The sequence below is a fragment of the Bos mutus genome, chromosome 15, assembly GCF_027580195.1.
Source record: "Bos mutus isolate GX-2022 chromosome 15, NWIPB_WYAK_1.1, whole genome shotgun sequence".
NCBI classification, from domain to species: domain Eukaryota; kingdom Metazoa; phylum Chordata; class Mammalia; order Artiodactyla; family Bovidae; genus Bos; species Bos mutus.
In genome coordinates this window covers 2,041,127-2,107,063 of record NC_091631.1, presented here as the reverse complement: position 1 = coordinate 2,107,063, position 65,937 = coordinate 2,041,127, and the positions used below count along the sequence as shown (strand labels likewise).

At 39.7% G+C, this 65,937-nt stretch overlaps 3 protein-coding genes across 3 annotated transcripts; all 3 read right to left on the bottom strand.

The window, feature by feature from the left end:
- Nucleotides 1–6,232: 6,232 nt before the first annotated feature.
- Nucleotides 6,233–7,168, bottom strand: LOC102275180 (olfactory receptor 5B12). Its single transcript, XM_005907382.2, has one exon. The coding sequence runs from the start codon at nt 7,166–7,168 to the stop codon at nt 6,233–6,235; it is 936 nt and encodes a 311-aa protein (XP_005907444.2).
- Nucleotides 7,169–22,909: 15,741 nt separating this feature from the next.
- On the bottom strand, nt 22,910–23,857 carry LOC102274909 (olfactory receptor 5B12-like). The gene has a single exon (XM_070383135.1). The coding sequence runs from the start codon at nt 23,852–23,854 to the stop codon at nt 22,910–22,912; it is 945 nt and encodes a 314-aa protein (XP_070239236.1). The 5' UTR covers nt 23,855–23,857.
- An 18,971-nt stretch (nt 23,858–42,828) lies between these two features.
- On the bottom strand, nt 42,829–43,782 carry LOC102274623 (olfactory receptor 5B12-like). Its single transcript, XM_070383134.1, has one exon. It carries the CDS (start codon nt 43,780–43,782, stop codon nt 42,829–42,831), a length of 954 nt encoding a protein of 317 aa, XP_070239235.1.
- Nucleotides 43,783–65,937: the final 22,155 nt, after the last annotated feature.

Here is a 65,937-nt window from a genome sequence, read left to right as displayed (position 1 = left end):
CTCTGTTGGCCCCTTCTCCTCTTGCCCTCACTCTTTCCCAGCATCAGGGTCTTTTCCAGTGTGTCGGTTCTTCACATCAGGTGGCCAAAGTATTAATTCAGATGACCATTATATCTACTACTGCAGGTAAGAATGCCTTAAGAAATGGAGCAGCCCTCATAGTAAAAACAAACAAACAAACAAAAAGCCAGTCTGAAATGAAGTACTTTGGTGAAACCTCAAAAATAACAGAATTATCTCAGTTTGTTTCCAAGGCAAACCATTGAGTATCACAATAATCCAAGTCTATGCCCCAACCACTATGCTAAAGAAGCTGAAGATGAACAGTTCTATGAATACTTACAAGAACTTCTAGAACTATTAAACACACACACACACACACACACACACACACACACACACATATATATATATATCCTTTTCATCATGAGGGATTGAAAAGTGAAAGTAGGAAGTGAAGAGATACCTGGAGTAACAGGCAAGTTTGGTCTTGGAGTACAAAATGAAGCAGGGTAAAGACTAATGAGTTTTGTCAAAAGAATGCATTGGTCATAGCAAACACCTTTTCCAACAACACAAGAGACTACTCTACACATGGAGATAACCAGATGGTCAATACCAAAATCAGATTGATTATGTCCTTTGCAGCAGAAGATGGAGAAGCTCTACACAGTCAGCAAAAACAAGACCTGGCATTGGTTGTAACAGATCATGAGCTCCTCACTTCAACATTCAGACTTAAACTGAAGAAAGTACTAAAAACCACAAGGCCATTCAGGTAAGACTTAAATCAAATCCTTTATGATTATACAGGGAAGGTGACAAACAGATTCAAGGGTTTATATCCAGTAGATAGAGGGCCTGAAAAACTACGGACAGAGGTGATCATCAAAACCATCCCAAAGAAAAATTCAAGAAGGCAAAGTGGTGTCTGAGAAGGCTTTACAAGTAGCTGAGGAGGGAAGTGAAAGGCAAGAGAGAAAGGGAAAGAGAGTCATCTGAATGCAGAGTTCCAGGAAACTGCGAGGAGAGATAAGAAAGCCTTCCTAAGTGAACAATGCAAAACAATGGAGGAAAACAATAGAATAGGAAAGACTAGAGATCTCTTCAAGAAAATTGGAGATAGCAAGGGACTATTTCAGCCAAGGATGGGCAAGACAGAAGATAGAAACAGTAAGGACCCAACAGAAGCAGAAGAGATTAAGAAGTGGAAAGAATACACAGAAGGACTATTTAAAATGGTATTAATGACCTGTGTAATCATGATGGTGTGATCACTCACCTAGAGAAAGGCATCCTAGAGTGGCCTTAGGAAGCATTACTATGAACAAAGCTAGTGGAGGAGATAGAATTCTAGCTGAGCTGTTTCAAATCCTAGAAGATGATGCTGCACTCAACTGTTGTTGCTGTTCTTCAGTTTCTAAGTCCCGTCTGACTCTGTGCAACCCCATGACCTGCAGAGAGCTTCAACAGCGCATGAACCAAGAACTTCCAGATTTACAAGCTGGATTTAGAAAAGGCAGGAACCAGAGGCCCTTGTTGGCCACAGCACTGGCATGCATTTCCTCCAGTTCCATGCATTGTCTTTTCTTATTTTCAGTGGTTTCCCTTGTTGTGGAAAACATTTTTTAACTTGAAAGCTATTTATTTTGAATTGCTAGACTCTCAATATTTTGAATAAATATTAATTTAAAACACCAATATATTCTTATTTAAATATAATAAAAGTGCACTTTTTGATACAATCTGTTTTATATTTACAATTTTTAAGTGATATTTGGGAATCAAAGCAATGTTTTAACAAAAATTCTAATTTGTATCAACAAAGAAGTTGTGGCCTAGAGCTTTATTGATAAATTAAAAAGTACACAATTTCTTTTTTATGGATCAAAAGAAAAACGTTCTTTTTAACTGAGTATGTTTGATTGACAAAATTGTGTTAGTTTCAGGTATATATAATCCAATGATTTGGTGGTTGGATATATACACATATATATTCATACACTTTATATTCTTTTTTTGTAGTTCTTTTCCATTATAGTTTATTACAAGGTACTGAATACTGTTGCCTACACTATACAATAAATCCTTGTTATTTACCTATTTTATAAATGGTAGTGTGTATCTGTCAATCTCATACTCTCATTTATCCCTCCCCCTCTTCCTCTTCGGTAATCATAAGCTTGTTTTCTATGTCTGTGAGTCTGTTTCTATTTTGTAAATAAGTTCATTTTTACTGTTTTTTAGATTCCACATATAAGTGATCTCCTATAGTATTTGTCTTTCTCTGACTTACTTCACTTAGTATGATAATCTCTAGATCCATCTTTGTCACTGCAAATAGGATTATTTCATTTTTTTGTTGCTGATTAATATTTCATGTAGATATGTATCTTCTTTATCCATTCATATGTCAATATGCACTTAGATGGCTTCCAGGTCTTGGTTATTGTAAATAGTGCTACCAGGAACATTGGAGCGGAGGTATCTTTTTTAACTAGGGCTTTTGTCTTTATTGGATAAATGCCCAGGAATGTAACTGCTGAATCATATGCTAGGTCTATTTTCAGTTTTCTAAGTAACTTCTGTTTTGCATAATCACTGCAACAATTTACATTTTCAGCAATGGTGTAGGAGGGTTCCCTTTTCTCCACATCCTCTACATTCTTTATTTGTAGACTTTTTGATGATAGCCATTTTGATGGGTGTGAGATGATATCTCATTGTAGCTTTAATTTGCATTTTTCTATTAGTTAATGATGCTGACCATCTTTTCATGTGCCTGCTGACCACCTGTATGTCTTCTTTGGAGAAATGTCTGTTTAGGTCTTCTGACCATTTTTCAAATTTGCTTGTTTATGGGTTTGTTGCTGTTGTTGTTGAGTTACATAAGCTTTTTCTATATTTTGAGAATTAATCCCTTGTTGGTCACATTGCTTGCAAAAATTTTCTCCCAGTCTGTGGGTTATTATTTCATTGCAAAGCTTGTAAGTTTAATTAGACCCCATTTGTTTGTTTTTGCTTTTATTTTCCCTTGGAAGACTGATCTAAGAAAATATTGCTACAACTTATGTTAAAGACTTCTTCACTTATGGTCTCTTCTAGAAATTTATAATTTCAGGTCTAATGTTTAACTTTCTTTGAGTTTATTTTAGTATGCGGTATGAGAGAATGTTTTAATTTCATTGTTTTATATGTGTTGTCCAGTTTTTCTACCACCACTGCTTGAAAAGATTGTCCTTTTCTCAATGTATATTCTTCAGTTCAGTTCAGTCGCTCACTTGTGTCCAACTCTTTGCGACCCCATGAATCGCAGCACGCCAGGCCTCCCTGTCCATCACCAACTCCCGGAGTTCACCCAGACTCACGTCCATCGAGTCGGTGATGCTATCCAGCCATCTCATCCTTTGTCGTCCCCTTCTCCTCCTGCTCCCAATCCCTCCCAGCATCAGGGTCTTTTCCAATGAGTCAACTCTTCACATGGGTGGCCAAAGTACTGGAATTTCAGCTTTAGCATCATTCTTTCCAAAGAACACCCAGGGTTGATCTCCTTTAGAATGGACTGGTTGGATCTCCTTGCATTCCAAGGGACTCTCAAGAGTCTTCTCCAACACCACAGTTCAAAATCAATTCTTTGGTGCTCAGCTTTCTTCACAGTCCAACTCTCACATCCATACATGACCACTGGAAAAACCATAGCCTTGACTAGACAGACCTTTGTTGGCAAAGTAATGTCTCTGCTTTTGAATATGCTATCTAGGTTGGTCATAACTTTCCTTCCAAAGAGTAAGCGTCTTTTAATTTCATAGCTGCAATCACCATCTGTGGTGATTTTGGAGACCCAAAAAGTAAAGTCTGACACTGTTTCCACTGTTTTCCCACCTATTTTGCCATGAAGTGATGGGATCAGATGCCATGATCTTAGTTTTCTGAATGTTGAGCTTTAAACCAACTTTTTCACTCTCCTCTTTCACTTTCATTAAGAGGCTTTTTAGTTCCTCTTCACTTTCTGCCATAAGGGTGGTGCCATCTGCATATCTGAGGTGATTGATATTTCTCTTACCCTTTTTGTAATTGGTTAACTAACTGTTAACTGTGTGGGTTTGTTTTGAGTTCTCTATTCTATTCCATTGATTTGTGTGTCTATTTTTGTGCCAATATCTGCTACTTTGATTACTGTACCTTTACAGTACAATCTGAAGTCTGGGAGTGAGATACCTCCAGCTTTGTTCTTTTTCTCAAAAATTGCTTTGCCACTTATGGGTGTTTTGTGGATCCATATAAATTTTATGGTTATTTGTACTAGTTCTGTAAAAAGGTCATGGGCATTTTGATAGTGATTGCATTAAGTATGCATAGCTCTTTGGATACCATGGCAATTTTAATAGCATTAATTCTTCCAACTCAAGAGCATGGGCTACATTCTTTCCATTTCTTTACATCATTTTCAGTTTCCTTCATTGGTGTTTAATAGTTTTCAGAGTACAGATCTTTCAAGTCCTTGATAGAATTTATTTCTAGATACTTTAGGTTTTTCGATGTGACTTTAAATAGGACTATTTACTTTCTCTTTCTGATATTTCATTACTAGTGTACATATATCCAGCAGATTTCTGTATATTAATCTTGTATTCTGCAATTTTGCTGAATTCACTTAATAGTTCTAATAGTTTTTTGGGCTTTTTTTTGGAAGAAGGATTTTTACACAATATAAAATATTACATATTATCTACAAAAGTGACAGTTTTACTCTTTCCTCCAGTTTGCATGGCTTGTAATTTTGTTTCTTGTCTGACTTCTGTGGCTAGGACTCCCAAAACTATATTAAATGGAAGTGGTGAGGGGTCATTCTTGTCAAATCAAACTGGAAAGCTTTCAGATTTTCCCACTGTGTGTTATGTTGGCTGTGGTTTTGTTATAAAATGGCTTTATCATGTTGAGATTTGTTCCCTCTATACCCATTTTGATGAGATTTTTTTTTAAATCATGAATGGACAGTGGATTTTGTCAAATTCTTGGCTTGCATTTATTGAGATTATAATGTGATGAAATTTAAAAATGTTTTTCATTTAAAAAATTTTATTGGACTGTAGTTGATTTACAATGTTGTGTGAGTTTCAGGTATACAGCAAAGTGAATCAATTATACAAATATCTACTCTTTTTTAAGATTCTTTTCCCATATAGGCTACTGTGTGATTTTTAAACTTTTCTCTTGTTAATGTGCTGTCCCACATGGATTTCTGTATGATGAGCCACCCATGTGACCATGGAATAAATCAAACTTGTCATGCATGATGTTAAGTCTTCAAATTGCCTTAAAAGGTATCTTTATAAGTGTTATCATAACCCTGAATGATTCATAGTGTCCTAATATGCCAAAATTTAAAAGCCAGGATAGGTTATTCTTGGAGATTGGTAAGGACCAATCAGGTCAACCTCTAATTTGAGCCCAAATGCCAATCTATAATTTGGTGGCCTGAATGCCTACATGAAAGAGGGAGCATTAAAGGAGTACAAGATTGACCATCTGAAGATGGATTGAAGCCTTACTTTAAAATTAAAGACTATTTTTTTCAGTGAATTAAAATATGCCATTATTCTTATTTCTCTTACTCTGGTCTGATATTTTAAAATTGTCATATGACAATGCAACTTCTGCATAATGAGTTGATAAAGACAAGAATTGAGCTAATTAAAGATAACTATATAATGATGTTGATTATCACTGAAACAAGAACAGAAACAAAAATTAAGCAATAAATAAACCAATACCCAGACTATTTGACACCAAGTTTACATTTAAGAATGAATTATCAGATATCATAATCACTGCTTTAAATTATACTATGAAAATAGACTAATCCCATTCATCTTTGAACTCATTTTTCTGTCACTCATGGATGTGTGAGTTGCACCGGCTTGTTTAAATGATGTTTCTGTGGGCATGTATTTAAATATGCATTGAATAAAGTGAGACGGGATGATCATGAGAAATAATGAAATGTAACTAAGAAGAAACTATGCACTAAGACTTCTAGGTTCAAGGTTGATATTCCTAAGCTATTATTCCTGAGATATCCTGTTTTCACGCCATTTGTGTCATAGACTTGGTTAAGAACTTGAGAAAGTATATCAAAAATGTGCATAATGTTGGCCTATACTTCCCATAACTTGATCTGACCTGTATGAAACCACCTTATTGTTGTATCTATATAATTAAGATATGAATTTTATAGAAGACGTTGCTTTCCACACAGCCTGTGAAAGGCGCTCTTGACCTCTTTGTTCCGCAGACTATAGATCAGAGGATTCAGCATGGGGATGACTATGGCGTAGAACACAGACGCCATCTTGTCTGTGCTCATGGAATGGCGGGAGCCGGGCTGTAGGTACATGAAGGCGCCTGTCCCATAGAAGATGGAGATGGAAGTGAGGTGGGATGCACAGGTGGAAAAGGCCTTCTGATGTCCTTCAGATGAGTGCATCCTCAGAATGGTGACAAAGATAAACAGGTAAGAGATCAAGATGATCAGGACAGAAGAGATGATATTGAAGCTTGCCAAAATGAAAAACACAATCTCACTTCTCTTGTTGTCTGAGCATGAGAGAGCCAGGAGAGGAGTAGCATCACAGAAAAAGTGATCAATCACCCTGGATCTGCAGAAAGACAGACTGAATATGTTCCAAGTGTGCACAGAGGCCTCCAGAAAACTAAGAACATAGGACCCTATGACCATCGAGGCACACACCTTTGGTGTCATGATGTTGGTGTAATGGAGTGGTTGACACACCGCTGCATGACGGTCATAGGCCATTGAGGCCAAGAGAAAAGTTTCCATAATGAGAAAGACAGCAAAGAAGAAAAACTGAGCAGCACAAGCATGGTAGGAAATGACCTTGTCTCCCGTGAGGAATCCAGCCATCACTTTGGGAGTGACGGCTGTGGAGTAACCAAAGTCCATCAGGGAGAGCTGGCTGAGGAAGACGTACATGGGAGTGTGGAGACGAGAGTCCAGCAGGATCAGCGTGATCACCCCCAGGTTCCCAACCAGAGTGAGGAGGTAGATGAGCGTGAACACTAGAAAGAGTGGGATCTGCAGTTGTGGGTCATCAGTTATCCCGGCAAGAATGAACTCAGTCACCTCTGTACTGTTCTTTGGGGTCATTTGTACATTATGTGAGTGTCCTATAGCAATTAAAAAGAGAAAAGAAAAGGAACTGTTAAGTAACTGAGTTAGAACTATCATAGTGTCCAGTGTATGGATGTGGACTTGGACCATAAAGCAAGCTGAGTGCCAAAGAATTGATGCTTTTGAACTATGGTGTTGGAGAGGACTCTGGATCATCCCTTGGGCTGCAAGGAGATCCAACCAGTCCATCCTAAAGGCAATCAGTCCTGAATATTCATTGGAAGGACTGATGCTGAAACTGAAGCTCCAATACTTTGGACACCTGATGGGAAGAACTGACTCATTGGAAAAGACTCTGATGCTGGGAAGGATTGAAGGCAGGAGAAGAAGGGGACAACAGAAGATGAGATTGTTGGATGGCATCACTGACTCAGTGGGCATGAGGTTGAGCAAACTCTGGGAATTGGTGATAGACAGGGAAGCCTGGCATGCTGCAGTCCATGGGGTCACAAAGAGTCAGACATGACTGAGCAACTGAATTGAACTGAGCTGAATATTTTATATCAGGATTCTGTGAATTTCACTGGGCCTAATAACAAAACATCATTGTTAAATTGATAGGTTTCCTAAGTGGCTCAGTAGTAAAGAATCCACCTGCTATGCAGGAGATGCGGGTTCAATCCCTAGGCTAAGAAGATCCCCTGAAGAAGGAAATTGCAACCCAGGGAAATCTCATGGACAGAGGAGCCTGGAGGGCTACACTCCACGGAGTTGCAAAGAATCTGTTATGAGTTAGAGACTAAATAGTAACAACAACAGGAAAACAGACTATTCTAGCTTAAAAGATTTTGTAGATAATACAACCCAATCTTCTACCCTAGTAAATGATAACATTTAAGTTCAGAAATAGAGGTCACTTATGAAAAATTACAGGATTTTTACTAAATGAGATATGTTGGCATCACAAGTCAGACTTTAAAAACTGATACAGAATATTCATGTAACAAAATAGGTTACTGCAATTTACTTCATTTCACTACAATTGTATCAAGGGGAATATACTTGATCTAACAACAGAAGTTTTAATATATCATGTTCTAAGCTCCTTATTGCAAAATTCAGACTTATATTGAAGAAAGTAGGAAAACCACTAGATGATTCATGTATGCCCTAAATCAAATCCCTTACGAATATACAGTGGAAGTTACAAACAGATTCATGGGCTTAGATCTAATAGACTGAGTGCCTGAAGAACTATGGGCAGAGGTTCATGACATTATATACGAGGCAGTGATCAAGATCATCCCCAAGAAAAACAAATGCAAAAAGGCAAAATGGTTGTGGGCCTTAAGAAGCATCACTACGAACAAAAGTAGTGGAGGTGTTGAAATTCCTGCTGAGCTATTTCAAATCCTAAAAGATGATGCTGTGAAAGTGCTACACTCAATATGCCAGCAAATTTTGAAAACTCAGCAGTGGCCACAGGACTGGAAAAGGTCAGTTTTCATTCCAATCTCAAAGAAAGGCAATGTCAAAGAATGTTCAAACTACCACGCAATTGTACTCATCTCACATGCTAGTAAAGTAATGCTCAAAATTCTCCAAGCCAGGCTTCAGCAATATGTGAACCGTGAACTCCTGATGTTCAAGCTGGTTTTAGAAAAGGCAGAGGAACTAGAGATCAAATTGCCAACATCCATTGGATTATAGAAACAGCAAGAGAGTTTCAGAAAAACATCTATTTTTGCTTTATTGACTATGCCAAAGCCTTTGACTGTGTGAATCACAACAAACTGTGGAACATTCTTAAAGAAATGGGAATACCAGACCATCTTACCTGCCTCCTGAGAAATCTGTATACAGGTCAACAAGCAACAGTTAGAACCAAACAAGGAACAACAGACTGGTTCCAAATTGGTAAAGGAGTACATCAAAGCTGTATATTGTTATTCTGCTTATTTAACTTATATGCAGAGTAAATCATGAGAAATGCTGGGCTGAATGAAGTACAAACTAGAATCAAGATTTCTGGGAGAAATTATCAATAACCTCAGATATGCAGATGACACCACCCTTATGGCACAAAGTGTAGAGGAACTAAAGATCCTCCTGATGAAAGTGAAAGAGGAGAGTGAAAAAGGTGGCTTAAAACTCAACATTCAGAAAACTAAGATCATGGCATCTGGTCCCATCACTTCATGACAAATAGATGGAGAAACAGTGGAAACTGACAGATTTTATTTTGGGGGGCTCCAAAATCACTGCAGATGGTGACTGCAGCCATGAAATTAAAAGATGGTTGCTCCTTGGAAGAAAAGCTATGACCAACCTAGACAGCATATTGAAAAGCAGAGACATTACTTTGCCAACAAAGGTCCATCTAGTCAAAGCTATGGTTTTTCCATTAGTCATGTATAGATGTGACATTTGAACTATAAAGAAAGGTGAGTGCTGAAGAATTGATGCTTTTGAACTGTGGTGCTGGAGATGACTCTTGAGTGTCCCTTGGACTGCAAGGAGATCAAACTGGTCAATCCAAAAGGAAATCAACCTTAAATACTCTTTGGAAGGACTGATGCTGAAGCTGAAACTCCAATACTTTGGCCACCTGATGTGCAGACCTGACTCATTGGAAAAGACCCTGATGCTGGGAAAGATTGAAGGCAGGAGGAGAAGGGAACGACAGAGGATGAGAGGTTGGATGGCATCACTGACTCAATGGACTTGAGTTTGAGAAAGTCCAGGAGTTGGTGATGGACAGGGAGGCCTGGCGTGCTGCAGTCCATGGAGCGACTGAACTGAACTGATTCTTCAATAGCCTCAGAGGATAATAGGAAACATGTTCAGTTGCTCAGTCATTTCCAACTCTTTTGACCCCATGGCCTTAACCTGCCAGGCTCCTCTGTCTATAGGATCTCCCCGGCAAGAATACCGGAGAGGGTAGCCATTCTCTTCTTCAGGAGATCTTCCAGACCAAGAAATCAAACCTGGGCCTCCTGTATTTTGGGCAGATTCTTTACCATCTGAGCCAGATCTCTAGGTCAATAAGATACACAGAATGTATAATTCCAACACAAAGGGCTACTGTAGAAAATCCTGTAGAAAGAATAAAGACATCCAGAGAATAAACATTAAAAGTGTGATTCCAAGCTAGAGACATCTGGATGCACAATCCTGCTCCATCCTGTACTAGATGACTGACTTTGGGTATTGCTCAATATCATTTGTCCATCAGTTTTTCCTTGAACTCATTATCAAACTGGAGTGACAATGCAAACTGGCATGGTAGGCTTTTACACACTATGACTAGGACAGAGTTATTTGTTTCTGTATTGATTAAAGGAGTGGATGTTATAATCGAGAAATTGCAGATAACTGTAAATCAAACATCCTATATCCTCACTCACTCCATTTGCTTCTGCTCCAGATCGCTTCCACTGTCATATTCCATTTATGCCTCCCTCTAATTTTCACACAATATTTCTCCTCTACTCAGATAGTGGTGGGCACAGCTATACTGAGTATGAATTAATTTATTCTTCTGAGTCATCCTGTGTATTAGCTAAGGTTTCTGAGCCTCAGCTTCTCCATATCTAAAGTGGATACAACAATATTTCATGGCATGTAGTAGGATTCAATCAATGCAGATAATCTTACAGTTAGAAGATAGTGATGGAATCTATCAAGGGACTTAATATGTTCAGTTGCTCAGTCATTTCCAACTCTTTTGACCCCATGGCCTTAGCCTGCCAGGCTCCTCTGTCTATGGGATCTCCCCAGCAAGAATACTGGAGTGGGTAGATGTATTCCAGTGGAGTGGAATTATACATTCTATGTATCTTATTGACCCAGGGCTCTGGCTCAGATGGTAATACGTAAGGTCCGAGGTTAAGGAAAGCTCTCATGTTGAGAATGAAATGTGGGATGCTATAATTTCACCCAATTCATATTCTCTGCATTTCATCTCATTAACCTATGCAATAGATGATGGTGTGGAGCAAGGTGGTAGGGAGAAAGGCAAGGAGACATTACCAAACTCTAGATATATTTCTATAAAGTAGAGCTTGCTGGAGTTTAGAGAGGATATTAGAGAAAGAGGGAAAAATGATTTCATTTGTTTGTATGAATCGTGAAGGGAATGGAGTAGAAGAAGCAGATGTTTGAGGAAGAGCAAGAATGATGATTTCAGATTAGTCATGGTGAGTTGGAGATTCTTCTTGGCCATCTAACTTAGAAGGGCTGCATAAACAATTGGACTGGTTGCATCAGAATTTATTAATTCTAATTATATTGGCTATTTGCTACTTGTTTAACCTTCATATATCATATTAAATCCACACATCTAACTCAGACCATTAAAGGAAAGAGTTTAGAGAAAAAAATCAGAGTATGATAATGTTACAAATTTAAGAACATGGAACAATAAAGCATTAAGAGGAAAGTGAGAATGAAAATTGTCACCACAGAGATGGCTGCAAGGAAGCCCTGCCCCAGGACACAGATTTCAGGTGGACTAGTTGGTAAAGAGAAGGCAATGGCACCCCACTCCAGTACTCTTGCCTGGAAAATCCCATGGAGGGAGGAGCCTGGTAGGCTCCAGTCCATGGGGTCGCTAGGAGTCAGGCATGACTGAGCGACTTCACTTTCACTTTTCACTTTCATGCATTGGAGAAGGAAATGGCAACCCACTCCAGTGTTCTTGCCTGGAGAATCCCAGGGACAGAGGAGCCTGTTGGGCTGCCATCTATGGGGTCACACAGAGTCGGACACGACTGACGTGACTTAGCAGCAGTTGGTAAAGGGAGCGTCCAGATATCCTGGTTATGCTGATAAATGTAAATCCTTCTGTAAATTCCAGAAGGAACAGTAGAGTGATTTCAGGATTTGGGCAGGAGTGGCTGCTGGGTTTAGAAAGAGGGATATGAAGAGATGTGGACATTATTTAACAGGAGTTTAGGGCTGACTTGAATTCCTCAGCTTGGTGAATGACACACCAGTAAAGAGAATCAGGAGATTAGTCCTCAGGTCTAATCTCTAGATTAGATGGTTTAGAGGGTGGCAACCAGGCTAGGAGGTTGTGGGGGGAAGGGGAGGGTGAAAGTCTTGACAGGAGCCTCCAGCTGTCCACTCCATCTTTACTCCTGCTGCTGGTGGTAGGGGGGCCACTGGGAGGCATTATCATTCAGAGAAGACACCCTCTTGGTTCCTACTTACCTTAATCAATACTCATATTAGATGTCCCCCAAATCTGGGGGTGGGGGTAGAATGTACTGAAAGCATTTTATTTTATTTTATTTTTTTTACCATCTTTCTTCTCAACAAAATGAAGAAGGGAGTCTTAATCCTGCACTTTCCTACAGGGGAGAAAAAATAGTTTCAAGCACATTCCTGTGTTGATATTAATCTACTGAAAAGGTAGAATTATAAAATGTCTTTAAATCACGTGTTGACATTTTAGCAATCCTTTTTACATTTTTTTGTTTGATTGGGCCATCACATATTGGATATTCAGGACATAGTTTAAAAGGGTACAAGATGTTCTGTGCCCTTAGTACAATTCAAATTTGTTCTTCAAAGAATAACATGAGTTTCAAAGCTTCCATGAAGTCTTCAAAAACTCCTTTCTAAAACTGCTGCGGCTGCTGCTAAGTCACTTCAGTCGTGTCCAGCTCTGTGCGACCCCATAGACGGCAGCCTACCAGGCTCCTCCCGACCCTGGGATTCTCCAGGCAAGAACACTGGAGGGGGTTGCCATTTCCTTCTCCAATGCATGAAAGTGAGAAGTGAAAGAGAAGTCGCTCAGTCGTGTCCAACTCTTTCTGACCCCATGGACTGCAGCCTACCAGGCTCCTCCATCCATGAGATTTTCCAGGCAAGAGTACTGGAGTGGGGTGCCACTGCCTTCTCCGCTAAACACTGCCATTCTGTTATAACCTATGGAGCACCATTGGTCACTTTGTTACTTATAATAATTTGTTTTGTCTTAATCTAAGCTGTATCTCATATATAGGACTTCAATACTATATAAGCAGATGTACAAACTTAAATAATGAACTATGGTAGCTAGAAATGACTGAGCACTTTCTATGTTCAGGGAACCTCATGCATGCTATACCTCCATTGATTTATCACCCAACCATGTGAGATATTATTCCCATTTAACATATGGGGAAACTGAAGCTTGCTGACAAGGAGTTACATAACGAAGTCCATTAAACCATCTAATAGCAGAGCTGGTATTTGAAATAACATCATTTTGAATCAAAGCTTGAGATTTTGAACACTAAGAAATATTTTCCTTATATTTTATATGTAATCTCTTACCCCAGCCCTGGGCACAGAAATGTTAATCATTATATTGGCCTATTCATGAATGAATAAAGAATGCTGAGCTCCAAAGAATTGATGCTTTTGAACTGTGGTGTTGGAGAAGACTCTTGAGAGTCCCTTGGACTGCAAAGAGATCCAAGCAGTCCATCCTAAAGGAGATCAGTCCTGTGTGTTCATTGGAAGGACTGATGTTGAAGCTGAAACTCCAATACTTTGGCAAACTGATGGGAAGAGCTGACTCATTGGAAAAGACCCTGATACTGGGGAAGATTGAGGGCAGGAGGAGAAGGGGATGACAGAGGATGAGATGGTTGGATGGCATCACTGACTCAATGGACATGAGTTTGCATAGGCTCTGGGAATTGATGATAGACAGGGAAGCCTGGCATGCTGCAGTCCATGGGGTTGCAAAGAGTCAGACACGACTGAGCGACTGCACTGAACTGAGCTGATTCATGAATGACTAATTTATTGAGTGTGTTGTTCACAAGTAAAGTGGAGAAATAAAGAGCATGGACTTTTGGAATCAAATATACAATTAGCTGTTGGGAATTTAGCTAATGTACTATCTTTCTGAATCCAAGTTGAGTGACAAGGACTATATCCACATGTTTACAATCAAATTCCTTTCCCCTCTATCAAGAAAGAAAAGGAAAGTAAAGAATACTTCTACATATGTTTGAAAGTTACATAAGTTTTGAGTAACACTAATTAATAAGCCACATAAAATGCTAGAATTTGTTCAGTAATTCACCCAACATTCATCTTTCTTCAGCTACCAAGTCCTTACAATACATGAGGTCTAGAATGACATAAAGGACATATTCCCTGGTCAGAAAGTATAGAAGACCAAGAGAAACATATAAAATGTTGCTTATTTCAGATATTCCTATTTTTTTATTCCCAAGCAGAGAGCATTGCTTTTGTCCTTCAAGCTAGTGGGATGGTACCATGGTCTCATTTATTTATGCTATAGTTCACTAGCCAGTGGATCTAATAATTAATCAATCTAGGTGCCTAATACAAGCAAATATTCAGAATAAAAACTAAAGTCCAGGCTCCCTCATTCCCATAAATTCTTCATTCTGATGTGATTTTTACACCTCTCCTTTCAGTGCATTTTTATAGTTGGTCACTTAGCCTGGGTCCCCTTATCTTATTCTCTCTATTCCTTCTCTTTTTCATTAATGTTGTTAAGTATTCTCCAAATTATAATAAAATTTCAAATTGTGATCCAATTTGATACTTTTAAAGAATTTGGGATTAGCCAGCATAACTAACATTACTCTGTGTGACCCCATAGATGGCAGCCCACCAGGCTCCCCCATCCCTGGGATTCTCCAGGCAAGAACACTGGAGTAGGTTGCCATCTCCTTCTCCAATGCATGAAAGTGAAAAGTGAAAGGGAAGTCACTCAGTCGTGTCCAACTCTTCCTGACCCCATGGACTGCAGCCCACCAGGCTCCTCTGTCCATGGGATTCTCCAGGCAAGAGTACTGGAGTGGGGTGCCATCGCCTTCTCTGATAGCTAACACTACCATACTCCAAAAGAGGAAGCTAAAATTGAGAAAGGGTTAACAATTTGTCCAAGGTCTGCAAGCTCATATATGGCAAAGCAGGGACTCAGGAACCTCTTGTTCCTTTTATGTATTTATTTTTTTACAAGATAAATGCATATCCTCCTTAAGAAATCCCATGGTATTTGTGACTCAGTCTGTCATTAAATATCACAAGCATATAGTGACAGTCAAAACATTCAGTATTCAGTTATGCATAAATCAAGAGGGAAATGGGTACCTTAATATATTTTCCTGGTTACCTCTGGCCCTGAGAATTTATACAGATTGTAGATTTGATCAGAGGCTTACCTGGCTCCTGAACAATGAATAAGAAAATTCATTGATTTCACATATGAGACTCAAATCAGAAATTCAATTCATAAACGATGAGAAACATTCAATTGAGATGTTCTTCTTAGCCTTTGATCAAAGGGGAAAAGTTCTTCAGAGCCAAGAGAGAATGAGAAAAAAAAAAGCAATGCCACAGAAGTAGCTAACATGACTGTACAGTAAGAGTTGCTGATCTGTCTCCTCAGATAAGTCACCTAATTGCTTTAAGTCACTATATGTTCATTTATAAAACGGAGATATTAGAAGGACAGCCCCAAACAGCACCCTCACTGAAAGACTACAGCTGGCATGAGAACAGAAGAGAATCCTTATAGTGTCTTGAAAATGGTGATCATCACAATCAAAGTCATGAGCATTTGCAGGTATTTGCCCTGGTCATTACTGAAGGATCCCAGTTTGGAGAGATCTCACTCCGGGGAGATGCCATACAAGGTAATAGACACCATTGACAATCAGTTGAGTGAATGAATGGTCAAGGAACTCTGGCACTTGGTCTTTTACATATAAAGCCAAATGTGCTTGGGAACTGAAAGAGAGAGTTATACACCCATGGAGCTCTCAGGGGACAAAGCTCCCATGAGAGCAACAATAGGTCCTTATCTCAGACTACTGGACAGAAAGTGATGAATGTTTGCATAGGAATCCGATTCTGCTTGCTGGGGGAGACCGTGAGTGTATTAACATAGCTTGAATTAATTCTCTTTGATGATGCTAAAATCAAGTTACACAATACTTCTAGGGCTGCATATTGGCATAAACATGGAATAACAGGTACAGAAGTCTGTTATTAAGCCAAATGGATTTCAGACAGAATTGCATGCCTTAATTCATTTCAAACATTTGCACCATTGACAAAACTTATTCATTCATTCATTCAATTGTGTATTGGTCCCAGATGAGTTTAGGCATAGTCCTGACCATGGATGTAAATATCCATGCAAAACAACCATGTTCATAGTTTCACGTGCTCAGGTTAATAGGAGAAGACAAGCATTAAGCAAACTCACAAATAAGGATATAAAATAATAATTAGAACAAGGTGCCCACATGAGAATGAATAATGAAAATCTACTTTTGAAAATCTTCATTTATTTGACTGTTTCAGATCTTAGTTGGTCCGTGAGATCTTCGTTGCACGAGGCAGGATTTTTCGTTGTGTCAAGAGGGCTCAGTTTCTCCTCTGCATGTGGGCTCTTAGTTCCCAGACCAGGGATTGAATCTGTTGCCTAAATTGCAAGGCAGTTGCAAGGTAGATTTTTAACCACTGACTACTACAGGGAAGCCCCATAAAAACACGCTTTCAATGACAGGCAGAAGGTTTTCTCAGAGAATCAACACCTCAGCCAATGCATGAAGGATGAATAGACATAGTAAGCGTGAATGACAGTTGCTCAGTCGTGGCTGATTCTTTGCAACCATGGACTGTAGCCCACCAGGCTCCTCTGTCCATGCAGTTCTCCAGGCAAGAATTCTGGAGTGGGTTGCCATTTCCTTCTCCACAGCATAGGAAGGATTGCCCAAACAAAGTGAAAAGGTACAGTGTCTTCAAGTTGTCAAGGAAGTTGGCAGAATCTAAAGAAGCCAGAGGGACTGCAGCACAGTTAGCAAGACTTGTTCCTGGAAAGTTTGTTTTCAGTGTCCTTTCCAGAACAAAATTCATAAACAAATACAATCAAACAAAAATGCCCATCCCAAACACCAAAATTATCAGGAGGAATGATTGGTGTGGACCATAGGACCAGCGTGGACAACTGGTTAGTATAACTCAAATCCTGTCCTGCATGAAGCAAAAACCACTGGGACTGATGATCAGGTTCAGACTGGAGTACATTTTATTCCCACTGATTTGGAAACATGCATCATTGTGTGCCAAGCTGTAACCTATTTCTCAAGGAGAATCCATCATACCTAAAATCTATTTCTTACAGCCTATCAGTTTGAAAAGCCTCAGTGCAGTAATTCCTAGAATTTTCCTTGTGATATTGTATTGCATGGAAAAATCAGTTCTGATTCTGTTTCTTTGACTTGCTTTTAGTTGCTTTTGTCACTAAAATCATACACAATGGCCCGCCCCAGAGAATCCTGCCCCTCTGCCTAACTTTTGATCTGAAGAGCCTTTGTTCAGACCCTTGTCCATCTGGAGATGTCAGGAAGGAAGAAATTAACACATCCCCTGCCTGAGGCTTGCCACCCTTGGATATACTTGCAAGATTAATGGACTTTTTACTTTGTTTCCTGATCCACAAAAGAACCTGGCATCCAGACCCCATAAAATGGATATTTTGAGACATTAGTCTGTATCTTCTCAGTCACCCAACCCTCTCTGATTCATTGGCCTGTAATTTATTCTCTCCAATTCATGCATCTAACAGAGCAAGCTTAGACTTGGTAACAATTTGAGTAACTCATGTCTACACTACGGAGGCATGACTGAATGGAATTCTCATACACCAGAGTACTGAGACCATCTTAGACGACCAGTGTCTGTTGTTTACTGTTCTCATCCTGGAAGAAACAGCTGCTACACTTATTATTAGAAATGCATTAGAATCTTTTTCTAAGTCCATGGTTGGGCAACATCTATATAGTGTGAGAGAGATGAGCATATAAAGTTCAGGCAGACATATAAATACCAGATTCCCCATTTTTTACTATGAAACTCTAAACATGTGTAACATAGGCATGGTACTACTGCACGCATCACTGTATCACAATATCCTTGGAAGGCAATTTTTATATATAATCTCATTATATGGCCTAAAGTGATAATCACTCAAAAATAATATTATTGCTTATATTCTTTTATTAAGTCTCCCTTAAGAACACACAAATATTAAATCCTTTTTTCCCAGAAAACACAGAAGCTTATGCTTTAAATTGGAATATAGAACATGCATACAAATTATGCTACAAATAGAAAGTGATGATTATGGTCAGAAAATTACAAGTCAGTTGCTATTAGCATTTAGAATGACTGCAATGTTGTCCTCATTAATAGTATAATATATATATATGTACACCTGATGAGAAGAGTTGACTCATTGGAAAAGACTCTGATGCTGGGAGGGATTGGGGGCAGGAGGAGAAGGGGACAACAGAGGATGAGATGGCTGGATGGCATCACTAACTCGATGGATGTGAGTCTGGGTGAACTCCGGGAGTTGGTGATGGACAGGAAGGCCTGGCGTGCTGTGATTCATGGGGTCGCAAAGAGTCGGACATGACTGAGTGACTGATCTGATCTGATCTGATCTGATATATGTTGAAGGAGGAATTAGAACAGGCACCATCTTGAAAGCAGGACTCCATCTTGGGCCGGAATGTGGACTTAGAGCTATATGCCCAATATCTATGGAAATGACAAACCAACTGGAAAACCAGGCCCCCGGAAGGAAGAGCCCCAGGGCTCTCCATCACCTAAAAGAATACCCTAATTATCTGTGTAATCAAATAGAATCATACATTCTATTATGCTTATTTGGGTATGACCACAGGCCTATTGATAATTGTCCAGTGTTAACTACCTAAGCTTAAGGCATATGAATCACTGGTTAACTTTGATTGTATCTTTCTTTTTCCTTTGTTCAAAGTAGTTTCAGGGAACCTTATACACTTAGGGTATATAAGGTTTTCACAAAAACTGGTTGGGGTCCTTGGCTAAGAGGATACTCTGCCTTGGGCCTGCCGGTGAAATAAACTGCACTCCACTATCTGCATTGTCCTTCTGAGTGAGTTTGTTTCCTGGAACATGTGGCTACAACAATATGTGTGTTCACATATATATTATGTGGGCTCCCTGGTGTCTCAGCTGGTAAAAAAGTCCGCCTGCAATGCAGGAGACCTGGATTCGATCCCTGGGTTGGGAGGATCCCCTTGAGAAAGGAAAGACTACTCACTCCAGTATTTTGGCCTGGAGAATTAATGGACTGTATAGTCCATGGGATCACAAAGAGTCAGACACAGCTGAGTGACTGTCACTTTAACTTTAACTTATATATAATGTAGATTATGTTATTTGCATAACATATATATGACTGCTGAGCATATATTATATGTCAGGCTAAATAATACAGTACTCACAAAAACCCCATATAGACATTATTATTATCTTTTAAAAATAAGAAAAAAAGACACATTTTAGAAGTTAAGTAACTTCCAAAGAACACACAGCAGGTACATGTGAGAAATCAAGCTATAGAAGTCCTATGTATGACATTTAAACTTTATGCTCTTCTCCACGGAGAAGGCAATGGCACCCCACTCCAGTACTCTTGCCTGGAAAATCCCATGGATGGAGGAGCCTGGTGGGCTGCAGTCCATGGGGTCGCTGAGGGTCAGACACAACTGAGCGACTTCACTTTCACTTTTCACTTTCATGCATTGGAGAAGGAAATGGCAACCCACTCCAGTGTTCTTGCCTGGAGAATCCCAGGGACGGGGGAGCCTGGTGGGCTGCCGTCTCTGGGGTCGCATAGAGTCAGACACGACTGAAGTGACTTAGCAGCAGCAGCAGCAGCAGCTCTTCTCCTAGGAACGGTGTTCATACACAGTGCAGAACAATGGGTATATGGTAGAAGTGGATCACAGTGAGACTGTTTGTCTTGAAAATTGATCCATGGGCATCTATTTCTTCAACATGGTAATATTTTTTCAAATATTCATAATATGCTGTGTAACACTTTCATGGGTATTTACTTATCTGTGATTCTAAAGTTAAGTTTAGATTTGACAAATCCAATGTTTTCCCAACTTTATTTAATTCTGGACCTACTTGTAAAGGAACTCCGATAAATTTTATATAGCATAGTGAAAGTGAAGTTGCTCAGTCGTGTCCGACTCTTTGCCACCCCATGGACTGTAGCCTCCCATGCTTCTCTGTGCATGGGATTTTCCAGGCAAGAGTACTAGAGTGGGTTGCCATTTCCTTCTCCAGAGTATCTTCCTGACCAAGGGATCGAACCTGGGTCTCCTGCATTGTAGGCAGACGCTTTACCATCTGAGCCACCAGGGAATTTATATAGCATATGTTTGAGAATAAATGTAGCAATGTAATTCAAAATACTCCTGAGTTCCTCAGATTCATCATGATATTTTCATTTAATGAAAGTCAAAAAGTAAATATGAAAAGCAACCAGAGAAGAAAACTAACTTATTTTGGTAAGAGCTACAGTGAGACTGAATGCAGATTTCTCAACATAAGCAATCAATTCAGGGTTCAGTGGAATGATCTAATTGCCTGTATATCTATCCTGACAGAAATACTAAAGGAGGTTCTTCTAGGAAAAAGTTCCAAAATGAAAAAAAGAGAAAGTTAGAAATAATAGTGGAAAAACTATGTCAATAGCACAAATAAATATATTGTGTTTTAAATATTGTTTAAAAATCTTCTAAAGTTTTAATTGTATGTAAAGTTAAAATATTTGACAATAAGAGCAAAAGGAGTAGGAATCAATCAGAATTAAACTGCTATATAATGAAGAAAAATAAATATTAAGGTATAATGTAATAAGTGAAAGATGAAAATTGCAATTAGTTCAGTCACTCAGTCATGTCCGACTCTTTGCGACTCCATGAATCGCAGCACACCAGACCTCCCTGTCCATCACCAACTCCCGGAGTTTACTCAGACTCATGTCCATCGAGTCAGTGATGCCATCCAGCCACCTCATCCTCTGTCGTCCCCTTCTTCTCCTGCCCCCAAGCCCTCCCAGCATCAGGGTCTTTTCCAATGAGTCAACTCTTCACATGAGGTGGCCAAAGTACTGGAGTTTCAGCTTCAGCATCGTTCCTTCCAAAGAACACCCAGGGCTGATCTCCTTTGGCATCACCAACTCCATGGACGTGAGTTTGAGTGAACTCTGGGAGTTGGTAATGGACAGGGAGGCCTGGCGTGCTGTGATTCATGGGGTTGCAAAGAGTTGGACATGACTGAGCGACTGAACTGACTGATTATGTTGGTGTGAGTTTGCCATAAAATGCCTTTACACATTGAGATATGTTCCCTTTATACCCACTTTAATGATAATTTTATATCATGAGAGGACAATGAATTTTGTCAAATGCTTTTTTGACATTGCTACACTACCCAAAGAAATCCACATATTTAATGCAATTACTTTCAAAATATGCATGACATTTGCATCCATGATACTGTCATGTGGTTTTTGTATTTCCTTTTGATAATGTGGTTTACCACATTGATTGATTTCTGGATGGTGAACAATTCATGTGAAATAAATGAAATAAATCTTATCTGATCATGATGTTAAATCTTTAGATTTCTTTAAAAAATATCTTCGTAATTGTTGTCATAACACAGAATGATTTGTTGTGTTGTGACATCCAAAAATTGAGACATAGGCTAGATTATTCACAGAGATTGACAAGGACTAGGCCAACTTCTACTCTGAGCTTAAATGCCAGTCTCTAAGTTGGCAGCCTGACTGTAAACAGGAAGGAATGGAAATAAAATGTGTCCTAGGCTGATGACAGAGTCATCTTTTTTTTAAATCAAATGTTATTTTTATTTCCATAAATTAAAATATGCATATATTATTATTTCTCTTATCTTATACTCTGGTCTAATTTTTAAATTAAAATTTTCATGAAAGTGAAAGTGTTAGCCCCTCAGTCACATCTGACTCTTTGCGACTCCATAGACTGTACCTAACCAGCCTCCTCTGTGCATGGGATCCTCCAGCAAGAATACTGGAATGGGTAGCCATTTCCATCTACAGGGGTTTTTCCTGACCCAGGGATTGAACCCAGGTCTCTTGCATTGCAGCCAGATTCTTTTCCTTCTGAGCCACCAAGTGAAGTTGCTCAGTCGTGTCCAACTCTTTGCAACCCCATGGAATGCAGCCTACCAGGCTCCTCCGTCCATGGGATTTTCCAGGCAAGAGTACTGGAGTGGGTGGCCATTGCCTTCTCCAATGAGCCACCAAGAAAGCCCCCAAATTGTCATATGAAGATGTAGATTCTGGATAATGAGCTGACAAATAGGAAAATTGAGCAAATTAAAGATGACCGTATAATTATGCTTATTATCATTGAAACAGGAAAAAAAAAGAAAACAAAACATTAAGCAATAAAACTATAGCCAGGATATTTGGCACCAAGTTTATTTAAGAATGCATTATCAGACACCAAAATCATTGTTTTATTAAATTATTTAATATATATTACAAATATATTCTAATAGCCTAATCTCATTTATACTGAACTCATTTTTTGTCCATTCATGAATGTGTGATTTACATGAGGTTTCCATAAATGATGTTTCTTTGGGCATTTACTTAATATACATTGAATGAAATGAGAGTGGGGCTGATAATGTGAAATAATGAAATGCAATTAAAGAGAAATTTTATATAAGATGTCTGAGTTCAAGGTTGATACTACCTAAACTATTTTTCTTTTCATCATACACTTAATAAAGGATTTGAGAAAGTACATCAATAATTTATAAACCTGTTGGTCTAGCAAGTCACTATTTTCCCTAGCTTGATTGGTACGTATGAAATGTGTTTCTAGTTAATTAAATTTTGAATCTTAGAGAAGACTTTGCCTTCCCCACAGCCTTTTTTAGTGCCCTCTTGACCTCTTTGTTCCTCAGACTATGGATCAGAGGGTTCAGCATGGGGATGACTATGGCGTAGAACACAGACGCCATTTTGTCTGTGCTCATGGAATGGCAGGAGCCGGGCTCAAAGTACATGAAAGAAGCTGTCCCGTAAAAGATGGAGACAGCAGTGAGGTGGGAAGCACAGGTGGAAAAGGCCTTTTGATGTCCTTCAGATGAGCACATCCTCAGAATGGTGACAAAGATAAACAGATAGGAGACCAGGATGACCAGGTTAGAAGAGAGGACAGTGAAGCCAACCAAAAGAAATAAAACCATCTCACTTCTGTTGCTTTCTGAGCATGAGAGAGCCAGGAGAGGAGTAGCATCACAGAAAAAGTGATCAATCACATTGGATCTGCAGAAAGACAGACTGAATATGTTCCAAGTGTGAACAGAGGCCTCCAGAAAACTAAGAACATAGGACCCTGTGACCATCCAGGAACACACTCTTGGTGTCATGATGTTGGTGTAATGGAGTGGTTGACACACCGCTGCATGACGGTCATAGGCCATTGAAGCCAAAAGAAAACTTTCCATAATGAGAAAGACAGCAAAGAAGAAAAGCTGAGCAGCACAAGCATGGTAGGAAATGACCTTGTCTCCCGTGAGGAATCCTGCCATCACTTTGGGAGTGACGGCTGTGGAGTAAGCAAAGTCCACCAGAGCGAGGTTGCTAAGGAAGAAGTACATGAGAGTGTGGAGACGAGAGTCCAGCAGGATCAGCGTGATCACCCCCAGGTTCCCAACCAGAGTGAGGAGGTAGATGAGTGTGAACACTAGAAAGAGTGGGATCTGCAGTTGTGGGTCATCAGTTATCCCGACAAGAATGAACTCAGTCACGACTGTACTGTTCTTCATGGGGGTTATTTGTGCAGTATGTGAATGGCCTATAGCAATGAGAAAAGAGGAGCTTGTTAGCAACGGAGTTAGAATTATCATTATGTCCAATATATACCTTGTATCAGAATTTTTTGAATTTCACATGGGTGTAACAACAAACTGTAATTTCTAAACATTGGTTAAAAATAGATTGTTCTAGCTTAAATGATTTTGGAGGTAATACAACCCTATCTTCTATCTTAATAAATTATCAAAATTAAAGTTCAGAGACAAAAGGCAACTTATGGAAAATCACAGGATTTGTTATTAAATTAGATACGTTAGCATCACAATTCAGATTTTTATACACTGACAGACTATTTACTCAATAAAATAGGATCCTGTAAATTACTTCATTTCATTTCAATTACTGCTATTGTATCGAGCAGTGTTATATTCTACTAAAACATAGTTTAGTATATCATTTTCTAGTCTTTAGTAGTCTCAAAGGATAATGGGATACAAAGAATATGTAACTTCCACAGATTGGGATACTGTAGTGAATCCTGTACAAGAAATAAAGACATCTAGAGAATAAAAGTTAAAAGTGTGTGTTCAGAATAGAGACATCTGGATGCACATTTCTGCTCTATCCTGTACTAGATGACAGACGTTGGGTATTACTCGATATCATTTGTCCATCAGTTGTTCCTTGAACTCATTATCAAACTGGAGAGATAATACAAACTGGCATTGCAGGCTTTTAAGTATTATGGATAGGTTACCATCTATGCACTGATTTGAGAAGAAGATTAGAGGAATTCCAGGTAACTAGAAAATCGAATGTCCTGTATCCCGATGCATTCTATTTGTTTCTGCCCCAAATTTCTTCCACTATCATATTCCACTCACGCCTTCCTCCAACTTTTCATACAATATTTATTGTCTACTCACATAGAGGACATTATAGCTATTCCAAGTAAGAATTCATTTTTTTTCCCTGAATGACACTGCATATTAACTAGTGTATCTTAGCCTCAGTTTATCCACCTATAAAATGGATGTAATGACATTGCCTGGCACTTAACAGAATACAATCAATGAAGATATTCTTACTGTTAGAAGGTAGTGACAGAATCTCTGGGGACTCAAAATGTAGGTGAGGATAAGGACAACTTGCATGTGAGATTGAGGTCTAGTACACTATGATTTCACCCATTTCATTTTTCTTTGCATTAATCTCATTAATCTATGTAACAGATGGTGATGGCTTGGAGTAGGCTGGTAGTGAAAGAGGCAATCAGAAAGTATTCAGTTCTAGATATATTCCAGAATAGAACTGGCTGGATTTCACAATGTGTTGAATGTAATACTTTAGAGAAATGGGAAACAATGATGACTCCATTTTTTGTATACCAACAGAGGGAGTGGTGTAGAAGAAACAGATGTTTTAGAAAGAATAGAAAGATGATTTCAGATTAGATGTGGTGAGTTTGAGATTCCTTTTAGCTAAAAAAGGTTGAATAAAAAATTGGACCAGTTGCATCAGATTTTATTAATTTGAACTACATTCAGTTCAGTTCAGTCACTCAGTCATGTCTGACTCTTTGTGACCCCATGGACTGCAGCACACCAGACCTCCCTGTCCATCACCAACTCCTGGAGTTTACTCAAACTCATGTGCATTGAGTCGGTGATACCATCCAACCATCTCATCCTCTGTCATCCCCTTCTCCTCCTGCCTTCAATCTTTCCCAACATCAGGGTCTTTTCCAATGAGTCAGTTTTTCACATCAGGTGGCCAAAGATTTAGAGCTTCAGCATCAGTCCATCCAAAAAACTATATTGGCAATTTGCTAATGGTTTAAATTTGACATATCATATTAAATTAACAAAACTAGAAAAGACCATTAAAACCTAAATGAAGGAGCCTGGAGGAAAAAATAAGAGTATGATAATGTTGTAAAGTCAAGATCATGGAACAGTACAGCACTAACAAGAGAGGGGAGAGAGAATGTCACCAATGAGGTGGTCGCTAGGGAAGCTCTGTCCCAGGACACAGATTTCAGCTGGACAGTAGGTTAAGGGAATTTCCAGAGGAGAGTTTCTGGCTATGCTGATGACTGGCTGTCAATCCCACTTAGTACAATCCAAATTTGTTCTTCAGAGAATAACATGAGTTTCAAAACATCCATGAAGTCTTCAAAAACTCCTACTCTCTAGACAGTACCTTTCTGTTATAACCTATGGAACACCATCGACCACTTTGTTACTTGTAATAAATTGTTTCATCTTAATTTGGATTCATCTCCCATATACATCATCAATACTAAATAAGCAGATGTACAAACTTCAATAATGAATTAAATGATAGTCAGAAACTACTGAGTACTTTCTATTTTCAAGGCACCTGAAATATACGTGTGTATTATACCTACATTGATTTATCACCCAACTCTGTGATGTATTATCTATCCCCATTTCACAAATGGGGAAGTGAAGCTTGCTCACAAAGAGTTACACAATGAAGTCCATAAATCTAGCAAGTAGCAGCATTGATACTTGAAGTCATGTCATTTTGAATCAAAGCCCAAGTTCTTGATCACCAAGAAATATTCTCCTAGTATTTTATATATAGTCAATCTACCCCAGCTGGGGCATGAAATATGTTATTCATAATATTGACCTGTTCATGAATAACTAATTTGTTGTGTGCATTATTCACAAGTAATGTGGAGAAATTAAAATTGTTGGTTTTGGAATCAAATACACAATTAGCTACTAGAATTTAGCTAATATACTATCTTTCTGATTACAAGTCAAGTAACAAGAAATATACCCACATGTGTTTACAATAAAATTCCTCTCCTCCCTCTATCAAGAAAGAAAAGGAAAGGAAAGATTACTTTTAAAAAAATTATTTTTATTTATTCATTTTAACTAGAAGCTAATTACTTTACAATATTGTATTGGTTTTGGCATACATCAACATGAATCCACCACGGGTGTACTTGTGATCCCCATCCTGAACCCCCCTCCCACCTCCCTCCCTATACCATCCCTCTGGGTGATCCAAGTGCACCAGCCCCGAGCATCCTGTATCATGCATCATACCTGGACTGGCGATTCATTTCATATATGATATTATGCATGTTTCAATGCCATTCTCCCAAATCATCCCTGCCCCCACAGAGTCCAAAAGACTGTTCTGTACATCTGTGTCTCTTTTGCTAATCAGCCATTAAAAAAATACATTTGAGTCAGTTGTAATGAGGTGGGTGAAACTGGAGCCGATTATACAGAGTGAAGTAAGCCAGAAAGAAAAACACCAATACAGTATACTAACACATATATATGGAATTTAGAAAGATGGTAGCGATAACCCTGTATGCGAGATTACTTCTATATTTAAAAGTTATATGAATTATCAATAACACCTATTAGTAAGCCACATAAAGTGCTGGAATTTGTTCAGTAATTCATCCAACATTCATTCTCTCTCCAACCTAAGTCCTTACAGCGTATCAGGTTGTGTGCTTTTCTAAGATCTGCTGCTAAGTCGCTTCAGTCATGTCTGACTCTGTGCAACTCCATGGACTACAGCCCACCAGGCTCCGCCATCCCTGGGAGTCTCCAGGCAAGAACACTGGAGTGGGTTGCCGCTTCCTTCTCCATTCTAAGGTCTAGAATGATGTAAAAAACATATTCCCTGATCAGAAAGTATAGAAGTACAAGAGTAATATATAAAATGATGATTATTTGGGATATTCCTATTCTTTATTCCCAAGCAGAGAGCATTATTTTTATCTCTCAGTCCAGTGGGGTGGTACCATGGTCTCATTTACACTATAAATCACCAGCCAATATATCTAATAATTAATCTGAGTGTCTAATGCTAGCAAACTTCAGAATAATAACAACAGTTCAGATTACTTCATTCTCTTATATTCTTTGATCTGATATGATTTTTTATGCCTCTCATTTTAGTGCATTTTTATAGTTGATGACTAGCCTGGGTCCCCCTCATTTTATTTCTTTCTATTCTTTCTCTTTTTCATTAAAGACAAATGTACTCTCCAAATTATAATAAATTTTCAAATTCAGATCTAATTTGATGCTCTCAAAGATCTTGGGATTAGCCACTGTTAACTAATATTACCATACTTCAAGAGAGGAAGCTAAATTGAGAAAGGTTTAACAACTTGTCCAAGGTCTATAAGCTCACGTATAGCAAAGCAGGGACTCGAGACCCTCTTGGTCTTTTTATTTTTTTACAACATAAATACAGATCCTTCTTAAGAATTTCCATGGTATTTGTAACACAGTCTGTCATTAAAAATCACAAACACATAATAATATCCAATATGCTGCAAAAACATTCAGTATTTAGTTATGAATAAATCAGGAGGGAAATGGGTGGCTTGATATATTTTCCTGCTTACCTCTGTCTCAGAAAACATATACAGACTGTAGATTTGATTGGAGGCTTACCCGGCTCCCCGAACAATGAATAAGCAAGTTCATTGATTTCACAATTGAGTCTAAAATCAGAAATTCAATTCATAAAAGATGAGAAACATTCAACTGAGATGTTCTTCTTAGTCTTTGATCAAAAGGGAAAAGTTCTTCACAGCCAAGAGAGGATGAGAAAAAAAAGCAATGCCACAGAAGTAGCTAACATGACAGTATGGTAGGAGTTGCTGATCTGTCCCTTCAGATAAGTCACCTAATTGCTTTAAGTCACTATATGTTCATCTATAAAATGGAGAGATTAGAAAGGCAGCCCCAAACAACACCCTCACTGAAAGACTACTGCTGGCATGAGAACAGAAGAGAATCCCTGTAGTGTCCTGAAAATGGTGATCATCACAATCAAAGTCATGAGTATTTGCAGGTATTTGCCCTGGTCATTACTGCAGGCTCCCAGTTTGGAGAGATCCCACTCTGGGTAAAGGCCAAAGAAGGTAATAGACACCATTGACAATTAGTGGAATGAATGAATGAATGTTCAAGGAACTCCGGCACTTGGTCTATTACATATAAAGTCAAATGGGGTTATTGGGAACTGAAAGAGAGTGTTATACACCCATGGAGCTCTCAGGGGACAAAGCTCCCATGAGAGCAACAATAGGTCCTTATCTCAGACTACTGGACAAAAAGTGATGAATCTGTGCATAGGAATCCAGTTCTGACTGCTGAGGGAGACCATGAGTGTATTAACATGACTTGTATTAATTCTCTTTGATGATGCTAAAATCAAGTTATATCCTTACCTCTAGGGTTGCATATTGGTATAAACATGGAGTAACAGGGACAGAAGTCTGTTATTAAGCCAAATGGATTTCAGATAGAATTGCATGCCTTACTTCATCTCAAACATTTGCACCATTGATAAGAATTATTCATTCATTCATGAGAAATGCTGGACTGGAAGAAACACAAGCTGGGATCAAGATTGCCAGGAGAAATATCAATAACCTCAGATATGCAGATGACACCACCCTTATGGCAGAAAGTGAAGAGGAACTAAAAAGCCTCTTGATGAAAGTGAAAGTGAAGAGTGAAAAAGTTGGCTTAAAGCTCAACATTCAGAAAACGAAGATCATGGCATCCAGTCCCACCACTTCATGGGAAATAGATGGGGAAACAGTGGAAACAGTGTCAGACTTTATTTTCCTGGGCTCCAAAATCACTGCAGATGGTGACTGCAGCCATGAAATTAAAAGACGCTTACTCCTTGGAAGGAAAGTTATGACCAACCTAGATAGCATATTCAAAAGCAGAGGCGTTACTTTGCCAACAAAGGTTCGTCTGGTCAAGGCTATGGTTTTTCCTGTGGTCATGTCTGGATGTGAGAGTTGGACTGTGAAGAAGGCTGAGCGCCGAAGAACTGATGTTTTTGAACTGTGGTGTTGGAGAAGACTCTTGAGAGTCCCTTGGACTGCAAGGAGATCCAACCAGTCCATTCTGAAGGAGATCAGCCCTGGGATTTCTTTGGGTGGAATGATGCTAAAGCTGAAACTCCAGTACTTTGGCCACCTCATGCGAAGAGTTGGCTCTTTGGAAAGGACTCTGATGCTGGGAAGGATTGGGGGCAAGAGGAGAAGGGGACGACAGAGGATGAGATGGCTGGATGGCATCACTGACTCGATGGACGTGAGTCTCAGTGAGCTCTGGGAGTTGGTGATGGACAGGGAGGCCTGGCGTGCTGTGATTCATGGAGTCGCAAAGAGTCGGACACTACTGAGCGACTGATCTGATTCATTCATTCATTCAATTGTGTATTGGTCCCAGATGAGTTTAGGCATAGTCCTGACCATGCATGTAAATATCCATGCAAAACAACCATGTTCATAGTCTCACATTCTCAGGTTTATAGGAGAAGACAAACATCAAGGAAACTCACAAATAAGGATACACAATTATGGTTAGAACAAGGTGCCCACATGAGAATGAATAATGAAAATCTACTTTTGAAAACCTTCATTTATTTGACTGTGTCAGATCTTAGTTGGCCGGCGGGATCTTCGTTGCATGAAGCAGGGTGTTTTGTTGTGTCAAGCAGGCTCAGCTGCTCCTCTGCATGTGGGCTCTTACTTCCCGACCAGGGATTGAATCTGTTGCCTGCATTGCTAGGTAATTGCGAGGTGGATTTTAAACCACTGACTAATACAGGGAACCTTTGTGGTTCAGCTGGTAAAGAATCCACCTGTAATGCAGGAGAGCTGAGTTCAATCCCTGGGCTGGGAAGATCCCCTGGAAAAGGGAAAGGCTACCCACTCCAGTATTCTGGCCTGGAGAAGTCCATGGACTGTATAGTTCATGCGGTTGCAAAGAGTCAGACACGACTGAGAGACTTTCACTTCACTATAGAAAAGCCCCATAAAAACATACTTTCAATGACAGGCAGAAGGTTTTCTCAGAGAATCAACACCTCAGCCAATGCATGAAGGATGGATAGAGGTAACATAGTGAGTGTGAGTGAGAGTCGCTCAGTCGTGGCCAACTCTGCGACCTCATGGATTGTAACTCGCCAGGCTCCACTGTCCCTGCAGTTCTCCAGGCAAGAATTCTGGAGTGGGTTGCCATTTCCCTCTCCATTGCATAGGAAGGATTGCCAAACAAAGTGAAAAGCTATGGTGTCTTCAGGTTGTCAAAGAAGTTGGCAGAATCTAAAGAACCCACAATGTCTACTGAACAGTTAGCAAGACTTGTCCCTTGAAAGTTTGTTTTCTATGTCCTTTTCAGAACAAAAATTCATAAACAAATGCAAACAAACAAAAATGCCCATCCCAAAGACCAAAATCATCAGGAGGAATGATTGGTGTGGACCATAAGACCAGCGTGGACAACTGGCAAGAATAACTGAAATCCTGTCCTGCATAAAGCAAAAACCATTGGGACTGATGATTAGGTTCAGACTGGAGTACATTTTATTCCCACCAATTTGGAAATATGCATCATTGTGTGCCAAGCCATAATGTATTTCTCAAGGAGAATCTATCACACCTAAAATCTATTTCTTACAGCCTATCAGTTTTAAAAGCCCCAGTGCACTAATTCCTAGTATTTTCCTTGTGATAATTTTTCTTGTTGCAGGGAAAAATCAGCTCTGATTCTGTTTCTTTGACTTGCTTTTAGTTGTTTCAGTTGCTAGAATCATACATAAAGGCCCGCCTCACAGAATCCTGCTCCTGTGCCCGACTGTTGATCTAAAGAGCCTTTGTTCAGACCCGTGTCCATCTGGAGATGTCAGGAAGGAAGAAATTAACACATCCTCTGCCTGAGGCTTGCCACACTTGGATATATTTGCAAGATTAATGGACTTTTTACTTTGTTTGATCCATAAAAGAACCTGGCATGCAGACCCCATAAAATGGATATTTTGAGACATTAGTCTGTATCTTCTCAGTCACCCAACTGCCTCTGATTCATTGGCCTGTAATTCATTCTCCAGTTCATTGGCCTGTCATGCATCTAGCAAAGCAAGCTTAGACTCGGTAACAGTTTGAGTAATGTCTGCACTACGGAGGCATGCCTGAATGGAATGCTCATACACCAGAGGACTGAGACCATCTTAGACGACCAGTGTCTGTTGTTTACTGTTCTCATCCTGGAAGAAACAGCTGCTACTCTTATTACTAGAAATGCATTAGAATCTTCTAAGTCCATGGTTGGGCAACAGCTATATAGTGTGAGAGAGATGAGCATATAAAGTGCAGGCAGACATATAAATACCAGATTCCCCATTTTGTACTAGGAAACTCTAAACATGTGTAGCATAGGCATGATACTACTGCTCACATCATTGTATCATAATACACTTGGAAGGCAACTTTTATATATAATCTCATTATAGTGCCTGAAGTGATAATCACTCAAAAATATTATTATTGCTTATTGTTATTCTTTTATTAAATCTCCCTTAACAACACACAACATATTAAATCCTTTTTTCCCCCAGAAAGCCTAGAAGCTTATGCTTTAAAATTTAATATAAAACATGCATACAAATTATTATGCTACAAATAAAAAGTGATGACTATGGTCAGAAAATTACAAGTCAGTTGCTATTAGCATTTAGAATGACTGTAATGTTGTCTTCATTAATAGTATATTTTGTGTGTGTATATATATATATATATATATATATATATATATATAATGTATATAAAATATGAGCTCCCTTTTGGCTTAGCTGGTAAAGAATTTGCCTGCAATGCAGGAGACCTGGATTCAGTCCCAGGGTTGGGAACATCCCCTGGAGAAGGGATAGGCTACTCACTCCAGTATTCTTGGGCTTCCCTTATGGCTCAGATGGTAAAGAATCTGCCTGCAATGCAGGAGACCTGTGTTCCATCCTTGGGTTGGGAAGATCCCTGGAGAAGGGAACAGGTACCCACTCCAGTATCCTGGCCTGGAGAATTCCATGGACTATATAGTCCATGGGGTCTCAGAGCTGGACAAGACTGAGTGACTTCCACTTTCATATATATAATGTAGATTGTATGTTATTTGCATGAAATATATATGACTGCTGAGCATATATTATATGCCTGGCTCAATCTAATACAATACTCACAAAAACTCCCAGAGAGATATCATTACTATCATCTTTTAAAAATAAGAAAAAGAAACACATTTGAGAAGTTAAATAACTTGCCAAAAACAGACAGCAGGTACATGTGAGAAATCAGGCTACAGAAATCCTAAGTATGACGTTTAAACTTTACGTTATTCTGCTAAGAAAGGTGTTCATACATAGTACAGAACAACCGGTATATGGTAGAAGTGGATCACAATAAGACTTCTTGTCTCAAAAATTGACCCATGGGAATCTATTTCTTCAACATGGTAATATTTTTTCAAATATTTGTAGTATGTTGTGTAACACTTTCATGGGTATTTACTTATCTGTGATTCTAAAGTTAAGTTTAGATTTGACAAATCCAATGTTTTCCCAACTTTATTTAATTCTGGACCTACTTTTAAAGGAACTCCTATAAACTTTATATAGCAGAAGTTTGAGAATATATATAGCAATATCATTCAAAATACTCCCGTGTTCCTCAGATTCACCATCATATTTTCAATGAAAGTCCAAAAGTAAATATGAAAAGCGGACAGAGAAGAAAACTAACGTTATTTCATAAGAGCTACAGCAAGACTGACTGCAGATTTTTTTAAGCAACCGATTCAAGGTTGAGTGGAATGATCCAATTGCCTATAGGTCTATCCTGACAGAAATATTAAAGGAGGTTCTTCTAGGGAAAAAGGTTCCCAAATGATTTGCGGATATTGAAGAATCCTTGCATCCTTGGGATAAAGCCCACTTGGTCATGGTGCACGATCCTTTTAATGTGTTGTTGGATTCCGATTGCTAGAATTTTGTTAAGGATTTTTGCATCTATGTTCATCAGTGATATTGGCCTGTAGTTTTCTTTTTCTGTGGCATCTTTGTCAGGTTTTGGTATTAGGGTGATGGTGGCCTCATAGAATGAGTTTGGAAGTTTACCTTCTTCTGCAATTTTCTGGAAGAGTTTGAGTAGGATAGGTGTCAGCTCTTCTCTAAATTTTTGGTAGAATTCAGCTGTGAAGCCGTCTGGACCTGGGCTTTCATTTGCTGGAAGATTTTTGATTACAGTTTCAATTTCCGTGCTTGTGATGGGTCTGTTAAGATTTTCTATTTCTTCCTGGTCCAGTTTTGGAAAGTTGTACTTTTCTAAGAATTTGTCCATTTCTTCCACGTTGTCCATTTTATTGGCATATAATTGTTGATAGTAGTCTCTTATGATCCTTTGTATTTCTGTGTTGTCTGTTGTGATCTCTCCATTTTCATTTCTAATTTTATTGATTTGATTTTTCTCCCTTTGTTTCTTGATGAGTCTGGCTAATGGTTTGTCAATTTTATTTATCCTTTCAAAGAACCAGCTTTTGGCTTTGTTGATTTTTGCTATGGTCTCTTTTGTTTATTTTGCATTTATTTCTGCCCTAATTTTTAAGATTTCTTTCCTTCTACTAACCCTGGGGTTCTTCATTTCTTCCTTTTCTAGTTGCTTTAGGTGTAGAGTTAGGTTATTTATTTGACTTGTTTCTTGAGGTATTCCTGTATTGCTATGAATGTTCCCCTTAGCATTGCTTTTACAGTGTCCCACAGAATTTGGGTTATTGTGTTTTCATTTTCATTCATTTCTATGTATATTTGGATTTCTTTTTGATTTCTTCTGTGATTTGTTGGTTATTTAGCAGCGTGTTGTTCAGCCTCCATATGTTGGAATTTTTAATAGTTTTTCTCTTGTAATTGAGATCTAATCTTACTGCATTGTGGTCAGAAGGAAAAGCTAATATGGTGATAACACAAATAAATATATCAAGTGCTTTAAATACTGTTGAAAAAATCTTCTAAAGTTTTAATTGTATGTAAAGTTAAAATATTTGACAATAAAAACATAGGGGTGAGAATCAGTAAGAATAAAAATGTTAAAAAGTTTTTTCATAATGAAGAAAATTTAAAATATTAAGGTACAACTTAATAAGTGAAGGTTGAAATAATAGAGGACAAAAAAGGAAGATTAGCTACTTAGTCTGAGATAACTTTAGTCAAAAGGAAAGGAAAAAGTGAAATAAAAAATTGCTGTGTTGAATAGAAAACAAGAGGGAGATTTCAACCCACTGTATCAGTTATTAATTTAAGTGTCAAAGTACAACAATTTCCTTTTTAAACTGAAATATATTGAAATGAATATCTATATTTAGGTATCAAACATGTGATAATATAAAACACTTGTTGTTTTCTAACTGTTAAAAAGATGACTAGATGGCCTAAATATACAAAGCAATGGTCAATATTTTCTAAAGCTACTCCAAGATGCAAATCCCAATTCCTTTTCTACTAATTTTTTTCTACTCAAGTCACAGCACTCTACTGCTGCTGCTAAGTCGCTTCAGTCGTATCTGGCTCTGTGCGACCCCATAGATGGCAGCCCACCAGGTTCCTCCGGCCCTGGGATTCTCCAGGCAAGAACACTGGAGTGGGTTGCCATGTCCTTCTCCAACGCATGAAAGTGAAAAGTGAAAGTGAAGTCGCTCAGTCATGTCTGACTCTTAGCGACCCCATGGACTGCAGCCCACCAGGCTCCTCCATCCATGGGATTTTCCAGGCAAGAGTACTGGAGTGGGTGCCATTGCCTTCTCCTTCACAGCACTATAATCCCCAACCAAATTACAAGATGAGGTTAGATGAAAACTTAATAGGAAAAGCAGGTTAGGGTTTCCCCTTTGTATGTTCTTAAATTACCTCTTTTAAATAGAGGGAAATTGACATATTCTATCAGTTTCAGATGTACAACATAATGACTTGATACTTGTATGCATTGCAATATGACCATCACAGTAAGTCTAGGTAGCATCCATTCCAATACATAGTTATTACAATTTTCTCCCCTGTGATGAGGAATTTTAAGATCTTCTCACTTAATAACTTTCAAATATGCAATAAAGGCATACTATAGTCAATATGCTGTACACTGTAGCTCCCATGATTTATTTACTTTATAACTACAAGTTTGTACCTTTTGAATTATCTTATCTCGTTAATTTGAATATACCTGTTGGACCATAAGTGGATTCCTTGGCCCTACACGTTAAGCCTCAAAAGCCCTCACTTCTAGATTTCTCGTTTCAGATGGGAACAAAAGTGAAATCTTACGCTACCCTTGGCTTCACTTTCTGTATTTTTTAAATGGAATTAGTGATTCCCACCCCTGATGTTTCAGAGAGTGGTTTTGTGATGAAGTAAGATGGAGGATATGAAATGCTTAGTAAATCACTCAGTCTACATAAAAGGTTCCTCTTGTTGTCAGAGAGTGCTATCCAAGTCATTCTGACTAACGTATTGCAGCAATGTCACTGTGAAGGAAAAGGCCTCCAGCACTGAGACCCCCTTGTAATAAAATAAAATCAAGTGAACAAGGTGCCCAGAGCACCAGGTTATTCTCACTCTAGTGAGTTTCAATAAAGTCAGGTTGGGACTTAAGGGGCTTCCCTAATAGCTCAGAAAGTAAAACATCTGCCTGCAATGCAGGAGACCTGGATTCAATCCCTGTTGTTGGGAAGATCCCTGGAGAAGGAAATGGAAACCCACTCCAGTATTCTTGCCTGGAGAGAATACTGGACACAGGATTCTGGTGGTCTACAGTCCACGGCGTTTTGAAGAGTTGAACACTGAACGAGTAACACACACACAGGGGCTTTAGGGTCTGATGACAAATGTCTTGATGGGGGTTAGTCTGACATGAAGATTTCAGGAACAAATTCTCCTGTGATCCATCCACAGGCCCATGCCTCATGTACCAAATATTTTAATGAAAATCTTACCTGTGGGGACCAAGTACTTAGGAAACTAGCTAAGCAAAGTCAAGGGTGTATGAGTTGGTATTTCTTCTACAGTATACCCATCTGTTTTCAAAAATAAAAAGATACTATTAACTTGGAAGCAGCTGATGTGGACATCAGAGCAGGAAGGAAAACACAGGCTGGGGCATCGAACTGCAAAACCTCAGACATTACTTCCATAAATGCTATGGGATATTTTTTCTTTCCCTTTGGAAGTAAATAGCTTTCTGTGTCTATTGTGTCCCTTGAATTTGGAAATCTTAGCCCAGTTGGAGTAAAATCTAGCAAATGGCAAGTATTCCAGCTTTATTCTAACCCAATACTAATCTTGCTTCCCTTTTATGCATATTTTATACCTTTGGATGAAACTATATTTCTCAGATTTCTTACAGTCATATAAGGGTCGAGTGGTTTTCCAAGTAATTCATTTCTAAGTGGTAAAGCGAGACCACGCCTTCTCATTCTTACACTTAGTAATACTGACATCTTCCACAAGTGACTCTACAGGTTTCTGTAAGTGAAACGAGAGAGTGTGATAAAAATGCATGTCAGATAACAACCGTACACTCCTATCACATCTGCAAGGACATTTCTTCATGTGTAGGAAGAAAACTTTTGTAGCAAGTGAAACAAACAGGTTAGGAACTGTGCCCCTGGAAAGGGCCACAGAAGAGGGGATTACAGGGCAAACATCCTCCCTGGGGAGTAAGTGGTTGGAGCTGCATGTTAGGTGCCCCAGTCTGGGGGTCCAACACCAGGAAGATGATCCCCTCAGATGGCTAGAAAAACTGGACTAATAGGAGGCCTGTAAGACAGCATGTTAATAATTTAACTTGGAAGGCCTTCAGATTTTTGCTGTTGAGTATTATGTTGGTGTCAGTTTGTCATAAAATGGCCTTTACATTTGAGATATGTTCCCTTTATACCCACTTTAATGATATTTTTATATCTTGAATGGACAGTGAATTTTGTCAAATGCTTTTTCTTGACATTGCTATACTACCCAACTAAATCTATGTATAATGCAATTACTTTCAAAATACCCATGACATTTGCATCCATGAGATTATCATGAGACTTTTATCTTTCATTTTGTTAATGTGCTCTACCACATTGATTGATTTCTGGATGGTGAACAATTAATGTGAAATAATTGAAATAAATCTTACCTGATCATGGTGTTAAATCTTCAGATTGCTCAAAAGATGTCTTCATAATTGTTATCATAACACGGAATGACTTGTAGTCTTCTAACATCTGAAAATTGAGACATAGGCTAGGCTATTCACAGAGACTGACAAGGACCAATCAGGTCAACTTCTACTTTGAGCTTAAATGCCAGTCTCTAAGTAGGCAGCCTGACTGTATGCGTGAAGGAAGGGAAATAAAATGTGTCCTAGACTGAATACCTGATGACAGAGTTGTCTTATTTTAAAATGAAATGTTATTTTTATTTCAATAAACTAAAATATGCCTTTATTATTATTTCTCTTGTCTTATGGACTGTGGACTGTGGACTGTGTTAGTCGCTCAGTCATGTCTGACTCTTTGCGACCCCACGGACTGTAGCCCGCCAAGCTTCTCTGTCCATGGAATTCTCAGGAAGAGTACTGGAGTGGATTGCCTTTCCCTTCTCCAGAGGAGTTTCCCAATGCAGGGGTCAAACCCTGGCCTCCTGCCTCGCAGGCAGGCATATTCTTTACCCTTTGAGCTACAGTGAAGTCTATTTTTTCTTACACTCTAAGACAAATTTTTAGGTCTAATTTTTCTTGGTCTAATTTTTAATTAAAATTGTCATGACAGTGAAAGTGTTAGTCACTCAGTAGTGTCCAACTCTTTGTGACTCAGTACACTGTACTTCAACAGTCTCCTCTGTTCATGGGATTCTTCAGGAAAGAATATTGGAGTGGGTAGCCATTTCCTTCTCCAGCAGATCTTCCTGACCTAGGTATTGAACCCAGGTGTCCTAAGCTACAGGCAGATTCTTTCCATCTGAGCCACAAGAGAAGCCCTCCTTGTCAGAAGAAGATGTAAATTCTGGACAGTGAGTCAATGAATATGAAATTGAGCTAATAAAGATGACCATATAATGATATTTTTTTAATCAATGAAACAGGAAAAAAATGAAAACAAAACATTAAGCAATAAAACTATAGCCAGGATATTTGGTTCTAAGCTTATATTTCAGAATGTTTTATCACACACCAAAATCACCAATTTATTAAATTCAGTTCAGTTCAGTTCAGTTCAGTTGCTCAGCCATGTCCGACTCTTTGAGACCCCATGAATTGCAGCATGCCAGGCCTCCCTGTCCATCACCAATTCCCTCCTTCAGAATGGACTGGTTGGATCTCCTTGCAGTCCAAGGGACTCTCAAGAGTCTTCTCCAACACCACAGTTCAAAAGCATCAATTCTTCAGCCCTCAGCTTTCTTCACAGTCCAACTCTCACATCCAGACATTACCACAGGAAAAACCATAGCCTTGACTAGACGGACCTTTGTTGGCAAAGTAATGTCTCTGCTTTTCAATATGCAGATAGCATATGACCAGACGGACCTTTGTTGGCAAAGTAATGTCTCTGCTTTTCAATATGCCAATAGCATATGACCTAGATAAGGTTGGTCATAACTTTTCTTCCAAGGAGTAAGCGTCTTTTAATTTCATGGCTGCAGGCACCATCTGCAGTGATTTTGGAGCCCAGAAAAATAAAGTCGGACACTGTTTCCACTGTTTCTCCATCTATTTCCCATGAAGTGATGGGACCAGATGACATGATCTTCGTTTTCTGAATGTTGAGCTTTAAGCCAACATTTTTACTCTCCTCTTTCACTTTCATCAAGAGGCTTTTGAGTTCCTCTTCACTTTCTGCCATAAGGGTGGTGTCATCTGCATATCTGAGGTGATTGATATTTCTCCCGGCAATCTTGATTCCAGCTTGTGCTTCTTCCAGTTCAGCATTTCTCATGATGTACTCTGCATATTAGTTAAATAAGCAGGGTGACAATATACAGCCTTGACGTACTCCTTTTCCTATTTGGAACCAGTCTGTTGTTTCATGCCCAGTCCTACCTGTTGCTTCCTGACCTGCATATAGGTTTCTCAAGAGGCAGGTCAGGTGGTCTGGTGTGCCCATCTCTTTCAGAATTTTCCACAGTTTATTGTGATTCACACAGTCAACGGCCTTGGCATAGTCAATGAAGCAGAAATAGATGTTTTTCTGGAACTCTCTTGATTTTTTGATGATCCAGAGGATGTTGGCAATTTGATATCTGGTTCCTCTGCCTTTTCTAAAACCAGCTTGAACATCTGGAAGTTCATGGTTCACGTATTACTGAGGCCTGGCTTGGAGAATTTTGAGCGTTACTTTATTAGTATGTGAGATGAGTGCCATTGTGCAGTAGTTTGAGTATTCCTTGGCATTGCCTTTCTTTGGGATTGGAATGAAAACTGACCTTTTCCAGTCCTGTGACCACTGCTGAGTTTTCCACATTTGCTGGCATATTGAGTGCAGCACTTTCACAGCATCATCTTTCAGGATTTTAAATAGTTCAACTGGAATTCCATCACCTCCACTAGCTTTGTTCATAGTGATGCTTTCTGAGGCCCACCTGACTTCACATTCCAGGATGTCTGGCTCTAGGTCAGTGATCACACCATCGTGATTATCTGGGTCGTGAAGATCTTTTTTGTACAACTCTTCTGTGTATTCTTGCCACCTCTTCTTAATATCCTCTGCTTCTGTTAGGTCCATACCATTTCTGTCATTTATCGAGCCCATCTTTGCATGAAATGTTCCCTTGGTATCTCTAATTTTCCTGAAGACATCTCTAGTATTTCTCTTTCTGTTCTTTTCCTCTATTTCTTTGCATAGATCACTGAGGATGCTTTCTTATCTCTTCTTGCTATTCTTTGAAACTCTGCATTCAGATGCTTATATGTTTCCTTTTATCCTTTGCTTTTTGCTTCTCTTCTTTTCACAGCTATTTGTAAGGCCTTCCCAGACAATCATTTAGCTTTTTTGCTAAATTTCTTTTCAATGGGGATGGTCTTGATCCCTGTCTCCTGTACAATGTCACGAACCTCAGTCCATAGTTTGTCAGGCACTCTATCTATGAGATCTAGTCCCTTAAATCTATTTCTCACTTCCACTGTATAATCATAAGGGATATGATTTAGGTCATACCTGAATGGTCTAGTGGTTTTCTCTACTTTCTTCAATTTAAGTCTGAATTTGGCAATAAGGAGTTCATGATCTGAGACACAGTCAGCTCTTAGTCTTGTTTTTGCTGACTGTATAGAGCTTCTCCATCTTTGGCTGCAAAGAATATAATCAATCTGATTTTGGTGTTGACCATCTGGTGATGTCCGTGTATAGAGTCTTCTCTTGTGTTGTTGGAAGAGGGTGTTTGTTATGACCAGTGCATTTTCTTGGCAAAACTCCATTAGTCTTTGCCCTGCTTCATTCCGTATTCCAAGGCCAAATTTGCCTGTTACTCCAGGTGTTTCTTGACTTCCTACTTTTGCATTCCAGTCCCCTATAATAAAAGGACATCTTTTTTGGGTGTTAGTTCTAAAAGGTCTTGTAGGTCTTCATAGAACAGTTCAACTTCAGCTTCTTCAGCGTTACTGATTGGGGCATAGACTTGGATTACTGTGATATTGAATGGTTTGCCTTGGAAATGAAAAGAAATCATTCTGTCATTTTTGAGATTGCATCCAAGTACTGCATTTTGGACTCTTTTGTTGACCATGATGGCTACTCCATTTCTTCTAAGGGATTCCTGCCCTCAGTAGTAGATATAATGGTCATCTGAGTTAAATTTGCCCATTGCAGTCCATTTTAGTTCACTCATTCCTAGAATGCCGACGTTCACTCTTGCCATCTCCTGTTTAACTACTTCCAATTTGCCTTGATTCATGGACCTAGCATTCCAGGTTCCTATGCAATATTGCTCTTTACGGCATCGGACTTTGCTTCTATCACCAGTCACATCCACAACTGGGTATTGTTTTTGCTTTGGCTCTGGAGTTATTTCTCCACTGATCTCCAGTAGCATATTGGGCACCTACTGACCAGGGGAGTTCCTCTTTCAGTATCCTATCATTTTGTCTATTCATACTGTTCATGGGGTTCTCAAGGCAAGAATACTGAAGTGGTTTGGCATTCCCTTCTCCAGTGGACCACATTCTGTCAGACCTCTCCACCATGGCCCCATGGGCATAGCTTAGTTTCATTGAGTTAGACAAGGCCGTGGGCCTAGTGTGATTAGATTGACTAGTTTTCTGTGAGTATGGTTTCAGTGTGTCTGCCCTCTTGCAACACCTACCATCTTACTTGGGTTTCTGTTACCTTGGACGTGGGGTATCTCTTCAGGGCTGCTCCAGCAAAACGCAGCCACTGCTCCTTACCTTGGATGAGGGTTATCTCCTCACTGCAACCCCTCCTGACCTTGAATGTGGAGTAGCTCCTCTAGGTCCTCCTGTGCCCATGCAGCCACCGCATCTTGGAGTGGGGTTGTTCCTCCCGGCTGCCGCACCTGATCTCAGACATGGGATAACTCCTCTTGGCTGCTCCTGTGCCATCGCAGCCTGGCACTCTCGGCCTCTGCCCCTGACCTCGGACGTGGGGTAGCTCCTCTTGGCCGCACTTGTGCGCCGTCATAGCCACTCATGCTTGTGCATTATAAATATATAATAATAGCTTAATTTCATTTATACTAAACTCATTTTTTGCCCATTCATGAATGTGTAACTTACATGATTACATAAATGATGTTTTTGGGGGCATTTACTCAATATACATTGAATGAAATGAGAGTGGGCTGATCATGTGAAATAATGAAATGCAATTAAGGAGAAATTTTATATAAGATAACTGAGTTCAAGGTTGATACTTACTAAATATTTTCCCTGAGATATCATATATATAAGCCATTTGCATCATACACTGGATTACATACAATGGATTTGAGGAAGTACATCAAATGTACATGAAATCATACATACAATGGGTTTGAGGAAGTACATCAAAAATTTACAAAATTATTGGTCTACCAAGTCAATACTTGCCCTAGCTTGATTGAACTATAACAAACCATCTTATTTGTTTCTATATAATTAAAATATGTATCTTAGAGAAGACTTTGCTTTCCCCACAGCCTTTTTTAGTGCCCTCTTGATCTCTTTGTTCCGCAGACTATAGATCAGCGGATTCAGCATGGGGATGACTATGGCATAGAACACAGACGCCACTTTGTCTGTGCTCGTGGAATGGCGGGAGCCGGGCTGTAGGTACATGAAGGCGCCTGTCCCATAGAAGATGGAGACGGAAGTGAGGTGGTACGCACAGGTGGAAAAGGCCTTCTGATGTCCTTCAGATGAGTGCACCCTCAGAATGGTGACAAAGATAAACAGATAGGAGACCAGGATGACCAGGTTAGAAAAGAGGACATTGAAGCCAACCAAAAGAAATAAAACCATCTCACTTCTGTTGCTTTCTGAGCATGAGAGAGCCAGGAGAGGAGTAGCATCACAGAAAAAGTGATCAATCACATTGGATCTGCAGAAAGACAGACTGAATATGTTCCAAGTGTGCACAGAGACTTCTAGGAAACCAAAGACATAAGACTCTATGACAATCCAGGCACACACCCTTGGTGTCATGATGTTGGTGTAATGGAGTGGTTTACACACGGCTGCATGACGGTCATAGGCCATTAAGGCCAAGAGAAAAGTTTCCACAGAGAGAAAGCCACCAAAGAAGAAAAGCTGAGCAACACAAGCATTGTAGGAAATGACCTTGTCTCCCGTGAGGAATCCAGCCATCACTTTGGGAGTGACGGCTGTGGAGTAACCAAAGTCCACCAGAGCGAGGTTGCTAAGGAAGAAGTACATGGGAGTGTGGAGACGAGAGTTCAGCAGGATCAGCATGATCACGCCCAGGTTCCCAACCAGAGTGAGGAGGTAGATGAGCGTGAACACTAGAAAGAATGGGATCTGCAGTTGTGGGTCATCAGTTATCCCGACAAGAATGAACTCAGTCACAACTGTACTGTTCTCCTTGGGGATCATTTGTGCAGTATGTGAATGGCCTATAGCAATGAGAAAAGAGGAGCTTATTAGCAGCATAGTTAGAGCTATCATTATGTCCAATAAATACTTTGTATATGAATACTTTGAATTTCACATGAGTGTAACAACAAACTGCAATTTTCAAATATTGGTGAAAAATAGAATGTTCTAGCTTAAAGGATTTTGGAGATAATACAATCCTATCTTCTATCTTAATTATCTATACTTCTATTTAAATTACCAAAATTAAAGTTCATAGACAAAAGGCAACTTCTGGAAAATCACAGGATTTGTTATTAAATTAGATGTGTTAGCATCACAATTCAAACTTTTAAACACTGACAGGCTATTCGTGAAATAATATAGGTCCCTGTAAATTACTTCATGTCATTTCAATTACTGCTATTGTATCGAGCAGTATTATACTCTACTAAATTGTAGTTTAGAATATTGTGTTCTAGGCTTTCATTTTCTCAAAAGATAATGGGGTACATAGATTATGTCATTTCATACAGTGGGATACTGTAGTAAATCCTGTACAAGCAATAAAGACATGTAGAGAGTAAAAGTTAAACCTGTGAGTTCAGAATAGAGACAGCTGGATGCACATTCCTGCTCCATCCTGTACTAGATGACAGATGTTGGGTATTACTCGATATCATTTGTCCACCCATTGTCCCTTGAACTCATTGTCAAACTGGAGAGATAATACAAACTGGCACTGTAGAATTGCATACATTAAGGTTAGGCCAGAGTTATCGGTTGTCAGTAATGCCTAACACAGCTCCCGACATCCACGTTAGGCATTACTGACAATTGGTCTCTGCATTGATTTGAGAAGTGGATTAGAGGTATTCCAGATGACTAGAAAATAAAATGTCCTGCATACTCATGCATTCCATTTGCTTCTGCCCCAAATTTCTTCCACTGTCATATTCCATTTATGTCTTCCTCCAATTTTTCATACAATATTTTTGTCTACCTAGATAAAGGACATTACAGCTGTACTAAGTAAGAATTCATTTTTTTCCTGAATGACAATGTGTATTAACTAGGGTGCCTTAGCCTCATTTTATCTATCTGTAAAATGGATATAACAATATTGCCTGGCACTTAGCAGAATACAATCAATGAAGACATTCTTACTGTTAGAAGGTAGTGACAGAATCTCTCTAAGGACTCAAAATGTAGGCAAGGTTAAGGAAAATGTACATGTGAGAATGAGGTCTAGTACACTATGATTTCACCAATTTCATTTTTCTTTGCATTAATCTCATAATCTATGTAACAGAAGCTGATGTCTTGGAGCAGGCAGGTAGTGAAAGAGACAATGAAAAAGTACCCAGTTCTAGATATATTTCAAAATAGAGCTGGCTGGATTTCATGATGTATTGAACGTAAGACATTAGAGAAAGGGGAAACAATGATGACTCCATTTTTTTGTACAGCAACAGAGGGAATGGTGTAGAAGAAACCAATTTTCTAGAAAGAATAAGAAAGATGATTTCAGATGTGTCATAGTGAGTCTGAGATTCCTTTTGGTTTAGATCAGATCAGTCGCTCAGTCATGTCTGACTCTGCGCGACCCCATGATTTGCAGCACGCCAGGTCTCCCTGTCCATCACCAACTCCCGGAGTTCACCCAGACTCACGTCCATCGAGTCAGTGATGCCATCCAGCCATCTCATCTTCTGTCACCCCCTTCTCCTCCTGCCCCCAATCCCTCCCAGCATCAGAGTCTTTTCCAATGAGTCAAAGTACTGGAGGTGGCCAAAGTACTGGAGTTTCAGCTTCAGCATCATTCCTTCCAAAGAAATTCTAGGGCTCATCTCCTTCAGAATGGACTGGTTGGATCTCCTTGCAGTCCAAGGGACTCTCAAGAGTCTTCTCCAACACCACAGTTCAAAAACATCAATTCTTCGGCGCTCAGCCTTCTTCACAGTCCAACTCTCACATCCACACATGACCACAGGAAAAACAATAGCCTTGACTAGACGAACCTTTGTTGGCAAAGTAATGTCTCTGCTTTTGAATATGCTATCTAGGTTGGTCATAACTTTCCTTCCAAGGAGTAAGCGTCTTTTAATTTCATGGCTGCAGGCACCATCTGTAGTGATTTTGGAGCCCAGAAAACTAAAGTCTGACACTGTTTCCACTGTTTCTCCATCTATTTCCCAAGAAGTGATGGGACCAGATGCCATGATCTTCGTTTTCTGAATGTTGAGCTTTAAGCCAACTTTTTTACTCTCCTCTTTCACTTTCATCAAGAGGCTTGGAGTTCCTCTTCACTTTCTGCCATAAGGGTGGTTTTGTCTGCATATCTAAGGTTATTGATATTTCTCCCGGCAATCTTGATTCCAGCTTGTGTTTCTTCCAGTTCAGCATTTCTCATGATGTACTCTGCATAAAAGTTAAATGAACAGGGTGACAATATACAGCCTTGATGTACTCCTTTTCCTATTTGGAACCAGTCTGTTGTTCCATGTCCAGTTCTAACTGTTGCTTCCTGACCTGCATACAAATTTCTCAAGAAGCAGATCGGGTGTTCTGGTATTCCCATCTCTTTCAGAATTTCCCACAGTTTATTGTGATCCACACAGTCAAAAGCTTTGGCATAGTCAACAAAGCAGAAATAGATGTTTTTCTGGAACTGTCTTGTTTTTCCATGACCCAGGAGATGTTGGCAATTTGATCTCTGGTTCCTCTGCCTTTTCTAAAACCAGCTTGAACATTAGGAAGTTCACGGTTCACATATTGCTGAAGCCTGGCTTGGAGAATTTTGAGCATTACTTTACTAGTGTGTGAGATGAGTGCAATTGTGCAGTAGTTTGAGCATTCTTTGGAATTGCCTTTCTTTGGGGTTGGAATGAAAACTGACCTTTTCCAGTCCTGTGGCCACTGCTGAGTTTTCAAAATATTAAGTGCTTCCCTAATAGCTCAGGTGGTAAATAATCTGCCTGAAATACAGGAGACCCTGGTTTGATTCCTGCACTGGGAAGATCCAGTGGAGAAGGGATAGGCTACCCACTCCTGTCTTCTTGGGCTTCCCTTGTGGCTCAGCTGGTAAAGAATCCGCCTGCAATTTGGGAGACCTGGGTTCGATCCCTGGATCGGGAAGATCCCCTGGAGAAGGGAAAGGCTACCCACTCCAGTATTCTGGCCTGGAGAAATCCATGGACTCTATAGGCCATGGGGTCACAAAGAGTCAGATACAACTGAGCGACTAACTGTTGAACTGTTCCTAAAACTATCCTATTCAACCCACAAAACTAGAAAAGGCCACTAAAAAACTAAATGAAGAGGTTTGGGGGAAAAATCCGAGTATGATAATGTTGTAAAGTCAAGATCATGGAACAGTACAGCACTAAGAAGAAAAGGGAGAGAGAATGTCACCACTGAGGTGGTCACTAGGGAAGCCCTGTCCCAGGACGCAGATTTCAGCTGGACAGTAGGTTAAGGGAACTTCCAGAGGGGAGTTTCTGGCTATGCTCATGACCGGCTGTCAATCCCAGAAGGAAGAGTAGAATGATTTCAGGAGTTGGGCAGGAGTGGCTGTCGGGCTTAGAAACAAGGATATGAAGAGATGTGGACTTTATTCAACAGCCATTGAGGGCTGACCTGAGATTCCTTGTCTTCATGGTGATGTCTACATGTCTACATGCCAAAAGAGAGAATAATGAGATCAGTCAGTCCTCAGGTCTCGAGGTAGAGGATGACAGCCAGGCCATGAGGTTGGAGGGTGGAGGGGAGGGTGGAGGTCTTGACGGAAAAAGCAGGTCCCCACTCCCTGTTTACTCCTGCTGGTGTAGTAGGGAGGCCGTGGGAGGCGTCATCATCCAGGGGAGGCACCTTCCTGGTTCTCACTAACACTAATCAATACTCATATCATTTGCCCCTAAATCTAGCGAGGGGGGCGGAAACGTGCTGAAAGCATTTCATTTTATTTTTTTACCATCTTCTCAACAGTACTCTTGCCTGGAAAATCCCATGGATGGAGGAGCCTAGTGGACTGCAGTCCACGGGGTCGCTAGGAGTCGGGCATGACTGAGCGACTTCACTTTCACTTTTCACTTTCATGCATTGGAGAAGGAAATGGCAACCCACTCCAGTGTTCCTGCCTGGAGAATCCCAGGGATGGCGGAGCCTGGTGGGCTGCCGTCTATGGGGTCACACAGAGTTGGACACGACTGAACCGACTTAGCAGCAGCAGCAACAAACTGAAGGAGTGTCTTAAGTCAGCACTTTCCTACAGGGGAGAAAAAAAAGTAGTTGCAAACACAGTCTTGTGTTCACACGAAGCGGCCCTGCAGCTCCGGAACCCGGCGAGATCTGGGCTCTAAAGCAGCGTCTGCTGTGCAGCAACAACCGCCGGGAACAGCGGGGCGCGGCGGCCTCCTGCCTCAAGAAGATGAGGAGCAAGTCTCGTGACGTTCCAGCCATCAGTGAGTTCCCGGGACCCCGTCACCCCGGTCCTGGCAGAGGATGGCGCCCAAGCAGATGGCGGTGATTACTTCCTGTGTCTTCCCGCCAATGCTAAGTTTGTGACATGAGCTGGGAACCAGTGGGGGACACACAGTTCAGATGCAGGGACAGCTTGGCTCACCCAGGAGTCCTTGGACAGAGGTGAAACAGACGGTGGGGCAGGGTCGGAGTGGAAGAACGTGGCTAGGCTGCTGATGGAAGGCTTGTACCCAGCTTTACCCTGCTGCCGGAGGAAGAGCTGCAGACGCTCCTTGATGTCCCGTGTTCCGAGCTGGTTCAGGACCTCGGCCAGAGCCGTGTGGCTGTCCAGCAGCTCCAGAACGCCCTGCAGCAGGTGCCTGACCGGAGAGAGGAAGCCCAGCAGTCCAGGCGGCTCCGGGAACGTTCCTGCCGGGCTTTGGAGAAGGACGCTGGCTTCTTGTCGAAGCAGCAAGAGTCCAGAGCCGACCTCGGGACGAGAGGGACGCAGTTGACACAGGCGTTAGAGACAGCTCCTCCGAAGTTATGCCTGTGGGCCAGATCCTCTTGGCACTGAAGGAAAACCCTGCCCCAGAGCTGAGTATGTCTAGTCAGCATATGGAGGTGGGCGAGCACCAGGGACCCTGACTTTTGCAGGGAGACACTTGTATTGGGGTTTATTCACCTCTGCAGACCCTGAATCGTAGCTACCAATTTGCCTATTATTATATGCAAATCTTGCCTTGTAGCTCAGTTGGTAAACAAATTGTTTACAATGGAAGAGCCACAAGTTTGATTCCCGGGTTGGGAAGATCCCCTGGAGAAGGAAGTAGCAACCCACTCCAGTATTCTTGCCTGGAGACTCCTATGGACGGTAGCCTGTCAGGCTCTTCTGTCCATTAGGTCGCAAGAGTTTGACACGACTTAGCAAATAAACCACCACTGATAAGATAGAATTATAAAAGGTCTTTAAATCATGTATTGGCTTTTTAGCAATCTCTTTGAAAGATTTTTTTTTTTGGATTGGATCACCACATATTGGGTGTACGGGCACAATTAAAAATTGAACAAGCTACTCCGTACCCTTCAGTTCAGTTCAGTCACTCAGTCATGTCTGACTCTTTGCAACCCCATGAATTTCAGCACTCCAGGCCTCCCTGTCCATCACCAACTCCCGGAGTTCACCCAGACTCACGTCCATCGAGTTGGTGATGCCATCCAGCCATCTCATCCTCTGTCGTCCCCTTCTCCTCCTGCCTCCAATCCCTACCAGCATCAGGGTCTTTTCCAATGAGTCAACTCTTCTCATGAGGTGGCCAAAGTACTGGAGTTTCAGCTTTAGCATAAGTCCTTCCAATGAACACCCAGGGCTGATCTCCTTTATAATGGACTGGTTGGATCTCCTTGCAGTCCAAGGGACTCTCAAGAGTCTTCTCCAACACCACAGTTCAAAAGCATCAATTCTTCAGCACTCAGCTTAGTACCCTTAGTACAATTCAAATTTGTTCTTCAAAGAATAACATGAATGTCAAAGCTTCCATGAAGTCTTCAAAAACTCCTCTATAGACACTGCCTTTCTGTTATAACTTATAGAGCACCATTGACCACTGTGTTACTTGTAATAATTTGTTTCATCTTAATTTAATGTGCATCTCTCATATGCATCATCAATACTATATAAGCAGATGCACAAACTTAAATAATGAATTAAATGATGATAGTTAGAAACTGCTGAGTACTTTCAGTTTTCACGGCACCTGAAATGTGCACGCATACTACACCTCCACTGATTTATCACCCAACCCTGTGACGTGTTATCTGTCCCCATTTCACATATGGGGAAACTGAAGCTTGCTCACAAGGAGTGACACAAAGAAGTCCATAAATCTAGCAAGTGGCAGAGCTGGTATTTGAAGCCATGTCATTTTGAATTAAAGCCCGAGTTCTTGATCCCCGAGAAATAATCTCCTAATATTTGATATATAGTCGCTCTACCCCAGCTGGAACACAAAATATGTTATTCATTATATTTGCCTATTCATGAATGACTAATTTATTTAGTGCATTATTCACAAGTAATGTGAAGAAATAAAAAGCATGGGTATTGAAATCAAATATACAATTAGCTACTGGGAACTTAACTAATATACTATCTTTCTGAATCCAAGTTGAATGACAAACATTATATGAACACGTTTACAATAAATTTCCTCTCTCCCTTCTATCAGGAAAGAAAAGGAAAGGAAAGAATACTTCTACATTTAAAAGTTATATAAATTTTCAATAACACCAATTAATAAGCCACATAAAGTGCCGGAATTTGTTCAGTAATTCACCCAACATTCATTCTCTCTCCAACCTAAGTCCTTACAGCGTATCAGGTTGTGTGCTTTTCTAAGGTCTAGAATGATGTAAAAAACATATTCCCTGATCAGAAAGTATAGAAGTACAAGAGTAATATATAAAATGTTGATTATTTGGGATATTCCTATTCTTTATTCCCAAGCAGAGAGCATTATCTTTGTCTCGGGCCAGTGGGATGGTACCATGGTCTCATTTACACTATAGTTCACCAGTCAATATATCTAATAGTTAATCAATCTATTAACTATTAACTGAGTGCCTAATACCAGTACTTCGGCCACCTCATGTGAAGAGTTGACTCATTGGAAAAGACTCTGATGCTGGGAGGGATTGGGGGCAGGAGGAGAAGGGGACAACAGAGGATGAGATGGCTGGATGGCATCACCGCCTTGATGGACATGAGTTTGAGTGAACTCTGGGAGTTGGTGATGGACAGGGAGGCCTGGCATGCTGCAGTTCATGGGGTCGCAAAGAGTTGGACACGACTGAGTGACTGAATTGAACTGAACTGAATGCCAGCAAAGCTTCAGAATAAAAGCTAGAGTCCAGATTCCTTCATTCCCATAAATTCTTCATTCTGGTGTGATTTTTTTTATGCCTCTTATTTCAGTGCATTTTTATAGTTGGTCACTTAGCCTGGGTCCCCCCTTTTTTTATTTCTCTCTATTCTTGCTCTTTTTTCATTAATGTTATGTGCTCTCCAACTTATAATAAATTTTCACATTGAGATCCAAACTGATACTTAAAGACCTTGGGATTAGCCAGTTGTTAACTAATAATACCATACTCCAAAAGAGGAAGCTAAAAATGAGAAAGGTTTAATAATTTGTCCAAGTTCTAAAAGCTCCTCTAAGGCAAAGCAGGGACTCAAGACCCTCTTGTTCCTTTTATTTTTATACAACATAAATACATATTCTTCTTAAGAACTTCCATGGTATTTGTAACACAGTCTGTCACTAAAAATCACAGACACCTAATAATATCCAGTATGTTGCATAAAATATTCAGTATTCAGTTATGAATAAATCAAGAGAGAAATGGGTACCTTGATATATTTTCCTGCTTACCTCTGTCCCTAAAAATATATACAGACTGTAGATTTGATTGGAGACTTACCTGGTATGGTGAACAATGAACAGGCTAATTCATTGATTTCACATGAGTCTTGAATCAGAAATTCAATCCATAAAAGATAAGAAGCATTCTACTGAGATTTTCTTCTTAGTCTTTGACCAAAAGGGAAAAGAACTTTGGAGCAAAGAGAGACTGAGAAAAAAAGCAGTGCCACAGAAGTAGCTAACACGATTGTACGGTAAGAGTTGCTGATGTGTTTCCTCAGATAAGCCACCCAACTCCTTTAAGTCACCTTATATTCATCTATAAAGCAGAGATATTAGATCGGCAGCCCCAAACAACATCCTCCCTAAAAGGATACTGCTGTCGTGAGAAAAGAAGCGAATCCCTGCAGTGTCCTGAAAATGGCAATCATCATAATCAAAGTCATGATTATTTCTCCTGGTCATGACTACAGGCTCCAAGTTCAGAGAGATCTCACTCTGGGGCAAGGCCATAGGAGGTAATAGACACTGTGGACAATCAGTTGAATGAATCAATGGTCAAGTAACATTTTATGGTCCATTTACATGGTCTTTTACATATAAAGCCAAATGGAGTTATTGGGAACTGAAAGAGAGAGTTATAAACCCACGGAACGCTCAGGGGACAAAGCCCCCATGAGAGCAACAATAGGGCCTTATCTCAGACTATTGGACAAAAAGTGATGAATGTGTGCATAGGAATCCAGTTCTGCTTGCTGAAGGAGACTGTGAGTGAATTAACGTAGTTTGTATTAATTCTCTTTGATGATGCTAAAATCAAGTTAGATCATTACCTCTAGGGCTGCATATTGGCATAAACATGGGAAACAGGGACAGAAGTCTGTTATTAAGCCAAATGGATTTCAGACAGAATTGCATGCCTTAATTCGACTGAAACACTTGCACCATTGACAAGAATCATTCATTCATTCAACACTGTATTGGTCCCAGATGAGTTTAGCCATAGTCCTGGGCGTAGGTGTACATATCTACAGAAAACAAACATGTTCACAGTCTCAAATGCTCAGGTTTACAGGAGAAGACAAACATTAAGCAAACTCACAAATAAGGAGATACAATTATAATTAGAACAAGGTGCCCACATTAGAATGAATAATGAAAATCTGCTTTTGAAAATGTTCATTTATTTGACTGTGTCGGATCTTAGTTGGCCAGTGGGATCTTCATTGCACAAGGCGGGATCTTTCATTGTGTCAAGAGGGCTCAGTTGCTCCTCTGCATGTGGGATCTTACTTCCCCGACCAGGGATCGAATCTGTTGCCTAAATTGCAAGGCAATTGTAAGGTGGATTTTTAACCACTGACTACTATAGGGAAGTCCTACAAAAACGTACTTTCAATGACAGGCAGAAGGTTTTCTCAGAGAATCAACACCTCAGCCAATGCATGAAGGATGGATAGAGGTACCATAGTAAGCGTGAGTGATAGTCGCTCAGTCATGTCTGACTCTTTGCAATCCCATGGACTGTAGCCCACCAGGCTCCTCTCTCCATGCAGTTCTCCAAGCAAGAATTCTGGAGTGGGTTGCCATTTCCTTCTCCACAGCATAGGCAGGATTGCCCAAACAAAGTGAAAAGGCACAGTGTCTTCAAGTTGTCAAAGAAGTTGGCAGAATCTAAAGAAGCCAGAGGGACAGCAGCACAGTTAGCAAGACTTGTTCCTGGAAAGTTTGTTTTCAGTGTCCTTTCCAGAACAAAATTCATAAACAAATACAAGCAAACAAAAATTCCCAACCCAAACACCAAAATCATCAGGAGGAATGACTGGTGTGGACCATAGGACCAGCGTGGACAACTGGCAAGAATAACTGAAATCCTGTCCTGCATAAAGCAAAAACCCCTGGAACTGACGATCAGGTTCAGACTGGAGTACCTTTCAGTCCCACTGATTTGGAAACATGCATCATTGTGCGCCAAGCCGTAACCTATTTCTCAAGGAGAATCCATCATACCCAAAATCTCTTTCTTATAGCCTATGTTTTAAAAGCCCCAGTGGAGTAATTCCTAGAATTTTCCTTGTGATATTTTGGGATGATTGAATGGAATTCTCATACACCGAAGTATTGAGACCACCTTATAATTTAGACTATCAGTGTTTGTTGTGTATGGTTATGCTGGTAGAAACAGCTGCTACTGTCATAACTAGAAATGCATTAGAATCTTTCTTCTAAGTCCATGGTTGGACAATGTCTGTATAGTGTGAGAGAGATAAGCATATAAAGTTCAATAGACTTACCTAGATTTAATACCAGATTCTCCATTTTGTACTACGAAACTCTAAACACTTGTGTAACATCGACATGACACTTCTGTATGCATCACTGTATCATAATGTACTCGGAAGACAACTTTTATATACACCCTCATTGCAGTGTCAAAAGTGATAATCTCTCAAAAATGTTTTTATGGTTATTGCTATTCTTTTATTAACTCACCCTTAAGAACACACAACATATTAAATCCTTTTTTCCCAGAAAACAGAGAAGCTTACTCTGTAAATTGCAATATAAAACATGCTTACAAATTCAGTCAGTTCAGTTCAGTTCAGTCGCTCAGTCATGTCCGACTCCTTGTGACCCCATGAATCGCAGCACGCCAGGCCTCCCTGTCCATCACCAACTCCCGGAGTTCACTCAAACTCATGTCCATTGAGTCAGTGATGCCATCCAGCCATCTCATCCTCTGTCGTCCCCTTCTCCTCCTGCCCGCAATACCTCCCAGCATCAGAGACTTTTCTAATGAGTCAACTCTTTGCAGGAGGTGGCCAAAGTACTGGAGTTTCAGCTTCAGCATCATTCTTACAAATTATTATGCTACAAATAAAAAGTGATGATTATGGTCAGAAAATTACAAGTCAGTTGCTATTAGCATTTAGAATGGCTGTAATGCTGTTTTCATTAATAGTATAATGTATATATATGTGTGTGTGTGTGTGTATATATACATAAAATTTAGATTATATGTTATTTGCATAACATATACATGACTGCTGTGCATATATTATATGCCAGGCCCAATCTAATACAGTACTCATAAAAATTCCCATATAGACATTATTACTATCAACTTTTAAAATTCAGAAGAAAAAAACACATTTGAGAAGTTAAGCAGCTTGCAAAAGACACACAGCAATTATATGTGAGGAATCAGGCTATAGCAATCCTAAGTATGACATTTAAACTTTATGCTCATCTCCTAGGAAGGGTGTTCACACACAGTGCAGAACAGCTGGTATATGGTAGAAGTGGATCACCGTGAGACGGCTTGTCTCAAAAAGTGATCCATGGGACTCTTTTTTCAAATATTTGTGGTATGCTGTGTAGCACTTTCATGGGAATTTACTTATCAGTGATCCTAAAGTTTAGATTTGACAAATCCAATGTTTTCCCAACTTTATTTAATTCTGGACCTACTTTTAAAGGAACTCCTACAAACTTTATATAGCATAAGTTTGAGAATAAGTGTAGTATCATTCAGAATACTCCTGAGCTCCTCAGATTGATCATGATATTTTCATTTAATGAAAATCAAAAAGTAAATATGAAAAGCAGCCAGAGAAGAAAACTAAACATTATTTTTGTAAGAGCTACAGTGAAACTGACTACAGTTTTTCAACATAAGTAACTGATTCAGGGTGGAGTGGAATAATCCAATTGCCTATAGATCTATGCTGACAGAATTATTAAAGAAGATTCTTCTGCAAAAAAGTTCCAAAATGAAAAATAGAGGAAATTAGAAAAAATACTGGAAAAACTAACATGTTGATAACACAAATAAATATATGAAGTGTTTTAAATACTATTGAAAAATTCTTCTAAAGTTTTAATTGCATGTAAAGCTAAAATGCCAGCTTCCCTGGTGGCCCGGATGGTAAAGCGTCTGCCTGCAATGCAGGAGACTCGGATTCGATCCCTGGGTTGGGAAGATCCTAAAATACTTGACAATAAAAGCAAAAGAGGTGGGAATCAATCAGAATAAAAATGTTATACAGTTCTTTCATAATGAAGAAAAATTAAAATATCAAGGTACAACTTAATAAGTGAAGGACAAAAGTCCCAATAATAGGAGACGAAAAGAGGAAAATTAATTACTTAGTCTGAGATAACTCTAGTCCAAAGCAAAGGACAAAAATGAAATGAAAAACTAGTGTGTTGAATAGGAAACAAGAGGCAGATTTCAACCCACTGTATCAGTTATTAATTTCAGTGTCAAAGTCCAATAATTTCCTTTTTAAACTGAAATATATTGAAGTGAATATATATATTAAGGAATCAAACACTTGATAATATAAAACACTTATTTTCTAACTCTTAAGAAAAAATGACTGGATGGCTTATATATGCAAAGCAATGGTCAATATTTCCTAAAGCTACTCCAAGATGCAATCCCAATTCCTTTTCTACTAATTTCTACTCAAGTCACAGCAACATAACTACCAACAACCCTACAAGATGAGGTTGGATGAAAGCTTAGTAGGACAAGCAGGTTATGGCTTCCCCCTCTTATGGTCCTAAATTACCTCTTTTAAATAGAGGGAAAATTGACATATATCAATTTCAGATGTACAGCGTAATGATTTGATACTTGAATGTACTGAAAAATGATCATCACAGTAAGTCTAGGTAGCATCCATTCTGATATAATTACAATTTTTCTCCCCTGTGATGAGCATTTTTAAGATCTGCTCACTTAATAACTTTCAAATATGCAGTATAGGAATATGAACTGTACTCACTATGTTGTGCATTGTAGCTCCCATGATTTGTTTATGTTATAACCATGAGTTTGTACCTTGTGAATTATCTTATCTCATTAATTTAAAGACATCTTTTGGACCATAAGTAGATTCCTTGGCACTACACTTCAAACCTCAAAAGTCCTCCGTTCTAGATTTCTCATTTCAGATGAGAACAAAAGTGAAGTCTTTCACTACAGTTAGCCTCACTTACTGTATTTTTTTAATGGAATTAGTGATTCCCACCCCTGATGTTTCATAGAGCGGTGGAGATGAAATAAGATGGAGGATGTGAAATGCTTAGTAAATCACTCAGTCCACATAGAAGACTCCTCTTGTCAGAGCGTGCTAGCCAAGGTCATTCTGACTAACGTGTTGCAGCAATGTCACTGTGAAGGAAAAGGCCTCCTGCACCGACACCCGCTTGTGATACAATAAAATCAAGAGAACAAGCTGCCCAGGGCCCCAGGTTATTCTCACTCTAGTGAGTTTCAATAAAGTCAGGTTGGGACTGAGGGTCTGATGACAAATGTCTTGAAGGGAATTACTCTGACGTGAACCTCCCAGGAACAAACTCTCCTGTGATCCATCCACAGGTCCAGGCCTCATGCACTCAGTATTTTAATTAAAATCTTGCCTTTGGGGATCAAATACTTAGGGAACCAACTAAGCACAGTCATGGGTGTATGAGTTGGTATTTCTTCCACAGTATACCCATCTGTTCTCAAAAATAAAGAAAAAGAGGCTGTTAACACTCTTGGAAGCTGCTGATGTGGACATCAGAGCAGGAAGGAAAACACATCCTTCCTGTTCCAGGGGGGTTTGCTGGGGCATCGAACCACAAAGCCTCAGACATTGCTTCCATAAATCCTGTGGGATTTTCTTTCTTTCCCATTGGAAAGTAAATATCTTTCTGTGCCTATTGTGCCCCTTGAATTTGGAAATCTTAGCCTGATTGGGGTAAAACCTAGCAAATCGCAAGTATTCCAGCTTTATTCTAACCCAATACTAATCTTGCTTCCCTTTTATGCATATTCATACCTTTAGATGAAACTATATTTCTCAGATTTCTTACAGTCATATAAGGGTCGAGTGGTTTTCCAAGTAATTCATTTCTAAGTGGTAAAGAGAGACCACGCCTTCTCATTCTTACACTTAGTAATACTGACATCTTCCACAAGTGACTCTACAGGTTTCTGTAAGTGAAACAAGAGAGTGTGATAAAATGCATGTCGGATAACAACTGTACACGCCTATCTGCAAAGAAATGTCCTATCTGCAAAGGCATTTCTTTGTGTGTAGGAAGAACACTTTTGTAGTGAGCGTGTATATGATCTCTGCCACTATCCATAAAGTTAGTTCAATTAGAATTTTATCAATGTGATTTTCAGGGAACCTGAAATATATAGCAAACAAAAAGTAGTGAGAAATAATTCTATACATTCCCATTCAAATGCAAAGTATAATAGAAAATTATATCCTATTCTGATCTCTGATGAGTTTGTTAAGTATCTCTAAATAATGTTTACTTTTATTATTCCCACCTCCTTGAAATATAATTGTTATATGACATTATAGAAATTTGACAACCACCAAGCTGAGTATATACATATATATATGTATATGACTTCCCAGGGGGCACCAGTGTAAGAAGACCTGCCTGCCAATGCAGGAGATGCAAGAGATTTCAATCCCTGAGTTGGAAAAAAACCCTGGCAGAGGGCATAGCAACCCACTCCAGTATTCCTGCCTGGATACTCCCATCAACAGAGGAGTTTGGCAGGTTACACACCATCAGTTCAGTTCAGTTCAGTTGCTCAGCTGTGTCCAACTCTTTCCGACCCCATGGGCCACAGCATGCCAGGCCTCCCTGTCCATCACCAACTCCTGGAGTTTACTCAAACTCATGTCCATCGAGTCAGTGATGCCATCAAACCATCTCATCTTCTCTCGTCCCCTTCTCCCACCTTCAATCCCTCCCAGCATCAGGGTCTTTTCAAATGAGTCAGCTCTTCACATCAGGTGGCCTAAGTATTGGAGTTTCAGTTTCAACATCAGTCCATCCCATGAATATTCAGGACTGATTTCCTTTAGGATGGACTGGTTGGATTTCCTTGCAGTCCAAGGGACTCTCAAAAGTCTTCAAAGTCACAAAAAGTCAGACATAACTGAAGCACACACACACACACATATGTATATATGTGTTAATTTTATGTATATAATATATATACTTAAATGATTACCTTGGTAAGTTTAATTAACATATTCATCACCTAATGTAATTACAATTTATTTCCTTTGGTTAAGAAATCAAGGTCTACCCTCTGAGAAACTTTTAAATATACAGTAGAGTATAATTAACTGTAGTGATTATGCTGTACATACATTCTCAAAACTTGTTTCTCTTATACCTAGGCGTCTGTACCTGAGCACTCCTTGGGACCCTCAGGGAGTCAGCCAGGGACCCACTTCCACTCACCAGCAGGGCAGCACTTGCTCCTGGTGCCCTGGGGGCTTATAGCCAGCCACCTTGACCCAGCCTGACTCACCATTGGGCCAGCACTACAGAGGACTCTCCTAGACACACAGTCAGCCTGGCTAGGATCCAGTCCTTCCAACCAGCAGCTGACAGCCTCTGCACAAGGCCAGGCCCAGTGACCAGCCAGACCAGAGGCCAGTCACACCTATCTGCACACCCAGATAAGTCATCCTGCTGCAGCAAAATGACTCCACCACCCATACAGGGGCCTCCCCTGGAGCACAGAGCCCTGGGGAGCAGAGGGGAGTGCCCTGCTGGGACACGTAGGATGTCTCCTACATCAAGCCACTTTCCAAGACCGGGGAACATAACCAACCTATCAAATACATATAAAGTAGCGAATTTGACTAATTAATTAATCAGTCAAAATAAGGCAACAAAATAATATGATCCAAATGAAATAACAAGATAAAGTTCATAAGAACTAAATGGATATATCCAATCTATCCAATAAAGAGTTCAAGGGTTTGCTCCAAAAGATGCTCAAAGAACTCAGGAGAAGAAAAGATGGACATAGTGAAACTTGTAACAAAGTAGAGAACATAAAGAAGATCTGAACAAAGCTGAAGAATAATTGAAATTAAAAAATACACTAGAAAAAAGTAAGCAGAAGATTAGATGATATGGAGGAATGAATCAGTGGACTGGAAGACAGGCTAGTGGAAATCACACACGCAGAACAGAAAAAAAGAAAAACAAACATTGAGAAATGAGAATAGTTCAAGAGACCTCTAAGACAACATCAAGGAAACTAATTCTTGTGATAGGGGTTCCAGGAAGAAAAGAGAGAGAGAAAACGGAAGAGAACATATCTTAAGACATAAAGCTGAAAACTTCTCTAACCTGGGAAAGGAAACAGATATCCAACTCCAGGAAACACAGAGAATCCCAAACAGGATCTACTCCAAAAAGTCCACACCAAGACACCTTGTAATTAAAAAGGCAAAAATTAAAGAGAGAATATTAAAAGAAACAAGGGGGAAAGCAACAAATCATGTACAAAGGAGCAACCAGAAGGATATCATCTAACTTTCAGCAGAAACTCTGCAGGCCAGAAGAAGGTGGCATGGTATGCTTAAAGTGATGAAAGGGGAAAACCAAGATACTCTACCTGGAAGGACTATCATTAACATTGGAAGGAAAAGTCAGAAGTTTTACAGCTTAGCAAGATCTAAAAGAGTCCAGGACCACCAAACTAGCTTTACAAGAAATGTAAATGAGACTTCTCTAAGTGGAAAGGAATAAGCTACAACCACAAACAGAATATTCTGAAAGGAGAAATCTCATTGGCAAAGGCAATTATACAAAAAAAGTAGCAAATTAACCACTTATAATGTTAGTAGGAAGGTTAACAGACAAAAGTAATAAAAGTATCTACATCCACAATAAACAGGTAAGGGATACACAAAACAAAAATGTGTTTCTCCCTATTGTATATTCTATGCAATATTGTGTTATTAATTTCTTCTCTAAAGGTTTAGGACAATTCACCAGTGAAGCCACTTGAACATAAAATTTTTGCTTTGGGTAGTGTTTTAGTTATGATTAATCTAATTTTTTACTTAGTGTAAGTTCATTTATCTCTTTATTTGTCCTTGAATCTATAGTGTTTGTTGGTGTCTTTTATAGAAATTGCGTCTGTCAACTGTTACCATATAATTCCTCTTAGAATTCTTTTAAACCTTCTTATTTCTGTTAAGTAGTTTCAGTGTTCTCTCTTTTTTCTTGATCAATCTCAATTAAGTTGTGTAAATTTTATGATCATTTCTGCGATACGCCCCATGTCACCACACATTTATAGCCTCCCAACTAGCAATATCACTCACTAGAATGCTATTTTTCCTCGCCAAGAATGAATATACATTGACACCTCATAACCATATAAAGGTAGCAGTTTACATTAGGGTTCACTTTTAGTGTTGGATAGTCCATGGATTTGGACAAGTGTATGCAGATGGTGACTGCAGCCATGAAATTAAAAGATGCTTACTCCTTGGAAGGAAAGTTATAACCAACCTAGATAGCATATTCAAAAGCAGAGACATTACTTTGCCAACAAAGGTCCGTCTAGTCAAGGCTATGGTTTTTCCTGTGGTCATGTATGGATGTGAGAGTTGGACTGTGAAGAAGGCTGAGCGCCGAAGAATTGATGCTTTTGAACTGTGGTGTTGAGAAGACTATTGAGTCCCTTGGACTGCAAGGAGATCCAACCAGTCCATTATGAAGGAGATGAGCCTAGAATTTCTTTGGAAGGAATGATGCTGAAGCTGAAACTCCAGTACTTTGGCCACCTCATGGGAAGAGTTGACTCATTGGAAAAACTCTGATGCTGGGAGGGATTGGGGGCAGTCGGAGAAGGGGACGGCAGAGGATGAGATGGCTGGATGGCATCACTGATTAGATGGACGTTGAGTTTGAGTAAACTCCAGGAGTTGGTGATGGACAGGGAGGCCTGGTGTGCTGTGATTCACGGGGTCGCAAAGAGTCGGACACGACTGAGCGACTGAACTGAAAACTGATGATGGTGTTATCTTTCATTATCAGATCAGATCAGTTGCTCAGTCGTGTCCGACTCTTTGTGACCCCATGAATCGCAGCACGCCAGGCCTCCCTGTCCATCACCAATTCCCGGAGTTCACTCAGACTCAACGTCCATCGAGTCAGTGATGCCATCCAGCCATCTCATCCTCTGTCGTCCCCTTCTCCTCTTGCCCCCAATCCCTCCCAGCATCAGAGTCTTTTCCAATGAGTCAACTCTTCCCATGAGGTGGCCAAAGTACTGGAGTTTCAGTTTTAGCATCATTTCTTCCAAAGAAATCCCAGGGCTGATCTCCTTCAGAATGGACTGGTTGGATCTCCTTGCAGTCCAAGGGACTCTCAAAAGTCTTCTCTATTTTTGATACACTAAAAATCCTCTGTGATCCATCTACTCATCCTTTTCAAACCCTGAACTCTTAAAAAGCACTGTTTTTTACTATCACCATAGTTTTGCCTTTTCCAGAATGTTAATAGCAAAACCAGGCAGTTGGTAGTCGATTCACATTGGTCTCTTTACTTAGAAATATGAATTTAAATATTTTTCATGTCCTTTCATGGCTGGATAGCTCATTTGTTTAACACCAAATAACATTCTATTGTTTGAATTGCACAATATCAATCCATTCATTTATTGAAGGACATATTGATTGCTTCCATGTTTTCTTAATAATGAATAAAGTTGCTATAAATTGAGCTACTTTTTGTGTGCTACTTGTAAGTTTTCAACATATTTGGGTAAATACCAAGTAAAACAAGTGCTACATTATATAGTAAGAGTGTGGTTAGCTTTGTAAGAAACTGACAAACTGTCTTCCAAAGAGATGGTCCTATTTTGCATTGCTACTGGCAATGAATGGGAGCTCCTATTGCCGCACATCCTTAGTAGCACTTGATGCTGCCAGTGTTCTGGGCCTCGGCCGTTCTAAACGATGTGCAGTGTTCTTCCACGGTCGCTTTAATCTGCATGTTCACTACGATGTAAAATGTGGACAGTACTTTAGATATTAAGGTTTTGTATTTGGGTTGGCCAAAAAGTTCATTTCCATAAGATGTTATGGAAAACCTTGAACAAACTTTATGACCAATAATTTATAAGATTATATACAAGAGGAAGCAGAGTGTTCAGGGATGGCTTCATGAGCATGAATCCCATGTAGCCATGAAGACCTTGTGCTTAGAAGGTTCTGCAGTGCGTTTAACACTCTGTTCTTGCTAACTTAAAATTACTATACATTTTTAACAAGGGGCTCAGCACTTTGGTTTTTACACTGGGATTTGCAAAACAGGTAGCCAAAATGATTCTTCACACTTGAAATGTTCCAGGGAGGCTTTAGCATTTTATAAGGATAATTCATAGAAAATGAAGAACTTGGTTCCTTTTCTTTTTTTTAAATTTATTTTTAAACTTTACAATATTGTGTTAGTTTTGCCAAATATCAAAATGAATCCGCCACAGGTATACATGTGTTCCCCATCCTGAACCCTCCTCCCTCCTCCCTCCCCATACCCTCCCTCTGGGTCGTCCCAGTGCACCAGCCCCAAGCATCCAGTATCGTGCATCGAACCTGGACTGGCGACTCGTTTCATACATGATATTATACATGTTTCAATGCCATTCTCCCAAATCTCCCCACCCTCTCCCTCTCCCACAGAGTCCATAAGACTGATCTATACATCAGTGTCTCTTTTGCTGTCTCGTACACAGGGTTATTGTTACCATCTTTGGTTCCTTTTCTCCAAAAGGAAAAATCTTTCCTATCATGAGAGATAATCTGTTGCTGTGATCTTTCACTTAGTTCTGAAGGATATACATTTTAAGTATCTCCATTTCATTGTTATGCACAATTGCTCAGTTATGTCTGACTTTGCGATCCATGGATTGTAACCCACCAGGCTCCTCTGTCCATTGGATTATCCTAGGATTAATACTGGAATGTGCTGCCATTTCCTCCTCCAGGGGATCTTCCCAACCCAGGGATCAAACTCATGGCTCCTGCAGCTCATGCATTGGCAGGCAGATTCTTTACCACTGAGCCACTCTCCATTATCCCATAAAAGGATAAGCTGGCTCTTCAAGTCAAACCACAGGAGCCCTCAACGCGAGATTCAAAACATCCCATTCAAAACATTGCTTCCCACATATGGGTCCATGGTTTTGAAATAAATTTACATTCTTATATATTTCCTATATGTGTTCTAAATCATTTAACCTAGAAAGAAATAATTGCAGTAAAACAAATACATAGAGAATTGATAATTCAAAGACATTCTCATTAGACTAAGTTAAGTTGGTACTATTTTAGCTTTAAGAGATATGTTTATAAGCAATTATTATCATATCTCTGAATGAGTCTTAGTCTTCTAATATACCCAAATTTAAAAGCTAGACTAGCTTATTCTTAGAGAATGGTAAGGACCAGTCAGGTGGTCTGGTATTCCCATCTCTTTTAGAATTTACCACAATTTATTGTGATCCAAACAGTCAAAGGCTTTGGCATAGTCAATAAAGCAGAAATAGATGTTTTTCTGAAACTCTCTTGCTTTTTCCATGATCCAGCGGATGTTGGCAATTTAATCTCTGGTGCCTCTGCCTTTTCTAAAACTAGCTTGAACATCTGGAAGTTCACAGTTCACATATTGCTGAAGCCTGGCTTGGAGAATTTTGAGCATTACTTTATTAGCATGTGAGATGAGTGCAATTGTGCGGTAGTTTGAGCATTCTTTGCCATTGCCTTTCTTTGGGATTGGAATGAAAACTGACCTTTTCCAGTCCTGTGGCCACTGCTGAGTTTCCCAAATATGCTGGCATATTGAGTGCAGCACTTTCACAGCATCATCTTTCAGGATTTGAAATGGTTCAACTGGAATTCCATCACCTCCACTAGCTTTGTTCGTAGTGATGCTTTCTAAGGCCCACTTGATTTCACATTCCAGGATGTCTGGCTCTAGGTGAGTCATCAGACCATCATGGTTATCTTGGTCGTGAATATATTTTTTGTACAGTTCTTCTGTGTATACTTGCCACTTCTTAATATTGTCTGCTTCTGTTAAGTCCTGTCCTTTATCAAGCCTATCTTTGCATGAAATGTTCCCTTGGCATGTCTAATTTTCTTGAAGAGATCTCTAGTCTTTCCCATTCTGTTGTTTTCCTCTATTTCTTTGCATTGATCACTGAAGAAGGCTTTCTTATCTCTTCTTGCTAATCTTTGGAACTCTGCATTCAGATGTTTATATCTTCCCTTTTCTCCTTTGCTTTTCACTTCTCTTCTTTTCACAGCTATTTGTAAGACCTCCCCAGACAGCCATTTTGCTTTTTGCATTTCTTTTCCATGGGGATGGTCTTGATCCCTGTCTCCCGTACCATGTCACGAACCTCAGTCCATAAGTCATCAGGCACTCTATCTATCAGATCTAGGCCCTTAAATCTATTTCTCACTTCCACTGTATAATCATAAGGGATTTGATAAGGTCATACCTGAATGGTCTAGTGGTTTTCCCTACTTTCTTCAATTTATGTCTGAATTTGGCAATAAGGAGTTCATGATCTGAGCCACAGTCAGCTCCTGGTCTTGTTTTTGCTGACTGTATAGAGCTTCTCCATCTTTGACTGCAAAGAATATAATCAATCTGATTTCGGTGTTGACCACCTGGTGATGTCCATGTGTAGAGTTTTCTCTTGTGTTGTTGGAAGAGAGTGTTTGCTATGACCAGTGTGTTCTCTTGGCAAAACTCTATTAGCCTTTGCCCTGCTTCATTCCATATTCCAAGGCCAAATTTGCCTGTTACTCCAGGTGTTTCTTGACTTCCTACTTTTGCATTCCAGTCCCCTATAATAAAAAGGATATCTTTTTTTGGTGTTTGTTCTAAAAGGTCTTGTAGATCTTCATAGAACTGTTCAACTTCAGCTTCTTCACCATTACTGGTTGGGGCATAGACTTGGATTACTGTGATATTGAACGGTTTGCCTTGGAAATGAACAGAGATCATTCTATCATTTTTGAGACTCTTGAGAAACCTATATGCAGGTCAGGAAGCAACAGTCAGAACTGGACATGGAACAACAGAGTGGTTCCAAATAGGAAAAGGAGTACGTCAAGGCTGTATATTGTCACCCTGCTTATTTAACTTATATGCAGAGTACATCATGAGAAAGGCTGGACTGGAAGAAGCACAAGCTGGAATCAAGATTGCCAGGAGAAATATCAAGAACCTCAGATATGCAGATGACACCACCCTTATGGCAGAAAGTGAAGAGGAACTCAAAAGCCTCATGATGAAAGTGAAAGAGGAGAGTGAAAAAGTTAGGTTAAAGCTCACCATTCAGAAAACGAAGATCATGGCATCTGGTCCCATCACTTCATGGCAAATAAATGGAGAAACAGTGGAAACAGTGTCAGACTTTGTTTTTGGGGGCTCCAAAATC

Excerpts from the sequence above, each read along its gene's own strand:
- LOC102275180 (XM_005907382.2), bottom strand. The coding sequence starts at position 7,168 with ATGACCCCAAAGAACAGTACAGAGGTGACTGAGTTCATTCTTGCCGGG.
- LOC102274909 (XM_070383135.1), bottom strand. The coding sequence starts at position 23,854 with ATGAAGAACAGTACAGTCGTGACTGAGTTCATTCTTGTCGGGATAACT.
- LOC102274623 (XM_070383134.1), bottom strand. The coding sequence starts at position 43,782 with ATGATCCCCAAGGAGAACAGTACAGTTGTGACTGAGTTCATTCTTGTC.